General features: G+C 42.3%; 2 protein-coding genes across 3 annotated transcripts; one reads left to right on the top strand and one right to left on the bottom strand.

Moving 5' to 3' along the window:
- Positions 1-25,138: 25,138 nt before the first annotated feature.
- LOC115145619 (centrosomal protein of 44 kDa-like) lies at positions 25,139-36,783 on the bottom strand. 2 transcript variants are annotated; one of them, XM_029687129.2, is made up of 11 exons: positions 36,583-36,783; positions 35,914-36,012; positions 32,006-32,153; positions 28,849-28,995; positions 28,546-28,641; positions 28,194-28,346; positions 27,848-28,063; positions 27,494-27,560; positions 27,240-27,358; positions 25,393-25,430; positions 25,139-25,266 (listed from the first exon to the last, which is right to left on the bottom strand). In XM_029687129.2, exons 2-11 carry the CDS (start codon positions 36,003-36,005, stop codon positions 25,218-25,220), a joined length of 1,125 nt encoding a protein of 374 aa, XP_029542989.2. In that variant the 5' UTR covers positions 36,006-36,012; positions 36,583-36,783; the 3' UTR covers positions 25,139-25,217. The 2 variants fall into 2 exon arrangements, with proteins under 2 accessions (XP_029542989.2, XP_029542988.2); XM_029687128.2 differs by lacking the exon at positions 36,583-36,783 and adding an exon at positions 36,269-36,576.
- Positions 36,784-36,859: 76 nt separating this feature from the next.
- Positions 36,860-47,999, top strand: LOC115145621 (F-box only protein 8-like). The gene is made up of 6 exons (XM_029687130.2): positions 36,860-37,152; positions 40,875-41,251; positions 42,868-42,994; positions 43,612-43,730; positions 43,843-44,039; positions 47,577-47,999. The coding sequence occupies exons 2-6, from the start codon at positions 40,884-40,886 to the stop codon at positions 47,762-47,764; spliced, it is 999 nt and encodes a 332-aa protein (XP_029542990.2). The 5' UTR covers positions 36,860-37,152; positions 40,875-40,883; the 3' UTR covers positions 47,765-47,999.
- Positions 48,000-59,843: the final 11,844 nt, after the last annotated feature.

Genomic DNA, 59,843 nt, shown 5'->3' with positions numbered 1-59,843 from the left:
TAAATGCAAATGTAGCTGATCATGCAAATTCAGACGTGCATTATAAGGTTGAGTCCCAAATGGCACCCTATTCCCTATATAGTGCATTAACCTATGGGCCTTGGTCAAAAGTACTGCACTATGTAGGGAATAGGGTGTGCCATTTTGGGATAGAGCCCGCGTATGACAAAGGAAGGAACATCGACCGCTAACTTTACCTACTAATGTGCATAATTCAGACAGACTTTACCTACTGTATTTATGCAAAATTCGGACACTCTCCACTGCCATTACAACCTTACCAGAGGGAATACCTCTCCAACTATACAGGTTAGAAGTTTAAATTAAGCTGTACATTTTCTAATATCATTGAGTGGTCTGTAATTGTGTTGTGTGGTATGTCATTGTGTTGCATACAGTATAGTTGACTGTTCTTTATTGTAGTCTGCTATTAACATAGACTTGACATATTTCAGCATATACTCTTCTATTTCTTTAGGATTCAAGTTGCCGTATGACAGCACTTGTCAGGGTTTATTTGTAATATCTGACCGTTTATCTAATAAGCTGTAACCTGGTGACGTTTACAATTGTTACAATATCACTCTGAGGCTAATTCTTGTCCCGTATATATTCACAGACCCCAACAACTGTGAAAAGTACCTCCAGGCTCTGATCAGGCCCTACACCCAAACAAGGGCACTGCGTTCATCCACCTCTGGCCTGCTCGCCTCCCTACCACTGAGGAAGTACAGTTCCCGCTCAGCCCAGTCAAAACTGTTCGCTGCTCTGGCCCCCCAATGGTGGAACAAACTCCCTCACGACGCCAGGACAGCGGAGTCAATCACCACCTTCCGGAGACACCTGAAACCCCACCTCTTTAAGGAATACCTAGGATAGGATAAAGTAATCCCTCTCACCCCCCCCTAAAAGATTTAGATGCACTACTGTTCCACTGGATGTCATAAGGTGAATGCACCAATTTGTAAGTCGCTCTGGATAAGAGCGTCTGCTAAATGACTTAAATGTAAATGTAAAAGATGAACAATTCCGTAGACAGCAATTCTCCTCTCCACCCAACCCCTGTTTCATGTCCAGTGTCTACTATACACTGCTGGCGACTCAATAAACCTCATCCTGAGTCTTCCCACCAATGCCTACGTCCTGTGGCTGATGCTGAGCGGGGGGGTGATGGCCTCAGATACAATACAACACACCCATGCTAAGTACAATAATGTGTCTGCCTAATTATGTCATAGGTCCTTATTAATTGGAGAGATGGGTGGAATGGTATAGTGATGGAATGTGTGTGTGTGTGTGTGTGTGTGTGTGTGTGTGTGTGTGTGTGTGTGTGTGTGTGTGTGTGTGTGTGTGTGTGTGTGTGTGTGTGTGTGTGTGTGTGTGTGTGTGTGTGTGTGTGTGTGTGTGTGTGTGTGTGTGTGTGTGAATGTTCTCTCTGTTCTCTCTGCTGTTGTTGGGCTTCTAGGCCATATGTAATGATAGGGCGGGTACATTGACTAGGAGCTGGGTACGAACTTTATAGTTTAAATCATATCATTAATCTACCTCCCAACCGCTGTGAATTAGACAGGATGTTCTCTCTCCTGTTCAAAACTCACATTGTGATCAAATGACGCACGCAGCTGTTTACTCAGAATGGCGTGTACGCATGATATATTCATCACACTGTTGAGTGCAAACTATACAATGACTAAAGTGCATGTGATAATATGGTATTTCCGTGTATCAGGGTGTTGAATGAATTTGTACAAGAGAAGGTTACATATCCTCCTAATATGGTCCATGATGTTTCCTTTTGTGATGGTGTGCAATGTCACGCACCGCCACAACCACGCCTTAAAAGGGGCAGTTCAGTAAAAACACATTTTCATGTTTGTGTATTATATTTCCACACTGTGAGGAAAAAAATACACTCTGAAATTGTGAAAATTATGATTAATGCCATTTATGTGTAAGAGCTATTTGGAAACAATGCCTGGAATTTCAACCTGTTCAGGTGAGACCTAACTTTTGGCCCATATCATGATTATAATAGACCAATGACTGTTCATCTGGTTAAAGGGGTGGGTTATAGACCATCCTATCAGCCAATCAGGGCTATTTATGTAAATATATTTGTATTTGTTTCCTGATGCCCACACGTTCAGACTGAGCATTTCAAGTGTCAAAGGTGATTCAGGGAAATAATTATTTTCACTAAATACACACACACAGTAATTTATTAGATATAAAGTGATTATTTAAAAACATAATTACAAAGACTGCATGGGAGCTTTAAACACATGTCATTACATGTTGGCTCAGAGTCAAAGGTGTAAAAGCTGAATTACCCAACCTGCTTTGAGAAATGCATACACCTCCAGGTGTTTAAAGAATGCTCCTGGTGAAAGGGTTTGTTCTGTCCCAGGTACAAACATGCGTCCTTTGTCCTGATCTTATCCACATTGACAACTATCTTTTATCCGTCTATTGTTGTTCGCATTGTGAAAAGATTTCCTGATCACAATGCGTCAGGGTCCCTGACTACATCTGGAGGTGGTCGGAAGATCTGATCACAAGCTTTTAATCGTCTACAACTGTGGGCACTGTCAGAATGTGGAGAGGATCAGGACAAAGGTTAGAACCAGGTATAAACAGGGCTTTTGAGAAGTATGGCTCAATGATTGATTAGATATTAAGAGAGAGGTCTCTTTCCACAGAGCAGCCCTTGAATGCTGTTCATTGACTACAGCTCAGCATTTAACACCATAGTGTCCATGAAGCTCATCACTAAGCTAAGGAACCTGGGACTAAACACCTTCCTCCGCAACTGGATCCTGTACTCCCTGTCGGGCCGCCCCCAGGTGGTAAGGGTAGGCAACAACACACCTGCCACGCTGATCCTCAACACTGTGGCCCCTCAGGGGTGTGTACTTAGTCTCCTCCTGTACTCCCTGTCGGGCCGCCCCCAGGTGGTAAGGGCAGGCAACAACACATCTGCCACGCTGATCCTCAACACTGGGGCCCCTCAGGGGTGTGTACTTAGTCCCCTCCTGTACTCCTTGTTCACCCATGACTGCGTGGCCAAACACGACTCCAACACCATCATTAAGTTTGCTGACGAAACAACAGTGGTAGGACTGATCACTTGACAACGATGAGACAGCCTATAGGGAGGAGACTAAATTACTTGGTGTTACATTAGATTAGAAACTGTCATAGTCAAAATATATAGATTCAATGGTTGTTAAAATGGGGAGAGGTCTGTCCATAATAAAGACATGCTCAGATTTTTTGACACCACATTTCAAAAAGCAAGTCCTGCAGGATCTAGTTTTGTCTGATCTTGATTATTGTTCAGCCATGTGGTCCAGTGCTGCAAGGAAAGACCTAGTTAAGCTACAGCTGGCCTAGAACGGAGCGGCACATCTTGCTCTTCATTGTAATCAGAGGGCTAATGTAAATACTATGCATGACAGTCTCCCTTGGCTAAGAGTTGAGGAGAGACTGACTGCAACACTTCTTTTTATAAGAAACATTAATGTGTTGAAAATTCCAAATGGTTTGCATAGTCAACTTACACACAGCTCTGACACACACACTACTTCACCAGACATGCCACCAGGGGTCTTTTCACAATCCCCAGGTCCAGAACAAATTAAAGTGAACATATAGTATTATACACAGCCATGAGTGCATGGAACTCCCTTCCATGTTATATAGCACAAGTAAACAACACACCTGGTTTAAAAAATAAAAATATAGCAACACCTCATGGCACAGCCCCTCTCCCCCATGTGACCTACTTTATGTGTGTATATACTGACATGTACAGTAGGTGTAACTGATAAACACACGATATGTAAATGTTTTTAAATATATGTCAATTGCAAAGTATTTTGTCTGTAATGTCTTCGTTATATGTCGGACCCCAGTAAGACTAGCTGTAGCCATTGGCATCGACTAACGAGTATCCTAATGAATAAAATCTGGTTTTATGTTTTCTGTGGCCCTAGGAAGAGTAGCTGCTGCTTTCGCAACAGCTAATGGGGATCCTAATAAAATAACCCAAAATACCAAAGGAGAGGCCTCTCGAGTGGCGCAGTGGTCTAAGGCACTGCATCACAGTGCTTGAGGCGTCACTACAGTCCTGGGTTCGATCCCAGACCCATGAGGCAGCGCACAATTGGCCCAGCGTTGTCCAGGTTAGGGGAGGGTTTGGCCGGCCGGGATTTCCTTGTCCCATTGTGCTCTAGGGACTCCTTGGGCCGGGCACCTGCACTCTGATTTCCGTCATCAGTTGGATGGTGTTACGTCTCTCGTCAGAATGAGGATCGGACCAAAACGCAGTGGGTTAAGTGTTCATGATTCTTTATTACTCAAAAACACATGAACAAAAATAACAAAGAGAACAAACAAACAGTTCTGTAAGGTAAATCAACTATACAGAAAACAACTACCCATAAAACACAGGTGGGAAAAAGGCTGCCTAAGTATGATTCCCAATCAGAGACAACGATAGACAGCTGCCTCTGATTGGGAACCACACTTGGCCAAAAACAAAGAAATAGAAATAAAGAAACTAGAATGCCTGGCCTAATCAAAATAGAGAATAAAAGCCTCTTTACGGCCAGGGCGTGACACCTCTGACACATTGGTTAAGCGAGCAGTGTGTCAAGAAGCAGTGCGACTTGGCAGGGTCGTGTTTCGGAGGAGGCATAGATCTTGACCTTCGCCTCTCCCGAGTTGCAGCGATGGGACAAGACTGTAACTACCAATTGGGGAGAGAAAATGGGTCAAAGTAAAAAGGGTTGTCCCAACTCCCCATGCTATTTGCTCTCTCTCTCTTGAACCGCTGGTACAAAACATACATCAAAATTTAGCTTCCTCACATATCAAAATCAAACAAACTGAACAAGCAATTTCTCTAGAATCTCAATTATTAAAATCAATGTCCTCCCTCGGATCAATTTCATTAGTTCCATGTTACCACTGCCTCCTCCTTTGGACTATTGGTCTAAACTTGACTCTGTCATAAAGAAGTTAATTTGGGGGAGAAAGAGACCACAGATTAAATATGCAACATAGAAGAGTCAATGCTTTCAACAATTAGATGACAATATTTATACTTTTCCGGATTGACTACTAAAAACTGTGCATGATTGTTTGGACCCATTATAGCATACTCTGAAAATGTGTGGAAACTACAGAGAAGTATATGAGATCTAATCTTAAATGGCATTCATACTCTCCAGTATGTCGTAATAAAGAATTCTTAGTGTGTAAGAAATCATTTATAACAGATTCTTGGTCTAAGAAAGGTATTTATACTTTCAAATGATATATTTTTTCAAATAAACATATTCAATATGAATGGACTCCTCAGTTTCCAGGAAATCCGCTAGTGTTTTAATGTCCCAGGTTCATCATTTTGTCTTTACCTTCAAAGACGCCCATCCATGCAAGCCTATGGGGTCCCTTGGGGAGCAGAATTAGCAGTACACAAATTGGTCAAACTTCTAACGGACAGACACCCCTCGAAAGGAGTTGTTTCTGATATCTATAGTCAATCCATTTGAGCAGCACAAAAACCATTAACTCTATCCACTGTGTGGGGGAAATGATTTTTCACTTGCTGACAGACAAATCAATTGGGAGACTGTATGGAGGAATATATTTGTATCATCTAGAAACCCCAATCACCAATTAATTCATGAAAGAATTTTCCATGAACCTATCTATCGCCTCACAAAAGACATCACACAGGTATTAGTCCGTTGCCAATATGTGTGTTCTGCACCACATGGGACCTTCGTAGTTTTCAGCATGTGCTGTGGAAATGCCAGGGGGTGGTTGAATTCTGGGGGATATTCAATGATGTCATCTCTGTACTTATAGATCAAATACTGCCATTAGATGTTGCTTTGTGAACCACAGCTGCGAAGAAAATTATTGTACAAAGGTTGGATTCCACCTCATCAGTTACCATTGCAACAATGGCTGCTAACATTGAAAGAAATTGTACTTATGGAGCTCTCCACGGCCAGTATCCACATGGCCAAAGTGTCCACTCTGGTTGTACTTATGGAGCTCTCCACGGCCAGTATCCACATGGCCAAAGTGTCCTCTCTGGTTGTACTTATGGAGCTCTCCACGGCCAGGATCCACATGGCCAAAGTGTCCACTCTGGTTGTACTTATGGAGCTCTCCACGGCCAGGATCCACATGGCCAAAGTGTCCACTCTGGTTGTACTTATGGAGCTCTCCACGGCCAGTATCCACATGGCCAAAGTGTCCACTCTGGTTGTACTTATGGAGCTCTCCACGGCCAGTATCCACATGGCCAAAGTGTCCACTCTGGTTGTATGGGAGCTCTCCACGGCCAGGATCCACATGGCCAAAGTGTCCACTCTGGTTGTACTTATGGAGCTCTCCACGGCCAGGATCCACATGGCCAAAGTGTCCACTCTGGTTGTACTTATGGAGTTCTCCACGGCCAGGATCCACATGGACAAAGTGTCCACTCTGTTTGTACTTATGGAGCTCTCCACAGCCATGATCCACATGACCAAAGTGTCCACTCTGGTTGTATTTATGGAGCTCTCCACGGCCAGGATCCACATGGCCAAAGTGTCCACTCTGGTTGTACTTATGGAGCTCTCCACGGCCAGTATCCACATGGCCAAAGTGTCCACTCTGGTTGTACTTATGGAGCTCTCCACGGCCAGTATCCACATGGCCAAAGTGTCCACTCTGGTTGTACTTATGGAGCTCTCCACGGCCAGGATCCACATGGCCAAAGTGTCCACTCTGGTTGTACTTATGGAGCTCTCCACGGCCAGGATCCACATGACCAAAGTGTCCACTCTGGTTGTACTTATGGAGCTCTCCACGGCCAGGATCCACATGACCAAAGTGTCCACTCTGGTTGTACTTATGGAGCTCTCCACGGCCAGGATCCACATGACCAAAGTGTCCACTCTGGTTGTACTTATGGAGCTCTCCACGGCCAGGATCCACATGGCCAAAGTGTCCACTCTGGTTGTACTTATGGAGCTCTCCACGGCCAGGATCCACATGACCAAAGTGTCCACTCTGGTTGTACTTATGGAGCTCTCCACGGCCAGGATCCACATGGACACATGGAAAAAAGCAGCAGCGGACATTTCTGAGCTCTTAGCCAACTGGCCTAAACATCCATGAATGTGTATCAATAATTTGTCACTATTTCTGAGGTTCTATGATGTATTGTTCAGTAGATTTACTATGTAATATTCATTTATTTGTTTTTATATCATTATTTATTACATGCTATCAGATTGCAGGTGGGGGGGATTTAAAAAATATATCTATAAATGTACAGTCGTGGCCAAAAGTTTTGAGAATGACACAAATATTCATTTTCCCAAAGTCTGCTGCCTCAGTGTCTTCAGATATTTTTGTCAGATGTTACTATGGAATAGTGAAGTATAATTCAAGCATTTCATAAGTGTCAAAGGCTTTTATTGACAATTACATGAAGTTGATGCGAAGAGTCAATATTTGCAGTGTTGACCCCTTCTTTTTCAAGACCTCTGCAATCCGCCCTGGCATGCTGTCAATTAACTTCTGGGCCACATCCTGACTGACGGCAGCCCATTCTTACATAATCAATGCTTGGAGTTTGTCAGAATTTGAGGGGTTTTGTTTGTCCACCCACCTCTTGAGGATTGACCACAGGTTCTCAATGGGATTAAGGACCCAAAATATTGATGTTTTGTTCCCCGAGCCACTTAGTTTTTGTCACTTTTGCCTTATGGCAAGGTGCTCCATCATGCTGGAAAAGGCATTGTTTGTCACCAAACTGTTCCTGGATGGTTGGGAGAAGTTGCTCTCGGAGGATGTGCTTGTACCATTCTTTATTCATGACTGTGTTCTTAGGAAAACTTGTGAGTGAGCCCACTCCCTTGGCTGAGAAGCAACCCCACACATGAATGGTCTCAGGATGCTTTACTGTTGGCATGACACAGGACTAATGGTAGCGCTCACCTTGTCTTCTCCGGACAAGCTTTTTCCGGATGCCCCAAACAATCAGAAAGGGGATTCATCAGAGAAAATGACTTTACCCCAGTCCTCAGCAGTCCATTCTCTGTACCTTTTGCAGATACTTTTTAATGAAGCTGCCAGTTGAGGACTTGTGAGGCGTCTGTTTTTCTCAAACTAGACACAAACTGATGGACTTGTCCTCTTGCTTAGTTGTGCACCGGGGCCTCCCACTCCTCTTTCTATTCTGGTGGCATGTAACGGTTCTCTTTAGGTGAAGGAGAAGCGGACCAAAATGCAGCGTGGTGGTTATTCAAGTTCTTTAATAAAGGAACTAGACATGAAATAACTAACAAAACAATAAATGTGTGAAAACCTAAACAGTCCTATCTGGTGCAAACACAGAGACAGGAACAAGGACAATCACCCACCAAACCCAACACCAAACAGGCTACCTAAATATGGTTCCCAATCAGAGACAATGACGAACACCTGCCTCTGATTGAGAACCATATCAGGCCAAACATAGAACTAGACAAACTAGACATGTAACATAGAATGCCCACTCAGCTCACACCCTGACCAACCAAAACATAGAAACATACAAAGCAAACTATGGTCAGGGTGTGACATGGCATGACGTTGCCCTCTTTGGGTACAGAAAGCCCATTCCCCTCTCCCTGCCTCCCCCTTTCCTCCTTCAACTAGGCTGCTGTGGTCAGAGAGACCTCGTAAATTCCTGAGGATCTCCTCATGGACACACAGTATAGAGACAGTCAAATTTTCATAGAGAACAAAGGAATTTCTCCCACCTCACAGAACTCAAGGTCCGAACAAATTTCATGTTCCGGAGAAAGTATAAAAGATCGGTGAAAAATACAGCTACGAACTGGTCCATTTGTTACAACTTGGGGAAGCTCATGGGAGACGGTGTGGCCACATTACCATAACGCTGTTTATAAAATAGCCTCAGGTATGAGGTTTACATCTAATTGTTGTATAAGATGAATGACTGAGTATGATACTGTTTGTAAAATTGTGTAATATGATTTTGGACTGTTTAATGCAGGAAAATACAATTCCCTTTTGATTTGAACTAAATCAGAGGACCGCCCCTGAGCCCAGTTAGGGTCAGGCATCCTAGTTAATTACAGTTACATGATTAATCAGTTAATCGCGTAATACTAATTACAGAGAATCTTTGATAAAAACCATAAGTCTTCAATTTAATGATAGTAAAGACACGACACTGGTTAGAGCCAGTTTGCGCTGGTCTGTGAAAGGAGTAGTACACAGCGTTGTACGAGATGGAATTCAGCAATTTCACGCATGGAATAGCCTTCCTTTCTCAGAACAAGAATAGACTGTTTCAGAAGAAAGTCCTTTGTTTATGGACATTTTGAGCCTGTAATCGAACTCACAAATGCTGAAGCTCCAAATACTCAACTAGTCTAAAGAAGGCCAGTTTTATTGCTTCTTTAATCAGAACAACAGTTTTCAGCTGTGATAATATAATTTAAAATGGTTTTCTAGTGATCAATTAGCCTTTTAAAATGATAAACTTGGATTAGCTAACACAACGTGCCATTGGAACACAGTTGCCATTGGAACACAGATGGTCGTTGATAATGGGCCTATGTAGATATTCCATAAGAATATCCAGCTACAATAGCCATTTACAACATTAATAATATCTTCACTGTATTTCTGATCAATTTGATGTTATTTTAATGGACAAAAAAATCTGCTTTTCTTTCAAAAACAAGGGCATTTTTAAGTGACCCCAAACTTTTGAATGGTAGTGTATACACGAAAGAAGGTTCATGAACATTTCAATCTATTAGCTATAAATGGCAATGATAAAGCTCTAGAAGTAATAAAAGTATAGAATTACTTTAACGTTGCCCCTGACACCAGGGTTACAAAAATGTCGAACTATTTCTAAATTCCCAGGTTTTCCATCAATTTCGGTTGGAAGATTCCCGAAATGAGCCAGAAATCTGGTGTCCTCCAACCAAGATTTCTGGAAAGCTTGGCAACTTTGGGAAAGTTACCAGAATTTTGCATCCCTTCATGTGAAACAGACCAACTTATCTGCCTTATGTTTAGAATGTCTCTGCCTGGCACTCAGCATTAAAGTTGCAATAAGCAGAAATCGCTCAGACATTTCCTGGTTGCTAAAATTGTAATAGCTCTAATTTGTAATAGCTCTAGCTCTAATTAACCTCATTTCAGTTTATGTGACAAAACAAGCAATAGTGAGGAGAATCATTGTAACATCTGAACCGCTGTAAAATACATTTTCAATAACCCAAAATGTTGTATTTTCAGCTGTTTGAAGCTGGTGTACAAAACTGAAAGTAAAAGATGCAAGAACGAAAGTTAGGAATGGAAGCACAGAAATAACACACATAGAACATATCTACCACTTCTTAGACTTCCTTTCAGTGAGAATGACAGATCTATAACTCACATTTCTAGTGGATGTGGTCAGGTTGCCCAAGAAGTTACATATTGCAGCTTTAAAGAGATAGATTGGTGGTAAGACTTGTCCATCAACCTGCCTCACAGAACAGAAGAGAGACTCCTGCTCCTATGAGCAGTTTTGGCATGCACAAGCCAAGGCTCGTGCAAGACTACTTATACAATGTGATACAATACAACACACCCATGCTAAGTACGATAATGTGTCTGCCTAATTATGTCATAGGTCCTTATTAAATGGAGAGATGGGTGGAATTGTATAGTGATGGAATGTGTGAGTGTGTGTGTGAATGTTCTTTCTGCTGTTGTTGGGCTTCTAGGCCATATGTAATGATAGGGCGGCTACATTGACTAGGAGCTGGGTGTGAACTTTATAGTTGAAATCATATCATTAAGTTAACACCACCGGTCATAAACCTATATTTGCATCTACCTCCCAACTGCTGTGAATTAGACAGGATGTTCTCTCTCCTGTTCAAAACTCACATTGTGATCAATTGAAGCACGTAGCTGTTTACTCAGAATGGCGTGTACGCATGATGTATTCATCACACTGTTGAATACAAACTATACAATGACTAAAGTGCATGTGATAATATGGTATTTCCGTGTATCAGGGTGTTGAATGAATTTGTACAAGAGAAGGTTACATATCCTAATATGGTCCATGATGTTTCCTTTTGTGATGGTGTGCAATGTCACGCACAGCCACAACCACGGCTTAAAGGGGCAGTTCAGTTAAAAACACATTTCTTTATCATGCTTCCACACTATGAGGTAAAAATAACACTCTGAAATTGTGAAAATGATGTTAATACCGTTTTTGTGTAAGACCTGTTTGAAATAAATGCCTGAAATTTCAGCCTGTTAAGGTGGGATGGAACATTTGGCTCACATCATGATTATAAAAAAACAATGACAGCTCATCTGGTTAAGGGGGTGGGTTCTAGACCATCCTATTAGCCAATCAGGGATGTGTGTGTAAATATATGTTTATGTTGTTTCCTAATGCCCACAAGATCAGACTGAGCATTTCAAGTGTCAACGGAGGCACAGGGAAGTAAATTATGTTCATTAAATAAGAACAGTGATTTATTAGAAATGTCATTAAATGTTGGCTCAAGGTAAAAGGTGTAAAAGCTGAATTTCCCAACCTGCTTTGAGAAATGCATACACCTCCAGGTGTTTAAAGAATGCTCCTGGTGAAAGGGTTTGTTCAAATACCATTGCCTCGCTCTGTCCCAGGTAAAAACATGCGTCCTTTGTCCTGAACTTATCCACCTTCTGATAAAAGACAAAAGTGTCTGTATGCACATTATTTGACAGATATTCTTTCAAAATAATATTTCATTATCTATTTTAACAAACACATTGACGCCATAAGTCAATTTTGCCACCTGTCAATAATTTTAGAGGCCGATATAATGATGATTTCACTGTGCAGATCCGTCTACACTTGTAAGATATCCAGACACAATGGGTCCCTGACTACCTCTGGAGGTGGTCGAAAGATCTGATCACAATCTTAATCGTCTACAACTGTGGGCACTGTCAGAATGTGGACAAGATCAGGACAAAGGTTAGAACCAGGTATAAACAGGGCTTTTGAGAAGTATGGCTCAATGATTCATTAGATATTTAGAGAGAGGTTTCTTTCCAATATGGCCCTTTCAACATGCACCAGTGGGAACTGAACTCACAGTGTTGTTGTTGGTAGCTTCACACTCATAAACCCACTGAACCAGACAGGACCTTTTTTAAGGTTGGCAAGACAATTGGACAGACGAAAGAGAAAGCTCCACCTCAGTTTACTCAGATACACTGATTGGAAAAGTCTTGACGGTTTTCACCAGAAGGATATGCTATAAAGCAGCATCAATGAGTAAGCCAACTAGCTAATTTGCCTAATTCTTCTTTGAAATTATTTTAATTTTAAAATAAAACTTGAAATTGGCATGGTCTAATTGACTCGACAACCAACAACCAAGTTAAATGAACCAGAAAATATATAGTTATTTCTGGTTGTTTATCAAGGTTAGCTGGCTAACTCATTGATCCAGCTTTGTAGTGTACCCCTCTGGTCGGTTCTTTCAGATCAGTGAAATGAATGAGGAGAGAGGACAGGCCTTTTAGTCCATGTAGAAAGAGCTAAAGCCACACAGTGATACTGGTCGCGCTCCCCTGCTCAGACGTTGCACGCATCCTCCGATGGCCGAGTGCCATGTAATCAACTGTGCAGTCGGACACCATATTGCTATAACACATGATGTGTTTAGCTGATACATAAAATTCCTTTCCAGGCGTTGTAAGATCTGGCATGCGTCGACAACGCCTGGGCAGAGGAACGCGCCCATTGTAGGAAGTAGGATACACAGCCCTCTAGTGATCTTCACTAGGCTGTACACCTGCACCTGCATGGATCCACAGCGAAGACTTATCATCACATGAAGAACCAAGCCTCTTTACCTGAGTTTTAAGTTCTTGTTTACCCATAGACTCTATGTTATTCTTACAGTGACTCGTGTTGACTTTTTATACTCTGGAAATGCTTTTTTTAGATCTGGTTCATCTACAAATATTGAGCAACAAGATGACTACTGTCTATGAAGAAACCCATGGGAAGGGTAAACCCATAGATCTAGATAGAGGTCTCATCTCTATGTCTGTGCCATTATAGATTCTGTGACAGCATGGGCAGGGCCATTGAGGCTACAACCCATAAGAATCGCCACCCAATTGACTACACCGACTACTTAAAATGGCAACAAAAAAAGGGTGAAAGCCCCCATGCTAAACTGGCCTTTTGGCCACTAGAGGCATCTATCATTCTCTATGGGTCAACCCCTTGAGGATCAGACATCTAGTTTCATCTAGGGAATCCTGGTGAAAACCAGTGACACAATGACTTCCATCTTGTAGGGTAACCCCCACAACATGCCAGAGAATACAGTAATCGATACATTTGATAACAGTCAGTAAGAAAGACCAGGAACTATTCAACCACCCGTCATACATTTAGCCATAGTGTTTCTTTCAATATTGTGTCACGCAACACAATGTCCGCATAAACAAAATGCATAATGCTTATGTCAACTTTAGCAGTATGTTAGTCTTGTGTAAGCGCCATGATGATTACTTTACAGTAGTGTCACTGGCAGTTCAACACGTGATTTATTCAAACATTTTGTCTGCACATTTAGTGATATGATCTTTTAATGGCTGGGCTTTGTAATGCAGTGTGTGTGTGTGTGTGTGTGTGTGTGTTGTTTGTTGTATTACTGTTAAATAGGTGCATCAGCTTGACCTTGTGTAAAGTACTGTGACTAGCCAGTACTGAGACAGATGGGTAGAACACACTAGGAAAATCAGTGGTGTAAAGTACCTAAGTAAAAAATACTTTAAGTACTACTTAAGTCGTTTTGGATGGTATGTACTTTACTTTTCATATTTTTTGACAACTTTTACATTTACTTCAGTACATTCCTCAAGAAGAAAATGTACTTTTTACTCCATTAATTTTCCCTGACACCCAAAAGTACTTGTTACATTATGAATGCTTAGCATGACAGGAAATGTGTTCAATTCACACATTTATCAAGAGAACATCCCTGGTCATCCCTACTGCCTCTGATCTGGCGAAGTCACTAAACACACATGCTTCGTTTGTAAATTATGTCTGGGTGTTGGAGTGTGCCCCTTAATACAAGAAATGTGGAATAATTCACACATTTACATTTGTGCTTAAGTATGAGAAATTACATTTATGTTTGATACTTAAGTATATTTAAAATCAAATACTTTTAGACATTTACTCAAGTAGTATTTTACTGGGTGACTTTCACTTGAGTAATTTTCTATGAAGGTATATTTACTTTCATTCAAGTATGAAAATTGGGTACTTTTTCCACCACAGAGGAAAAGTGGTATCCCACTGGGCACAGATGTCAATTCAACGTCTATTCACATTGGTTCAACGTAATTTAATTTAAATGACGTGAAAACAACGTTGGTTCAACCAGTGTGTGCCCAGTTGGATCCCGCTCTTCTGGACACATAGAACGAGCACACGACAACATGGGGACTTTCTCTCCCGTAAGGTTCTCGTGAACTCCTGTGACTCGTTGCTTATGTTGTCTGAGGAGAAAATGGCACAGTGGAAATTACTTGAGTCACCGCTGCCAAAATTGATTTCCCTATTCTATTTTTGACTATGATGATTCTCTTCATTTCAACCAACTACTGTTACTGTAAGGTCAAAGCAGCATGTTCTGGCAGCATCGATATCAGCAGGACTACACCAAACTCATGAAGCAAACTGTTGCCTTGTGCTCTGTAAGATTGGCTACTAATTGGTGGTGGACGGATGGTGCCTGTGTGAGAAGGTTACACAGACAATACCTACCAGACGAGAAGGTCACTGACTGGCTGCCATTTAATCTGATTGGCAAACGTCAACAAACTCCCTTCACGGTCTGAATAGAACACCATTTTAAACCATATAAGCCAACACAATATGTTGTCAGTATTCCTATGGAGCGTATAAAGCAGAAAATTATCAAATTCCTGCTGCATAGTAAGTAAGTTGACCTCCGAGGATGGTGTGGTATTAGTGCCTCTGCTTTAGAGAACTGAAAAGCAACCAAAAGGTCAAAGGTCATAGAGAAACAATATGAGTATATATGTCTGTAAGTCGAGCCGTCAACTTTCCCAGCATTGTTGCTTTCGCAAGAATGATATGACAACATGGAGCACATGTAGCAATGATGATTGACAGCCAGGGATAAAATTAGTCACTCAAAAATAACAGCCCAATTTAAAAGAACACACATCCATTGAAAATACCCTTAGGCTCTAATTACTGGCGACCCCTTAGAAAAAGATTGAGAGACATTCTCATTTGTTCATGGAAGTTTACTCCTTTACCCTCTGTTTATCATTTAAGCTGCATTACATGACGCCTTGCTTCAGAAATGTCTAGATGTTTATGGAAACGTGTGTGACCTTGTCCTATCCTCTGCCGTGGTCGATTGGTTATCGACCACAGGGTGTAGTTATTGTTTTGGAGGGGTTCGGAACCGATTTAAGATAAGAACTACAAAAGGTTAGTTAATATGTTCTTTACAAACTATGGTGGGAACGAGAGAGAGGGTACAACTCCCTGCCAACTCCCAGTGTTGCTCGGGGTTGAGATATCTTCAATGTAAACAGAGGCAGAAGGGCTTACATTGGTTCAGCATTCTATAAAAACTCTACAAACCCTTTGCTCGGCGAGATAGTCTTGTGTGATTTATTCTCTAAACAGCCTTTATCCCAGCCATGTTTTTCAACCATGATGACTGGCCTGTTGCCACAAGGTCTGACAATCCAGCTGGCCTTTGCAGCAGATGCTGTTTCTGTTTTACACGGTCATGATAGAACAGATATATTTGATTCATTTTTTCCTGGACAAATACAGTTGAAGTCGGAAGTTTACATACACTTAGGTTGGAGTCATTAAAACTCGTTTTTCAACCACTCCAAAAATGACTTGTGAACAAACTATAGTTTTGGCAAGTCGGTTAGGACATCTACTTTGTGCATGACACAAGTAATTTTTCCAACAATTGTTTACAGACAGATTATTTCACTTATAAATTCACTGTATCACAATTCCAGTGGGTCAGAAGTTTACATAGACTAAGTCGACTGTGCCTTTAAATAGCTTGGAAAATTCCAGAAAATTATGTCATGGCTTTAGAAGCTTCTGATAGGCTAATTCATTTACATCATTTGAGTCAATTGGAGGTGTACCTGTGGATGTATTTCAAGGCCTACCTTCAAACTCAGTGCGTCTTTGCTTGACATCATGGGAAAATCAAAAGAAATCAGCCAAGACCTCAGAAAAAAAATTGTAGACCTACACAAATCTGGATCATCCTTGGGAGCAATTTACAAATACCTGAAGGTACCACATTCATCTGTACAAACAATAGTACGCAAGTATAAACACCATGGGACCACGCAGCCGTCCTACCGCTCAGGAAGGAGACTCGTTCTGTCTCCTAGAGATTAACGTACTTTGGTTCGAAAAGAGCAAATCAATCCCAGAAGAACAGCAAAGGACCTTGTGAAGATGCTGGAGGAAACAGGTACAAAAGTATCTCGTTCCACAGTAAAACGAGTCCGATATCTACAGCAAGGAAGAAGCCACTGCTCCAAAACCACCATAAAGAAAGCCAGACTACGTTTTGCAACTGCACATGGGGACAAAGATTGTACTTTTGGAGAAATGTCCTCTGGTCTGATGAAACAAAAATAGAACTGTTTGGCCATAATGACCATCGTTATGTTTGGAGGAAAAAGGGGAACGCTTGCAAGCCGAATAACACCATCCCAACCGTGAAGCACAGGGGTGGCAGCATCATGTTGTGGGGGTGCTTTGCTGCAGGAGGGACTGGTGCTCTTCACAAAATAGATGGCATCATGAGGAAAGAAAATTATGTGGATATATTGAAGCAACATCACAAGACATCAGTCAGGAAGTTAAAGCTTGGGACGCCAAGCATACTTCCAAAGTTGTGGCAAAATGGCTTAAGGACAACAAAGTCAAGGTATTGGAGTGGCCATCACAAAGCCCTGACCTCAATCCATAGAAAATTTGTGGGCAAAACTGAAAAAGCATGTGAGAGCACGCTACAAACCTGATTCAGTTACACCAGCTCTGTCAGGAGGAATGGGCCAAAATCCACCCAACTTACTGTAGCTTGTGGAAGGCTACCCGAAACGTTTGACCCAAGTTTAACAATTTAAAGGCAATGCTACCAAATACTAATTGAGTGTATGTAAACGTCTGACCCACTGGAAATGTGATGAAAGAAATAAAAGCTGAAATGAATCATTCTCTCTACTATTATTCTGACATTTCACATTCTTAAAATGAAGTGGTGAACCTAACTGACCTAAGACAGGGCATTTTTACTAGGATTAAATGTCAGGAATTGTGAAAAACTGAGTTTAAATGTATTTGGCTAAGGTGTATATAAACTTTCGACTTCAACACTATGTTTTCACCACTGATTTGTGGTGTGTAGTGGACCAATGTGCCTCTTTCGGTTCTATAGCCTTCTTTACCCAGACTCTGATGCAGGTCCTGCCAACAGTCCACTGTCAGTTTGTAGCGTCTGCTCGGGCAGTGACCTCAGCAGCACATTCACAGTGTGAGAGTCGCAGTGTTTATTTTTCAACTCCATGTCTGAGTGACCTCCACAGCTCACCTAGTGTGCTCGCTCACAATGATAAGATGTTATTGTAGGACTTCCCATAGCCCTGTGGAAACTGTTTTGATTGGCAACCCAAAGGGCTTTTGGCCTGGGTCCAACTATAACAACTTGGCTTCTATTGGCCGAGAGAGTGAGAAATAAGAGTACATTTGCAATCAATCATTAGATCTAGCCGAGGAAATTATTTTCGGAACAAAACAATGAGGAGAGATAGTGGAGTTAAATTGGAGTGTTAGAAAAACAATCCTCGGGGTCGTGAAGTAGGTCAATTGTTCGCAGGATGACCGGCTTGGAACCGAGACAAATGTTAGGTAAGATAATAACGGAATCTTAATGTGAATCAAATCAACAATGACTGGATGTTCTTACACAGGGGCCCTAAGCAGGATATGGTTCAGCCATGAAGGTTTAGATAGCTGGCTAGACTAACTTACCGAGCAATCTTATCGACTTTCTGACATAACAGAAGAAAAACTGCTGATGCACTAGCTACCAAATTTCTAAATTGCGTGTGGTGTATTCTTCTATGCTATTTTTCAACAGTAAGTTGAGAACTGAGGTTCCCCCCCCCCCCCCCCAAATAGTACCCTTAGCGGCCGCGGGGCCCTACCTGCAGCGCATAGTCTGCGTATAGGCAGATAACAAAACATCAAGGTCACTTTCTTCATGAGCCCAGGAAAGAGCTGACAAACAATAACTACCACTTACTGTGGACAGTCATGGGGGGAATACACTGTAAGCTAAGTGTCACATTTGATCGCAGGCGTGTGTCTAAAGACACTTCACTGCCCGGTTTGGGCCCATACATTTCAGTCATCTATACCCGCAGGGGGCGGGGGGGGGGGGGTGAACTTGAATGTGGACTGGTGTGAGAGGAGGGAGGAGTGGCAGGGCGCACAGAGACATATAGCACCCTCACACACTCAGGACTTTGAAGGAATGTGCCGAGTGCCAGCTCCCTCTTAGATTATCCCTCCTTCTTCCCTCTCTCTTTCTTTCTCTCGTTCTGTCTGTTTTCTCAGTACTGCTGAGACTGATGAAGGCTGGAGTGGAGATGCAGATTAAGGTAGATGTGGGGAGCGACAGAGCCATGTGTTCCAGGCAAGGCTAATCAACAAAAGATAATGACACATTCACTATGAACTTCTTTTCCTCTCTCTCGCTCTGTCTTAATATCAGCCTCTGGGGCTCTTAGTCTTGAGACACATTGTGATTACATCATGAATCATAGTGGTGGCTCGCGTATTCGTTTTAGAGCAGAGTGAATTGGGACTCTGATGGTTTCTGGCTTTCAGTTAAAAACTGTAGCTCAAATGGTAGAACATGGTGCTTACAAAACCAGGATAGTGGGTTTGATTCCCGGGACCACCCATATATAAAATGTATGACTAAGTTGGTTTGGATATGCTGAATGGCATAGATACTGAACAAAAATATAGAAGCAACATGTAAAGTGTTTCATGAGCTGAAATAAAAGATCCAAGAAATGTTTAATACGTACACAAAGCTACCTTCCCTCAAATGTGTTTACATCCCTGTTAGTGAGCATTTCTCATTTGCCAAGTTAATCCATCCACCTGACAGATGTGGCATATCAAGAAACTGATTAAACAACATGATCATTACACAGGTGCACCTTGTGCTGGGGGACAATAAAAGCCACTCTAAAATGTGCAGTTTTGTCACACAACACAATGCCACAGATGTCTCAAGCTTTGAGGGCAATAGGCATGCTTACTGCAGGAATGTCCAACAGAGCTGTTGCCAGAGCTGATGAAACTGTGGGTTTGCACAACTGAAGAAGCTATGGACAACCAACACATTCAAATTTTACTGATGGCAATTTGAATGCACAGAGATACTGTGACGAGATCCTGAGGCCCATTTTCGTGGCATTCATCCATTGCCACCACCTCATGTTTCAGCCTGATACTGCACCGCCCCACATCTCAAGGATCTGTACACAATTCCTGGAAGCTGAAAATGTCCCAGTTCTTCCATGGCCTGCCGACTCACCAGACATGTCACCTATTGAGCATGTTTGGGATGCTCTGGATCGACTTGCACTACAGCATGTTCCAGTTCCCGCCAATAACCAGCAATTTCGCAATGCCGTTGCAGCGCGACACAACATTCCACAGGACACAATCAACAGCCTGATCAACTCTATGCGAAGGAGATGTGTCGCGCTGCATGAGGCAAATGGTTATCACACCAGATACAGACTGGTTTTCTGATCCACGCCCTACCTTTTTTGGTCTGTGACCAACAGATGCATATCTGTATTCACAGTCATGTGAAACCCATAAATTAGGGCCTAAGGAATTTAATTCAATTGACTGATTTCCTTGTGTGAAATGCAACTCGGTAAAATCATTTAAATTGTTGCATGTTGTGTTTATATTTTTGTATATGTGGAGGGAAGGGATTTTCTATTGAAACAGCTACTTGTGCAGATGGTGTTTGACTTACGGTATAGTAGGTATGTTGTAGCAATAAGACAACACAGACGTAATACTAGAGCCTTTTATCAGAAATACACTTTGGAGTGAACAGGTGGCATAGTTTGTTTATTCCTTGTTGGACACTTGTAGGCCTTTCTGCTGTAAAAGACACATTCCTTTAGGGTTGAAGAAGCATATCGGTTCACAGTCTAGTCCATAAAACAAGAAAACATTCAAATTATGACAGAAAAATGTATAAAATATATGTATATAAAATGTATATAATAATTCAATCCAATGCCTTGGAGGATTGACTGTTTTACTGCAATTCATATTGAACTAAACTGATGACTGAGAAGACAATTGCAAAGAAAAAGATTGATGGAATCAATGGGCTTCATTCAACATGCCTTGGAGGGCTTCCCTTTATTCAATACAGATCAACATTAGGGAGGGAGGGTGTATGTTTCTAGTGAATACACTTCCTCCCCTTCCAAAAGCCCTACAGCTCCGGGTAATTACTTGAAGCTGAAATGGAGCGGCTCTCTTCAACTCCACACAATGCAAGAGATGTGTTTGTTCAGGCAGGAGATCACAACAGTGCTTCATTGTACTCTTTAGTCGTGTGTTGTATTCAATTCATAGAACATTCTTTTTCTTGGGAGAGGAATCTCTCTTGATAGACTACATACAGCAAGACACAACCACATAATCCCAACAACAGTCAACACACACACAGAAAACACAGAATGCACAGTGCAGAACATAAAATTAAAACCCTCACACACAGCCAGTAAAAACAAGCAGGGCTTAGGGAACAATCTTGAGGAAACATACCAGTGGAGAAGAAGTGATTAAGGACTTCTCCCCCGGCTTAGCCACATCTGGGCAGGGCAGGTCTCACAGTCAGGCAGCAGCAGTCCTGTAGTAACCCAGACTGGGTGTTTCAGTATGGGTGAGGGTTAGGGGTGGTCCAGGGTCTCCTGTTGGATTTGGGGGAGGAAAGGAGGGACGTGGGGGAGTTTTTAAAAGGAGTTACATGCTGTTTGTTGAGTCGAAAAGGAGGAATGTGTGAATCTGCTACTTTTGGTTCTCGCTCTGTAGGTCTATGATCAGACTTTACGACAGAGACTGTGTGGTCTCGCTCTGCCAGCTGGCACCCCCTGCTGAGCTCCCATCATCACAGAAAGCTGCTCCACACACACACACAAACAGACACACACACACACAAACAAGCAGAGGGAAACATGCACACATTCACAAACAACTAGAGACAGACACACACACCACCTCCACTGTCAGGGCTCAGCTCTGATCTACCCATGTTTTTGCTGAGCTGCGTCACACTTACTCCTGACTCACACTGAAAGTCAATAACAATGTTCAGGAACAGTGCCTTGGATTTGCAATAGCAGACTCTGTTCCAGAATACTAATGTGTACATCCTTCCAGACAGGTCCAGACACATGACCTGGATGTTTCACCTCTCCAACAGCTTCAGCCAGCTAGAGGGAAGCTGAGCTAAACAACAGGTAAGAGGGAAGGAGAGACGGAGGGAAGGAGAAAGGTCTCAGAGGTTAGGCTAGCTCTGTTCTAACTTGCTGTCTCTAGAACAAGGGGTCAATGAATGGACCCTCTAGGAATGACCATTCAGATTTAGAGTGGCAATTTGCTCTGGAAACATTCCATCTCACAGAGCACTTTGCAAATATTCAAAGTAGCAGTGAAGGATAAGACAGATGTATTGTTCTCTTATACATAGAATGACCACTAGAGGGCAACGATGAAGCATGAATTAATCACTTCAGCTGGAATATACTGTCTGTTAGTGAACTCTAGTGGTCAAATCCATACATCACACTGTGGTCAGGGAAATAAAGGATCAGCAAAAGCAGTGCATTTTTCTACATGCTTAACTGGTGAAATATAAAGATTTTGTATGTGAAATATACAAGCATGAAAATCAAGAGGCATTTGAACACATTGAACACATTTGTTTTTTGACTCTGTTAATACATTTATTGGATGCCTTCATCGAAGAAGATGCATTGGGGGCAGTGGTGGAATAAGTACCCAACTGTAAAGATTCCTTAGTAGAACATGACTTGAGTAAAAGTGAAAGTCGTCCAGTAAAATACTACTTGAGTAAAAGTCTAAAAGTTTTTGGTTTTAAATATACTTAGAGAGCAGGAGCTGCTGAAGATTGTCCAAGCTCCATGGACCTTTGTTTGAATGAAGGTCTTTGGTTCAGTTTGATTAAGTAAGATATGCTCTGAATTAGAATTTGATCATGTTGTGGGCCCCTCAAAACCATGGTTCTAAGCCTCAGAATGTGACCATCCCTCCGGCGACCGATTTGGTGGTTGATCAGCCTCAGGGAGGTCCTGGCTTTTGATCCCAGTCCCCAGCTAAGTTTGTCATTAAAAGTCTATATTTTGCCTTTAACCTGCCTCTTGAGTGTTTGTACTGTGGCCAATCCTCGATTACACCACAGCTTAAGTGGCGCTTATAGGAATCAAAGCCAAATCTCTGGTGTTGCAAGCACCATGCTCCAGCACACTGGGTTGTCCTTTGGATCCACAACTCTCCTTGGTCATTGTTTTGTTTTTTATTATGCATTTCTATGATATTTTAGGCCAGGATTCAATTAAAGAGCACTTTGTCAGCAAAGGCCACATTCACAGTACAACGCTGCATATGGAAATAAGCATATCATGAAGCTGATTAAATAGCATGATCATTACACAGATGCACCTTGTGCTGGGGACAAAAGGCAACTCTAAAATGTGCAGTTCTCAAATTGAGGGATCGTGCAATTGACATGCTGATTGTAGGAATTCCCAAAAGAGCGGTTGCCAGATAATTTCTCTACCATAAGCCGCCTCCAACATAGTTTCAGAGAGTTTGGCAGTATGCCCAACCAGCCTCACAACCACAGAGCACGTGTAACCACGCCAGCCCAGGACCTCCACATCCGGCTACTTCACCCGGGGGATTGCCTGAGACCAGCCACCCTGACAGCTGATGAAACTGGAGGGTATTTCTGTCTGTAATAAAGCCCTTTTGTGAGGAAAAACTCATTCTGATTGGCTGGGCCTGGCTCCCCAATGGGTGGGCCTATTCCCACCCAGGCTCACCCCTGACTGCGCTCCTGCCCACTCATTTGAAATCGAGATTAGGGCCTAATTTATTTATTTCAATTAACTGATTTCCTTGTATGAACTGTAAAACTCAGTAACAATCACTGAAATTGTTTCATGTTGCATGTATATTTTTGTTCAGTATAGTTGACAAATTGAAGAGGGTGTGCTAGCTCTGGAATAGATCAACTACATGAAAGGTCTGGAGATCTCAAGAGGTTTGAGAAATCACTGCTTTATAACATGCCTTGAATTGAATATCAGCCTGAATTGAGGAAAACTTTGAGCAGAATTAGACATTCTCAAATGATTCATTCCTTGTGTCCTTTCTCCTAGCCTTCTTTTCAAAACACAATTGCTCTTCATACATTGCAGTTCGTACAGGGCCTAGGAGAGCTCTACTATGAGAAGGAAGGATGATTGAACAGGAGCTGGAGTATAGTCCAGTATAGCTGGAGAAGATGGCTCAGAGAGGTCTGTTAGTGACCTCTACTGGTCAGGTCCATAGTTCAGTGGCCAGGGAAATTCAAGCAAGTGGGTCAGTTTAGGCACAACTACAGAGTATACATCAACACACCATGAAGCTTTATTCAATTTGCATTGCTGAAGAATTACAGATTGCCTGACAGAAATGTAAAAGGTTATTTCCAATTAAGCTGACATCCAGCGTTTACCGTGAATGTAGTGTCCGCTTACATGGGAACATTGCTTATAATTTCACATGCTGAACTTGCGCTATACGGATTGAATAGAGCCCTCAGTTGACGGGTATTCCGACACGCCACCCTGATTGAAAGTATGGTTACACAAGACCGGGCATTGTACGTAAAATTGTTTGTGCAAATAAAATACAGAATTACAGTACCAGTCTAACCACTAGGCTACCTACCACACCATCACACCTCCTCCATGCTTCACGGTGGGAACCACACAATTCGGGTATCATCCGTTCACCAACTCTGCATCTCACAAAGACATGGAGGTTGGAACCAAATATTTCACATTTTGACTCATCAGACCAAGTGACAGATTTCCACCGGTTTAAATGTCCATTGGTCGTGTTTCTTGGCCCAAGCAAGTCTCGTCTTCTTATTGGTGTGCTTTAGTAGTGGTTTCTTTTCAGCAATTAGACCATGAAGGCCTGATTCACGCAGTCGCCTCTGAACAGTTGTTGAGATGTGTCTGTCACTTGAACACTGAAGTATTTATTTGGGCTGCCATTTCTGTGGCTGGTAACTCTAATGAACTTCTCCTCTGCAGCAGAGGTAACTCTGGGTCTTCCTTTCCTGTGGTGGTCCTCATGAGAGCCAGTTTCATCATAGCGCTTGATGGTTTTTACAACTGCACTTTTCCAGATTGACTGACCTTCATGTGTTAAAGTAATGGACTCATTTCTCCTTGCCTATTTGAGCGGTTATTGCCATAATATGGACTTTCTTTTACCAAATAGGGCAATCTTCTGTATACCACCCCTACCTTGTCACAACACAACTGATTGGCTCAAAAAGAAATTTCACAAGAACTTTTAACAAGGCACACCTGTTAATTGAAATGCATTCCAGGTGACGACCTCATGAAGCTGGTTGGGATAATGCCAGGGTGGCTACTTTGAAGAATCTAAAATATTTTGATTTGTTTAACACTTTTTTGGTTACTACATGATTCCATATGTGTTATTTCATAGTCTTGATGTCTTCACTATTATTCTACAATGTAGAAAATAGTAAAAACTAAGAAAAACCCTTTAATGAGTATGTGTGTCCAAACTTTTGACTGGTACTCTATATAATGGATTGTGAACACAAGTCGATATTTTTCCATGATTATTTTATTCATCACTCGCATACTAATCCAGAGATCAATAACAAAAATACATATTAAGTCTGAATTTACATTGAGGGTTCTATACTTCTTAAAAGGCTGGAAGTGTCTTTCATCCTAAAACAAAGGAGAAGAACAAAACGTAATGAAGTTAAACATAAATGGAGTATTATTTTATATACAGTAGATGGTGTATTGGCCTTGGTTAACAGAGGGAACACAACATAGATCTACAGTACTTACATGTTGGCTATCCTTTCCAATCTCTCTTTCATATTCTCCTATAGAAAATGAGTCAAGAATGAATGAAAAACAAAGGGATTGATTTAATCTGTATTGTGGAAGATCCACGTAAAAATTCTAAGGTAATTTCGGCACATGCAGAGATTACCGTGAACGAAGTCTCCTCGAACATTGCATTTAAAAATTCAATCGACCTATAACGTGGATCTTTCACGATGCTACTGATTGAATCCAGCCCAAATATAAAAATACACTGCTCAAAAAAATAAAGGGAACACTAAAATAACACATCCTAGATCTGAATGAATGAAATATTCTTATTAAATACTTTTCTTTACATAGTTGAATGTGCAGACAACAAAATCACACAAAAATTATCAATGGAAATCAAATTTATCAACCCATGGAGATCTGGAGTCACACTCAAAATTAAAGTGGAAAACCACACTACAGGCTGATCCAACTTTGATGTAATGTCCTTAAAACAAGTCCAAATGAGGCTCAGTAGTGTGTGTGGCCACGTGCCTGTATGACCTCCCTACAACACCTGGGCATGCTCCTGATGAGGTGGTGGATGGTCTCCTGAGGGATCTCCTCCCAGACCTGGACTAAAGCATCCGCCAACTCCTGGACAGTCTGTTGGTGGATGGAGCGAGACATGATGTCCCAGATGTGCTCAATTGGAGTCAGGTCTGGGGAACGGGCGGGCCAGTCCATAGCATCAATGCCTTCCTCTCGCAGGAACTGCTGACACACTCCAGCCACATGAGGTCCAGCATTGTCTTGCATTAGGAGGACCCCAAGGCCAACCGCACCAGCATATGGTCTCACAAGGGGTCTGAGGATCTCATCTCGGTACCTAATGGCAGTCAGGCTACCTCTGGCGAGCACATGGAGGGCTGTGTGGGCCCCCCCAAAGAAATGCCACCCCACACCATGACTGACCCACCGCCAAACCGGTCATGCTGGAGGATGTTGCAGGCAGCAGAACGTTCTCCACGGCGTCTCCAGACTCTGTCACATGTGCTCAGTGTGAACCTGCTTTCATCTGTGAAGAGCACAGGGCGCCAGTGGCGAATTTGCCAATCTTGGTGTTCTCTGGCAAATGCCAAACATCCTGCACGGTGTTTGGCTGTAAGCACAACCCCCACCTGTGGACGTCGGGCCCTCATACCACCCTCATGGAGTCTGTTTCTGACCGTTTGAGCAGACACATGCACATTTGTGGCCTGATGGAAGTCATTTTGCAGGGCTCTGGCAGTGCTCCTCCTGCTCCTCCTTGCATAAAGGCGGAGGTAGCGGCCCTGCTGCTGGGTTGTTGCCCTCCTACGGCCTCCTCCAAGTCTCCTGATGTACAGGCCTGTGTCCTGGTAGCACCTCCATGCTCTGGACACTACGCTGACAGACACAGCAAACCTTCTTGCCACAGCTCGCATTGATGTGCCATCCTGGATGAGCTGCACTACCTAAGCCACTTGTGTGGGTTGTAGACTCCGTCTCATGCTACCACTAGAGTGAAAGCACCGCCAGCATTCAAAAGTGACCAAAACATCAGCCAGGAAGCATAGGAACTGACAAGTGGTCTGTGGTCCCCACCTGCAGAACCACTCCTTTATTGGGGGTGTCTTGTTAATTGCCTATAATTTCCACCTGTTGTCTATTCCATTTGCACAACAGCATGTGAAATTTATTGTCAATCAGTGTTGCTTCCTAAGTGGACAGTTTGATTTCACAGAAGTGTGATTGACTTGGGAGTTACATTGTGTTGTTTAAGTGTTCCCTTTATTTTTTTAGAGCAGTATATATATATATATATATACACACACACACATAATATCTGCCATTACCTCTGGGGGTGCCGTTGTCACACAGGGGGTGATGGGATAGCTTGCGGAAGGGGTGGAGGACTGAGGACGCTCACAGCCAGAGTTGTGTAGGAGGCTCTCTGGAGGACTGGGTCTTGACTCTGTAAGGGTATGTGAGCATCAGTTTAACTTTTATCACACTGGGAATTTGATCTTTCTATTACTGTATTTCAGTTGTTGTATACGATGGCTTCATCAATATCTAAGATACTTTTATTGTCAAAATCAGTTCCAACCCGTGACTTCTGTTGCATTATCCACCACGTGATGACTCCAACCTCCATTGATAAGTGACGACGACTCCTAGAGGGGAAAAAAAACAACCTTGAAAGCTGTACATTTTTGCATCTTTAATCAGCAAACAGAGATACAGTAGACATTCTGGAATGGACTGACATCATTAGTTCAACATCTGCTTCTACTTGTCATTGGATAGAGGTACGGAGAGTTCTTTAGAAGAGTCTCCAGATCGGACAGATGTGGTGTAGAGATCCCTTCCTACCTGGGCCATGGCTGACACATGTGGTGCAGACACACAGTATCCAAGAATCCCTTTGCAGTGGATAGGGACACACACACAAAGAGCCTACCTGGGCTGTGGCTGTGGAGAAGGTCAGTCTGGTCTCCAGCAGTAGCACTCTGCTCTCCAGGTTCTCCCACTGGTGCTTGTCTATAGTGATCCTCCCGGCCGAGGCCTTCTCTAGAAGCTCCAGCCTCTGCTCCAGGGCCGAGAGCCCCCCCAGCCGGGTCTGGACCTGCAACAGCTGGGCCTCCAGCACTGCCAGCCTCCCCTCCACCACCAGGTCCTGGAAGGGTGGTCACAATCCAGTCTGTGTGTGTGTGTGTGTGTTGTGTCACTTTAGTGATGTGTGTTACAGAGAGAAAGGCTGTGTGTGTGTCTGTGCTTATATTGTGGAGAAGTATGCTGGTACTCACTGTTTGAGGGACTGTAGGTGCTTGGTTCTGGACCTCCTCCAGTCCCAGCCCCTCCTCCTCTTCCTCAGACTCTTCAATATCTGAGGTTCTACTAGAGGAGCGCCAGGAGTCACCACCAATGTGTCTCTCCACTAGTGGCCTGCTTAGGGACAACTGTGGGAAAGAACCATCTCACCTAGTCATGTTAAGGCCGGGCCATGTACTCATGCAGCGTCACAATGGACTATTTTATAATTTTAAAATGTTTTCTTTGACCTTTACTTAACTAGGCTAGCTCAGGCCTCTTTGATAAAGTGTAGAGAGCTGAACAGGTCTGTTGGTCTACACTGTCATGTCCTTGGCAAAGACTTACTGTGGTGGCCATGGGGTTCATTGTTTCAGCCTGAAATGGGAGAGCCTCACTTTTGGAGTCTGAACTCGAGGCCTGAAAACGAGCTCTCGGCTTTGGCTGCAACACACACAGATGCAATAAATGAACTTTTTCTTTTACCAGGTAGGCTACTGAGAACACATTCTCTACTACAATACAGACATGGTCTGATCAAGAGGGTGCAATAGTTAATTGAACCGTGAATACCGTGTCATCATTATCATGTCGTTGATGACACGTGTCGCTTTTCTCGAGGCTCGTCAAAGCTGAGGGAGACAGACTGACCTTATTGCCTTTGCTGAGCTCTTTGTGTTTCTGCAGGGCGAAGGCGATGACATCACAGAGGATGCAGGTCTTTCTTTCTGCAAAGCCAAACTGGAGGAACTGCTGCTTGGTCAGGACAGGTTTGTAGTGGAAGAGATCCCGCAGTACCTAGATGTGGGTGAACAATAGACAGTATGACACACACACACACGGCTAAACATTTTTTCAAATCAAAAATACACCATGTTTTCTTCATTCAAACAGTAAAAAATGCAAAGATCAAAACAATATTCATTGAATTGTCATTGAAGATCACATTGCAAAGTATCTGGTACAGGGGTTTTAGGGGGCCACATTCGTTCTTCAAGAAGGTCCAGAGGGTCGCACTGAAAATGTGTTCATTTCTTCACCATCAAAACGTGCAAAGAAATTGTCCTGTAATCCAATGCTTATGCAATTTTCGATGCTACCCGACTGTCTAGGTTACATTTGAATGATTATTAGTAAGCTGGACAGTCAAGAAACAGTATAAATGTAGATCCATGATATTTTCTACAGTTTCCATTTGGTTGTAATCACTTTAAAAGTATATGGAGTTTGTTTTCCCTTCCAAAATATGATGTGTATCCCTTGCCTCGATACACTTAATTCACGTGAAAAGGGAATAATAGGAGCTGGAACACATATGACAAATCCAAACATTCTACTGATAATTGTAAAACTCACTATAGTTGACATGAGTTCAGGGAAAGATGGCAGTAGGTATGACAGGAGGTCACCGACTATAACGCAGAGCAAATGGCTTGTCTCCTCTCTGCATTTCTTCTGTATGAAATGCTGCTGGTGTCAGCCCAATCTGTCTCCCATATTTTTGTGTGTGTGTGTGTGTGTGTGTGTGTGTGTGTGCCAGCAAAGCGAAGCAGTGACTGGGCGCCAGCCATCGCACAGAGGGTCTCGCTCTTCCTTGTCCTTTTCGGTCTCCCTCTCCTCTCTCGCGAAAATGAACCGATGCTGTGAGAGTCAGATAGCTCGCCTGCGGCCTCAGCGCTCAGAGAACAGAAGAGGGGAGTCTGATCCGAGATGAGAACTTAGACCAACATGGAGTTCCTGTGTTCACCGCAGGAATCAGGATTTCATGTAAGACTTTATAAAACATAATTGCTCAAGGACGCTGTGCTGCCGACCACCGGTTGCCAGCTGGAAGGAAACACCAGAGTGTGTGTTAAATAAAGATGCTGCCGATCAGGGCCCGCTCAGTGAAAACCCTTCTGGTTCTGATAGCAGGGTTAACAGAGGCTATAGTACAGCCTCAACAAAAAGACTGAAAAACCCCTGATCCATTTACACAAGTCATTCCTTCCAAGTCCTCGGTTGGTTGTGATGAGAGAGAAGCTGTAATATTAGAACGTGAGATGAAGGAAATGGCTTAGCCTTGACCTGACCAAGCACAATATCATGAAAAAAGGAATTCCGACAGTGGAGGCCAATACCATTTCCCATAGATAAGAATTAATGGAATTCCTAGACTACTTTAAGACTCCATTCATGTCATTTGGGTACCACAGGAATGAAAAGGAATCCCACATGCAGCCTACCTTTCACTTCTACAGAAGAAATCCTGCACTGTTTCAAAAGGACTTTATTGGTAGTGAGTGATGCAATGCCAATGTCTTCCATGTGTGTGTATTAGGGGGAAATATTGCGGTTCAGCTCAAGCGTGGAGGGGTTAAACCACAGCAGAGTGCCTGGGTAGACAGCCGTTGGCCTCAGGAGACTCCAAGGAATAAACTGAAGTCACAGTGTGCGAGTGCCTGTGAGGAAACAACTGGAAACACTTTGCCATTTTGAACCATTACGACGATAACTGATGTATGAGAGAGGGGATCTAGAGGGGAGTCCCTGCTATTGGGAGAAACTGTTCCGTGTTAGGGAGACGACACTGCATGGGGCCACATGGGGAGAGCGGTGGTGGGGAAAAGTGGAAAAGTAGGACCCAGGAAAGATCCCAGCACGCAGTGAATGAACAGAGCATTAAATCATGGGGAGGGCATGAAGGAACGAGCCTGGGAGATAATACAGTCAACTGGGGAGTGATGCCAATGTGTTTCTCAAACGGGTAGGTCTAGGTCAGGATGTGGGATTGCTGCAGGGGGGGGGTGGGGATACATTCAAAAACATGATTTCATCACAAAAGATGTTTGTTTAAAACACAGTGTTCTAGTATTACGCTCAGCGTCTTCTTCCTACCATACTAATTGAGACCTATGGAGTAAAATCCCTCCACTGTGCATGATGAGCCTTAAATACTAAGGCTATATCACGAAAACATGTTAACCTACAGTACCAGTCAAAAGTTTGGACACACCTACTCATTCAAGGGTTTTTCTTAGTTTTTACTATTTTCTACAATGTAGAATAATTGTCAAGACATCAAAACTATGAAATAACACATATGGAATCATGTAGTAACCAATGTAGATTTTATATTTGACATTTTTCAAAGTAGCTACCCTTAATGACAGCTTTGCACACTCTTGGAATGCGTTTGAGCCAATCAGTAGTGTTGTGACAAGATAGGGTTGGTATACAGAAGATAACCCTATTTGATAAAAGGCCAAGTCCATATTATGGCAATAACAGCTCAAATAGGCAAAGAGAAATGACAGTCCATCATTACTGTAAGACATGAAGGTCAGTCAATCTGGAAAAATTGAAGAACTTTGAACGTTTCTTCAAGTGGAGTCGCAAAAACAATCAAGCACTATGATGAAACTGGCTCTCATGAGGACCGCCACAGGAAAGGAAGACCCAGAATTACCTCTGCTGCAGAGGATAAGTTCATTAGAGTTTACCAGCCATGGGCCTCCCGAGTGGCGCAGTGGTCTAAGGCAGTGCATCGCTGTGCCACTAGAGATTCTGGGTTCGAGTCCAGGCTACTTTGAAGAATCGAAAATATAATTTGATTTGTTTAACACTCTTTTGGTTACTACATTATTCCATGTGTGTTATTTCATAGTTTTGATGTCTTCACTATTATTCTATATTGTGTAAAACAGTCAAAATAAAGAACACCCTTGAATGAGTAGGTGTCCAAACTTTTGACAGGTACTGTACATCATTACCCTTAATATATAAAACAAAATGTAAAGAACACAATAGAATCAATGTGTGGATTTACCTTGTAGATGCATTCGATAAAACGTAGGTCGTTCTTCCCAGTGAGTTCCACTCCGAAGCGCACCAGGTGTTCAGCAAGGTGTGGTGAATAGGAGATGAATGCATAACTCACTATGGGGAGAAAGGCAGAAGGATCCCCTTTGGCCAAGCTGTAGAGATAAAGCATAGATTGTGTTTTACAATGTGTACTACTGTTTTCATATGTATTAGTATCATTTAGGCCTAAAAATATATGACAATAATGCTCTGTTCAGACAGGTAGACCAATTTTTCAACAACAAAAAAAATATGCTTTTTGACCAATCAGATCAGCTCTGCTAAAGATCTGATGTGATTGGTCAAGACCAATTAGTGGGAAAAAATATGAGAATTGAGCTGCCCGTCTAAACGCAGCCCAACACACATTTTGACATCAATGGAACCCAAACGAGTTCGATTAAAAAAAATATTTGTCTTCTGATTTAAATTGTCTCACATCCACAGAAAATTGTATTTGAGCCACATCATTTTTTAAATTCCCCACAAGCATATTGTGTTTGATGCTCTTCACTTCAAAAGGAATCACTTCTTCCCTGCTCATCAGATGTGCAGACTGGGGGTCCTCGTCAGAGGGGGACCCACGGCTGGTTAATGTAAAGCATGTTTACAAACAGAGTTATCGTCAAGCAGGGCTCCGTACAACCCCCTCTGCCGCCTGCTGGAGACTTCAAAACAAACCCAGACCATGAACTGTACCCGTGACTACAGCCCCAATCTGGATGTTTATAGGACTACATATGTTTAGTCTGTCTTCAAGCCAAATCATTTAGTCTTCGTCACAAATAGCACCCTAAATAGTGCACTTTTTTTTCTAAACAGAGCCAATAGCACGCAATAGTGCACTATCTGGGGAATAGGGTCCCATTTGGGACACATTCAGTCTCGTGACCTTATCCTACACTACAGAGCAGGTTTGCCTATAGCACGCAAGAACATCATACAGACTGTTGATAATATTCATTCTAGCCTAAATTGTCATTCTTAATTCATCACAAGTTCCATATGTCATCACACTTGCAATGTGTTGGCACTTTCAAGCCAAATAGATTGTAATGGACAAAGGCCATAGAAATCAGTGACCCCACAACCTGGATAAAGACCTGGTCAGATATGCTCATCAACAACGAGATCATCGGAAATTAGGCTTATGGTGGAACAAAATGTTAAATCATGAGAAATGCTACCATATGCACACCTGCCTCTCCTTCAAGGTCTCGTCTGCCCAAAACATTCTTAGATACTGCATGGATGGTTAATATGTAGAATATTTGTAGAATAATAGTGAAGAAATCAAAACTATGACATAACACATATGGAATCATGTAGTAACCAAAAATAGTGTTAAACAAATCAAAATATTTCTTATATTTGAGATTCTTCAAAGTAGCCACCCTTTGCCTTGAGGACAGCTTTGCACACTCACGGCATTCTCGCAACCAGCTTCACCTGGAATGCTTTTCCAACAGTCTTGAAGGAGTTCCCACATATGCTGAGCACTTGTTGGCTGCTTTTCCTTCACTCTGCAGTCCAACTCATCCCAAACCATCTCAATTGGGTTGAGGTCAGGTGATTGTGGAGGCCAGGTCATCTGATGCAGCGCTCCATCACTCTCCTTCTTGGTCAAATAGCCCTTACACAGCATGGAGGTGTTTTGGGTTATTGTCCTGTTGAAAAACAAATGATAGTCCCACTAAGCCCAAACCAGATGGGATGTTGCGTCATACTGATGGCAGAGTCTATGGACCCTGCCTGGTGTCAACAGCACAGGCTGGTTGCAGTGGTGTACCGCCTTCCAATCTGCAGCAACAGCATACGCCATCGCGTCAGCATGTACCAACATCAATGTGTAACGTTTCCGACTTGTAGAATCCATGCCCCGAAGAATTCAGTGTATTCTGGAGGCAAGAGGGTGTCCAACCCAGTACTAGACAGGTGTAGCTAATAAACTGCCCGGGGAGTGAGTATGTACAGTGCCTTCGGAAAGTATTCAGACCCCTTGACTTTTTCCACGTTGTTATGTTACAGCCTTATTCCAAAATGGATTAAATTTAAAAATGATCCGAAATCTACATACAATACCCCATAATGACAAAGCAAAATGTAGAAATGTTTGCGAATTTATTCAAAATAAATAACAGGAATACCTTATTTACATACTGTAAGTATTCAGACCCTTTGCTATGAGACTTGAAATTGAGCTCAGGTGCATCCTGTTTCCATCGATCACCCTTGATGTTTCTACAACTTGATTGGAGTCCACCTGTGGTAAATTCAATTGATTGGACATGATTTGGAAAGGCATACACCTGCCTATATACGGTCCCACAGTTGACAGTCCATGTCAGAGCAAAAACGAAGCAATGAGGTCGAATAGATTTTCCTTAGAAAGCCGAGACAGGATTGTGTCGAGGCACAGATCTGGGGAAGGGTACCAAAAAAATGTCTGCAGCATTTAAGGTCCACAAGAACACAATGGTCTCCATCATTCTTAAATGGAAAAAGTTTGGAATCACCAAGACTCTTCCTAGAGCTGGCCGCCAAGCCAAACTGAGCAATCTGTGGAGAAGGGCCTTGGTCAAGGAGGTGACAAAGAACCCAATGGTCACTGACAGAGATGGGAGAACCTTCCAGAAGGAGCACTCCACCAATCAAACATATTTCAGTTCCTTTTAACGGGGTATGTTAGTAGGTGTGTGGCGCACCAGTTTTTGTTAAGGACTACAACACTGCTGGGTTTTTCACACTCAACAGTTTCCTGTGTGTATCAAGACAGGTCCTCCACCCAAAGGACATCAGGCCAATTTGAAAAAAACTGTGGGAAGCATTGGAGTCAACATGGGCCAGCATCCCTGTGGAACGCTTGACACCTTGTAGAGTCAACATGGGCCAGCATCCCTGTGAAACGCTTGACACCTTGTAGAGTCAACATGGGCCAGCATCCCTGTGAAACGCTTGACACCTTGTAGAGTCAACATGGGCCAGCATCCCTGTGGAACGCTTGACACCTTGTAGAGTCATGCCCCGATGAATTGAGGCTCTGAGGGCAACTCCGTATTAAGAAGGTTTTCTTAATGTTTGGTATACTTAATGTTTGGTATAGTATTGGGACAGTGACACATTTGTTGTTTTGGCTCTGTACTCCAATACTTTGCATTTGAACTTCATAGTCAAATCCTGACTGTTAGCTTTAATTTGAGGGTAATTTCATATAGACCCACATTTCAGGGGACCAAAAGTATTTTAGACAAGTGAGTGAGTGAGAAAGTTAGACTCACAAATATCATCCCCCAAGACATTCTAATGGGAGAGGTTAGTATAACAGGGGATATTAGCATTTTGGGAGTGTATGATATTTGTGCATCTAACTTTCTCACTCATCATTATTCACAATTCATTCAGATCTATCTAATAATGATAGCAAAAATGGAGGGAATATGTACAGAAAGTGTTGTCGTTTCTAAATGGTTCATACCCTCAAATTAAAGCTGACAGTCTGCACTTTAAACTCAATCATTGTATCATTTCAAATCCAAAGTGTCTTGGAATACCTGATGGTCAAATCAGGTGCTGGAGTACAAAGCTAAACAACAAAAATGGTCACTGAGCTCACTATATATCAGAATGGGGGGGATATATGGGGGATGTATATCTCCAATGTAAGCAAGTAAAAGTGACACAAATGTTCATACAGCTCCTGCAATGCAACTAAGACTGAATAGTGGAGCCATCATGTGGCTATCAACTGAACAAACACAACACAGGTGCCGACAGATTGTATAAACTGGCTCCTTCCCTTAAAAAGTTTGGGAACGTGGCACAATTGTTTAGTTAGCACTGGCCCAATTTTTATCCATGACCTAGCTAACATACCCATTATAGTCGACCTCTCTTGGGTACTTCAATGCCCGTAGTTGAGCATCCAGCTTCCGAAGACATCCTTTCAAATCACCGGTTGACATCATTGCGGACCTTGAAGATGCAAATGACAGACAGGTAACGTTACCACAACAATTCTTCCATTAACTCTTTTACAACGAATGGATAAAACAATCTAGCTAACTAACATAAACAATATAGCTATGTAACGTTACCATTACATGTTGGCTAGCTACCAACACAGCTTGGCAGCAAGTTACTTGCTGTTATAGGCGAACGTTAGTTTTTGTTGAGGTGACTCGTTGTTGCAGTTACTGAAACATACCACGCACAAAATATAATACATTACCTTAAATTTGAGTAGAAGTGCTAGCCAAATTGGTTAGCTAGCTGGACGTGTATTTAGTTTGTTTTGCCCGGGTAAATAACATAATTGCCGCGATTGGTTGCCATGATAAGTGAATCAGAAAAACTAGAAGAAATATTCATAAGAGCACATTCGTAGCTAGATGGCGGTAAAAGAAGTTTGTAGACTTCTGGTTTTAATGTCGATGGAAAACTGACGACGACTTATGAAACAAGCTGAACTAACTAAATCCATGTAAAAACGTCGTCTTTACTGTCTGTATTTGAAAGCAAAACATAATTATTCTGATTAGCTACCTTTTAATGTGTTAGAAGAAAAAAAGTCAAATGGATTTCATTAGATTCGTTAGACTGCTCTTGTGTAGGCCGACCTTTTTACTAGAATAATACTTTTTTAAACAAAAAAAATGAAATATTGTAATGAAACAGCAGGGAGCAGGTCTCGAACCCTCGACCTTCGAGCCCCAGGTCCGGCGCGCTATCGACTGTGCCGCAAAAGCATCCTCTTGGGTCATAGTTAAGTACCAATCACAATCGTTAGATAGATTTACTCAGTTACAGCTACGTCATTTCCACCAATAACACGCGAAACGTCAAACCAGACAACAGTGCGTGTAAAAAGAGGAGGGCGAAATGAGGAGTTGAAGAAGCCTTATATTGAGTGATAGGGGCAGATTAGGCCTGTTGTCACTTTGAGAGCAGTTTTTCTCTACAACAGCGACGAGAGTGGGTGTTTTTGGCCAGCATTTAACGGAGATGGGAGCATCTGGTTACCGGTAGAAGACCCAAAACTATTCCCACCGAAGTTGTTTACGTTCTGGACTGTGTATACGTCGCGGCGGCGGTACAATCTTTCATACAATTCAGGTAGGTGGCGCTGGTTAGGATGGTCTGTCATTGACAAGACGAGCCTCCCAATGGCTGGTTGGCTTGTATAATTATATTGAAGAAAGGCGAGGGCTTTAGGTCAATCTAGCTTGATAGTGACATTATCTATCAGTTGCCGAACATAACTTCAAGTTTGATGTTGTTTCCAACAAGACGCTGAACGTGTTTCCAGCCCACTACTGTCTGACAGTTTATCCAATTACTGAATTAGGCAAACGTCAACAGACGATGGGGCACATAACTCTAGTGCTTGACAGAGTATGGTCCCTCTGTTTACCAAGAGACTTCTTATTACATGACTACAGGTATGCATGAATGTCCTTCTCACTAGCGAAACGTTTGCATTAGTTTGTTAAAGATTGTACATTCAGTAGGCAGCTGATCAGAATGATTTCTCGGAATGTATTGTGCGTCACTTTATTGACTGTACACAGACCATTTGGTACAACATTCTCCGTACACGCATGTACAGGTAGACTACCACCGGTTTTTCCATCACGAAGGAGTCAAAACCCACTGTAGATAGTTGCTCATTTTAAACTCAAATGATATGTTTGCGATCACCAGATTCAGTTAAAACACCCCCAAACCCACCTAATTTGAATGCCTCACCCCATGAACCAACTACCAATGTAGACCAACCATATGCCTGTCCTGTGCATTCGCAATACATCAATTCAGCCAATGTGATCACACCACGCACTGTGCTTTCTCTCCTTTTAAATGAGTGCAAGTTTTTTTTTTTTTAACTACTGAATTATTTGCTTAAAATAATGCTTAAAATAATTGACCAGCAAGCTAGGCTGTCATAAGTATGACTGTAAGACATCAATCCACATTTGAACAAATACACCTTTAGGTCAGTTGAACTAATCCAAACAGTTTAGGCTATGTATCTAGACCTAGTCTTAGCCTACATGTCTAGAAACATCTATGACCTACAGTAACCCTCTCACCATATAACCAGTAGACTCGTGTCAACTTTAAAGATGCAACATGCAGAAATAGCTCTGCCTTTTCCTGGTTGCTAGAATTCTAATAGTCTGCCTAATTTCAGTTTGTGACAAAATAATCCGTCAGTGTAGAGAATCATTGTACCGTCTAAACCGCTGTGAAATATGTTTTCCATATCCAAAAATAGTGTGTTTTCAGCTGTTTGAAGCTTGTGTACAAAAGTAAAAGATGCAAAAAAAATAAACATAACGGGAATAATGGACATAGCTTACAAAGAACATACCTACCACTTTTTAGACATGCTTTCAATGAGACTGACATATCTAGAACACACATTTCTTTGGATTTGGTCAGCTTGCCCAAAAAGTTACATATATTGTAGCATTAAGACATTCCCCAGTGTGTTTTTTGAGCAGCCTACAGTCGTAATGCTCCAGCAGCAAGCAGGGAATGCTGAATAACAAGTGCAATGGCATTGCAGCAATGGAGCGACAAGCAGCCTAGGAGCATGCCCACATCACATGGGAAACAGAGAATTGAGAACATGTGAGGAATTCCGAGCAGTGGTTAGGCTAAATAGGCTGGAATTGAGATTCAGCTGTAGTGACAGGGATGGAAGATTCTAGCCTGATCCCAGATGTGTTTGGGCTGTCTTAACAATCACCACAGGAATTGGCAAGATGGCACAAACAAATCTGGGACCAGGCTATGATTCAGCTCTGAACCATTCTAAGATGCTATTACAAGAGAGAAGAGTGTCTGTAGTGTAAACTGTCTGACATGTTATTTGTCACATGCCGACTAGGTGTAGTGAAATGCTTACTCACAAGCTCTTTCCGAACAATGCAAGTTAAATGAGAAAAAAGGGGAAACAAACGTGACAAAAACACAAGAATTAGAAATTAAGCTACAAACCCATTCACTGACTGACAGGAGAGTCGGAGAGAGTTGAATGCATGTCACCTAGCGGGTTAACTGAGGCTACTTCTGGTTTATAATATAATACCACGTCAATCTGTCAATCAGGCCCATAGCTGGCATTATGGAGGGTAAGTGATAGCAGGCTAAATGGTTTAGGCCTTGCCTCAGTTGCACTGTCCCCTGTCTGATGGGGTAAAGGTTTAGTTGGCTATAAATGGAAGGGGTAAGATAGTTGTTCCTGGCCAAAGGATTATAAGGGTAAAGATGGAGAGAGCAGGCTTGATGCATATAGTAACTACACTGAACCAAAATATAAACGCAACATGTAAATTGTTGGTCCCATGTTCCATGAGCTGAAATACAAGATCCCAGACATTTTCCATACACACAAAAAGCTTATTTATTTGACATTTTGTGCACAAATGTGTTTACAACCCTGTTAGTGAGCATTTATCCTTTGCCAAGATAATTAATCCACCTGACAGATGTGGCATGTCAAGAAGATGATTAAACAGCATGATCATTACACAGGTGCACCTTGTGTTTGGGACAATAAAATACATTTATAAAATGTGCAGTTTTGTCACATCACAATAACACAGATGTCTCAAGTTTTGAGGGAGCGTGCAATTGGCATGCTGACTGCAGGAATATCCACCAGAGTTGTTGTCAGAGAATTTAATGTTATTTTCTGTACCTCCAACGTTGTTTGAGAATTTGGCAGTACGTCCATCCGGCCTCACAACCGCAGACCACGTGTAACCACGCCAGCCCAGGACCTCCACATCCAGGCTTCTTCACCTGCGGGATAGAAACTTCGGAGTATTTCTGTCTGTAATAAAGCCCTTTTGTGGGGGACAACATATTCTGATTGGCCTGGTCTGGCTCCCCAGTGGGTGGGCCTGTGCCCACCCATGGCTGCACTGCTGCCCAATCATGTGAAATCCATAGATTAGGGCCTAAATTATTAATTAAATTTTACTAATTTCATTTTGAACTGTAACTCAGTAAAATCGTTAATTGTTGCATTTATATTTTTGTTCAGTATATTTCAAAATAGCTTGTTGTGCAAAGTCACATTAGAATCTGCCTCGACCCCTTACAGAGACTGTTCCAGAGTGCACTTTGAGGAAGCAATTGCTTTAATTTGATTGGGCTAATGTATGCGAGATGACACATGAAAGCAGAGGCAATCATTGAAATGTTTCTGCGGACAAACAGCTAGGGTCTGAATGCAGGTTAAATTGACCCGTCACGGATGTTTCTCTATTTTGTGACAACCGCTGAGCCCTTCAGTGACTCAGCATAGCAGGGTAACTCCAAGATAGATATGCCTACCATCAGCTGTTGCCATGCCAGTGACAAAAGTAACCAGCAAGTAATCCAGTTTCCCAAACATTTAAACAAGGTAGCACGATGGCCTCCGTTTTTATATTGGATCGTTAAAATAGGACTTTGGCTCAATCAAATGTAATTTACATTAGCAGATGTCACAGAGGGCTATACAGAAACCCAGCCTAAAACCCCAAACAGCAAGCAATACAGATGTGCACAGGAAAAACTCTCTAGAAAGGCAGGAACCTAGGAAGAAACCTAGAGAGGAATCAGGCTCTGAGTGGTGGCCAGTCCTCTTCTGGCTGTGCCGGGTGGAGATTATAAGAGTGCATGGCTATTTAAGGCCAGATTGGATAGCCAGGAATTTCCTAATTTAATGCCTAGTAAGTAGATCACTGAGCTACTTCTGTTTGATATTCCTCCTGAGGGAACCTATTCCCTATGTGACGCATGCAGACTGTGCTGCCTGTGTTGTCTTGCCTATACACCAGATCCTGCAGATGGGTCAGGGGCTGTGGAGGGTGGCCAGGAACCAGCAGCTGCAGCAGGAGTACGGAGAGCACTGGGACGCTGGACCTGGCCTTGACGGAGATCCCCAGGATTTGGGGATGGAGATGGGGGCTAACCCAGGCCAGGCTCCCCCCTCCCCCATGGTGGGCGACCTGCCACCTCACCAGCACTGCCAAGGGGCAGACATCTACCAGCTGCTGCGTGCCCGCCGGGGGAAGGAACAGCAGGGTTTCATAGACCTGGAGATGCTTCCTCCAGAGCTCAGCATCACCATCCTGTCCTACCTGAACGCTACAGACCTCTGTCTGGCATCCTGCGTGTGGCAGGACCTGGGCCACGACGAGTACCTCTGGCAGGGGTGAGTAGGAGACTGACAGGGTCTGTGGAAGGGAGGCAGGGGTGAGTAGTAGACTGACAGGGTCTGAGGATGGGAGGCAGGGGTGAGTAGTAGACTGACAGGGTCTGAGGATGGGAGGCAGGGGTGAGTAGTAGACTGACAGGGTCTGAGGATGGGAGGCAGGGGTGAGTAGGAGACTGACAGGGTCTGTGGATGGGAGGCAGGGGTGAGTAGTAGACTGACAGGGTCTGAGGATGGGAGGCAGGGGTGAGTAGTAGACTGACAGGGTCTGAGGATGGGAGGCAGGGGTGAGTAGTAGACTGACAGGGTCTGAGGATGGGAGGCAGGGGTGAGTAGTAGACTGACAGGGTCTGAGGACGGGAGGCAGGGGTGAGTAGTAGACTGACAGGGTCTGAGGAAGGGAGGCAGGGGTGAGTAGTAGACTGACAGGGTCTGAGGACGGGAGGCAGGGGTGAGTAGTAGACTGACAGGGTCTGTGGAAGGGAGGCAGGGGTGAGTAGTAGACTGACAGGGTCTGAGGAAGGGAGGCAGGGGTGAGTAGTAGACTGACAGGGTCTGAGGAAGGGAGGCAGGGGTGAGTAGTAGACTGACAGGGTCTGAGGAAGGGAGGCAGGGGTGAGTAGTAGACTGACAGGGTCTGTGGAAGGGAGGCAGGGGTGAGTAGTAGACTGACAGGGTCTGAGGAAGGGAGGCAGGGGTGAGTAGTAGACTGACAGGGTCTGAGGACGGGAGGCAGGGGTGAGTAGTAGACTGACAGGGTCTGAGGAAGGGAGGCAGGGGTGAGTAGTAGACTGACAGGGTCTGTGGAAGGGAGGCAGGGGTGAGTAGTAGACTGACAGGGTCTGTGGAAGGGAGGCAGGGGTGAGTAGTAGACTGACAGGGTCTGAGGAAGGGAGGCAGGGGTGAGTAGTAGACTGACAGGGTCTGAGGAAGGGAGACAGGGGTGAGTAGTAGACTGACAGGGTCTGTGGAAGGGAGGCAGGGGTGAGTAGTAGACTGACAGGGTCTGAGGAAGGGAGGCAGGGGTGAGTAGTAGACTGACAGGGTCTGAGGAAGGGAGACAGGGGTGAGTAGTAGACTGACAGGGTCTGAGGAAGGGAGGCAGGGGTGAGTAGTAGACTGACAGGGTCTGAGGAAGGGAGACAGGGGTGAGTAGTAGACTGACAGGGTCTGAGGAAGGGAGGCAGGGGTGAGTATAGTTAGAGGGCATTCAGAATTAATTATTCAAAAATAATGTCACTAATTGGTATTTTGACCAAATAAAATCAGCTTTAAAAAATGTGAAAAGTTCTGATGTTATTGGTCAAAAGACAAATTATTGGACAAAATATCAGAATTGGGCTCCCTGTGTGAACGCGGCCAATGAGAAGTGCGCTACAGGACCTGATATGCCATTACAGATTCATCTATGTTTTTAATTGTCCACAAATCATTCAAATGGTGCTTGCCACTAGTAGGTATACCATTTACCAGGTTCTGTGGGACAATGTGCTTTTTTAATGGTTCAAAAAGTTGATTGGGTGATCGTGTTTCTAATTGCAAGTCCTCCCTTTTTCTCTGTCGCTCGCTTGTTCCCTGACTTGCTCGCTCTCGGTCTCTCTCTGGCTGTGCCCTAGTTTGTGTAAGTCCACATGGGGTCACTGTTCCATCTACAATAGAAGGCTTCCCTATGGCTTCTCATATAGAAGACTCTACATGATGCTAGATGAAGGCAGTCTGACGTTCAACGCTAACCATCAGGAGGTAAGTCATCTCTTTTGCATCTTTATCCCCAATACCTCGTTCTCCTTTTTAAAGCACCACTTCCCCACTGAAACACTCCGGTTTCCCGGATGTAGATAAAGCCGGCTTAATCTGTTTCCGGGAAATAGTTCCTTATATATAAGATTTGGCTAGATGTATACTGGCCAATTAGCTTTTTTTCACTGTATGTTATTGATTCTGCATAGATCAGCCTTCCCTAGTATATGAAAACCACAAAATAATTATGATTTTAGAAATAGTAAGTACACATCACACCCACCATACTTCAGCCCACCTTGAAGACAAATGACTACCAGCTAAATGACTTGTTTACTGCTGATGCATGCATTCTGAAAGACATCACAGCCTTGGAGGTCACTGCAGGTCAAAGCCTGGTTCCCTAGAATCTGTGGAACATTCTAATGGCGTTATTTGGTCTGTCTGTATCGCTAAGTGAATTAGGCTGACTATGGCCAGCCACTTAAAGGGCATGTGATAGCCCCACTGTGTGATGGACTGAGATGGTGCTGTCTGAGTCTCTTCTCTCTACTCTCCCCCTCTAATCCCTCTTTCTCTGTGTATGTTTCATGTTGATCCACTCTCTCTCTCTCCAATAGGGTATCAGTTACTTCATGTCCAAAGGCATACTGGTGGACCACCCCAAGGAGCTGGCCAAGTTCATTTTCTGCACTCGCACGCTCAACTGGAAGATGCTGAGGGTATACCTAGATGAGAGGTGGGTTTTCTTCATCGAATTCTCACTGGGCTTTTCTCTCATTCTCACTGGGCTTTTCTCTAATTCTCACTGGGCTTTTTTCAAATTCTTATTGGATTGTCTCTCATTGCAGGAGAGATGTGTTGGACGAGCTGGTCACGCTGCACAACTTCAGTAACCAGTTCCTGCCCAACGCACTGAGGGACTTCTTCAGACACATCCACGCCCCAGAGGAGAGGGGAGAATATCTGGAGACGCTCATCACCAAGTTCTCCCACCGCTTCTGTGCCTGCAACCCTGTCCTGGTCCGGGACGTGGGTCTCAGCCCAGGTCAGTGCACTGCAGGGAGTTTTAGTTCTAATCTGCAGGGTGTTTAGGGAAGTCGGATGAGTGGAGGGGATTGTAGTTCTGGTGCACGTTATGTTAATTCAGCCTATGTGAGCGGAGGGAGTTGTAGTTCTACAGGATGTTTAGTTTAGTGGAGGGAATTGTAGTAATAAATTAATTCATGGGAATTGTAGTCCTGACAGGTGTTGAGTTGGAGGCAAGATGTGTGTGGGTGCTGCAATGGGTGCTGGGTATTTATTTTTATTTTTTTGCTGATGATCTAGCCGTCTGCCCACGCTACAGAGTGCTATATCGGTCTGCTAATACAGGACTAGTAAAGGCCCAGCGCACTACTTTTGTAAGAGAAATGTATATTTTTATATAAAAATATATGGGCCTCCTGAGTGGCACAGCGCTAGAGATGGGTCACAAGGAGTGCTAGAGATGTCACTATAGACCCGGGTTTGATCCCGGGCTGTATCACAACCGGCCGTGATCGGGAGTCCTATAGAGCGGCACACAATTGTCCCAGTGTCGTCCGGGTTAGGGGCGGGTTTGGCCGGGGGTGGGGGGCTTTAATTGGCTCGTCGCACTCTAGCCACTCCTTGAGGCGGGCCAGGCGCCTGCAGGTTGACCTCGGTCGTCAGTTGAACAGTGTTTCCTGCGACACATTGGTGCAGCTGGCTTCCAGGTTAAGGGGGCATGTGTTAAGAAGTGCGGTTAGTTGGGTCATTTTTCGGAGGACACATGACTCGACCTTCGCCTCCCCAAGCCCATTGGCTAGTTGCAGCGACGAGACAAGATTGTAATTGGGGAGAAAAAGGGTGTAAAATACAAAAATATATACAGTCCAGTCGATAAATATTTGGACATTGACCATGTTATTATTATTATTTTAGCTGTCTACAACAGCATATTGGAGTTGAAATTAAAGAATGAATATGAGCTTTAATTTGAGGGTATTTACATCCAAAATGAGTGAATAGTGTAGGAATATGTGGTCCCTCCATTTTGTCTGCTCAGCTGTTCCATGGCCAGGGGTGTGTTATTCCATCATTAGTTAATTTACAGGTTAGCAGATAAAAGGTCTAGAGTTGATTTCAAGTGTGACATTTGCATTTGGAATCGGTTGCTCCTTAACCCTCAATATGAAGTCCAAAAGAGCTGTCACTGCCCGTGCAGGAAGACATCATTAGGCTGAAAAACCCAGCAGAGAGAAACATTAGATGTGGCCAAATCAACTATTTAGTACATTCTTAAAAAGAAAGAACACATTGGTGAGCTCAGGAACACCAAAAGGCCCGGAAGACCACCGGAAACTACCAAGTCCATATTATGGCAAGAATTTTAAGACCTGAAGGTCAGTCAATTCTGGAAAATGTCAAGAACTTTTAAAGTTTCTTCAAGTGCAGTTGCAAAAACCATCAAGCGCAACGATGAAACTGGCTTTCATGAGGACCCAAAATTACCTCTGCTGCAGAGAATAAGTTCATTAGAGTTATCAGCCTCAGAAATTGTAGCCTAAATAAATGCTTCAGAGTTCAAGTAACAGACACATCTCAACATCAACTGTTCAGAGGAGACTGCGTCAATCAAGCCTTCATGATCGAATCGCTGCAAAGAAACCAATACTAAAGGACACCACTTAACCAGCATGGCTACCACAGCATTCTGCAGCGATACGCCATCCCATCTGGTTTGGGCTTAGTGGGACTATCATTTGTTTTTCAACAGGACAATGACCCAAAACACACCTCCATGCTTTGTAAGGGCTATTTGACCAAGCAGGAAAGTGATGGAATGCTGCGTCAGATGACCTGGCCTCCACAATCACCCGACCTCAACCCAAGTGAGATGGTTTGGGATGAGTTCGACCGCAGAGTGAAGTAAAAGCAGCCAACAAGTGCTCAGCATACGTGGAAACTCCTTCAAGACTCTTGGAAAAGCATTCCAGGTGACTACCTCGTGAAGCTGGTTGAGAATGCAAAGCTGTCATCAAGGCAAAGGCTTTGAAGAATCTAAAATATATTTGGATTTTTTTTGGTTACTACGTGATTCCATGTGTGTTATTTCATAGTTTTGATGTCTTCACTATCAGTCTACAATGTAGAAAATAGTAAAAAATAAAGAAAAACCCTTGAATGAGAAGGTGTGTCCAAACTTTTTACTGGTACTATATATTAATTCAGATTGATCAGGGGGTGCTTCAGCACCTGATAATTCCCGCGGCTATGGTAAGTGGATGTTGTAGTACTGGCAACAGATGGATTCAACCAGTCTAGACGTAGCTCCGCTTTAGAGGACCAAGCCCAAGAAGACACAAGTACTGTAAAAGGCCCTTTACTCCACTAGGAGATAAAAGGAATCGGTGATGTCACTGTAAACACCTGACATCATGTGTCTGTGTCTGTCTGTCTGGCCTGTTCTGTTGACGGCGCTTGCAACCACCTGCCAGTTTCTGCCACAGTCGAACAACTCCTAACTCTGGGTCCACGCTCAACAAATCCCACAGGCTTTAAGTCTTCTCTCATCTGTTGATCTCCCCACAATGTCTCTAATTTACTAAGGGCTCTGGTGTTGCACTTGACCCAAGTTGTCCTGTCCTTGTTGAATGAATCAAATGTGTGAGATATCTTTGTACTAACACTGTCATTGGTCCCTAAAGCCACAATAATCCCACGGGCTTAAAGTGTTAGGAGAGTGAGGGCAGCGCTCCAGCCAATCACAGGACAGCGTTGTAATAACATCTGGCGTGGTTCTCGGCCGTTCTGCGTCGTCCTGGAGGAGAAGCCGGCTGATTTATTATAAACTTACTGGCGATAGAATTGGCAGAGCAGTAAAGGAAGAGCGGCGATTGTACGCTCTCACACTTTCTCTCGCTCTCTCCCACTCTAAAGAGATCCCCTGTTCAACCCCTCTTAGTCTGCCCAGAACCAGGGCTGATACCCACACTGTAAGGTCTGAGAATATGAGTAGACACGTCTCTTTCCTTCCCTGTTATGCGTCTTGTCTTAAAGCACTATTATTCACACTTCAGAATGTGGTTCTTCTTTTTTTTCTGAAGACGCGTCATTATGAAACTATTTTTCTTTATCTGCCCTTCTCTTGTTCTGATGCTCTTTTCTGGTCTTCCCTTCGCTCTGTCTCCCTGTCGTTTATTCTTAAACTCCCACCCACCCTCTCAGCCAAGTGATGACCACACAATGAACAGAGAAAGTATTGTTGGACTGAGAAAGACATCAACTAAAACATTGGGGCTATCTAATATATTGAATACATGTATATTACTAAGCAAGATAAAAAAAAAAAAAGATCTATTTTGTTGGCGTGTGTGCCCCATCACCATTATTGATCTTAAGTCTAAACTAGTTTTTTAGGTAAACACCATCACTTTTATTTATATTTATTTATTTTTACTGGCCCAATGCTCTTAACAGCTAGCCTAGCTGCCACCCCCACAGCTCGATATACAACTTTATCTTCATTGGATGCTGGGACTTGTTTGACCTCTCTCACATTCTGTCCATCTCTCCTCTTCAGATGCGGTGTATGTGCTCTGCTACTCGCTCATCCTGCTGTCTATAGACTTGACCAGCCCGCACGTCAAGAACAAGATGTCCAAACGCGAGTTCATCCGCAACACGCGCCACGCTGCCCAGAACATCAGCGAGGACTTTGTCGGCCATCTTTACGATAACATCTATCTCATCGGCCACGTGGCGGCCTAACCGGGAAGTGACGAGGAGTGGAAGTCGGTGAATACACAAACCAGTGATTGCACTGATATAGGATACTACTTTGGACAATAGTTGTTGCTGGTCATTCTTAATATAGGTTCCTGTACTGCTAGCTATGATGCTTGTTTCCACACTGGGTGGGAGGTGATCTGTTCTCTGGCTGTAGAGCCAATGGAGACCAGGTAGCGTAGAGATTTGGCCCGCCCACCTGAAGTGACCAGGCTAGACAGGTATATTCAGCACACAAGTAGCATACGAACATATAACCAACTACTTCCAGCTTAACCACGCAGAAGTGTAGCTCCAGTATGTTAACGAAGTCAAGAAGAAGTTAAACATATGCTATGAACAAGGACTGAATATTATTACAGCAACAATTAGCAGTTGTGGTTCACATTATGTTTTGTGAATTACTCTAACTATGAGTTTTGAGTTTAATATTCTGGTTTTCTTTTTTTAAATGAATGTTGTTTTTGTTGAAATGTTTTTTACGATTAGAGGAACTTAAAAGAATGACTAATGGGCTGGTAGAAACTCCACTGCATTTTTGTCCTTAACTTTGTGAGCTGGATTAAATTGGATGGAATGAATATGAATTTCCAAGAGGCACAACAATAATTAATCCAACCACATTTACAACATGGAATCCTTTTATTTTTAGCAGTGAACTTCAAAGGACTATTTGCGTCCATTCCAAAGTATTTTATGAGTTGTAAAGTAATCGCCATGGGTCATACTCTGAATTGATGTGTGTGGATACTCGAATGTCCATGGGAATGTGAACTCCTCTACATGCATCTCAGCTGGATCGTATTAATTAGTGTGCAAAATTGAAAACGTTTTTCGCCTACGGAAGACAAATGTTTCTTATTGGACAAGTCCAATTAGTTTCTCAATGTTGCAATCCATTTTCTTCTATTTGGCGCCTAATGAACACAACACTGGTAATACAGCTCTTGATTGCTGATGGAAAAATAGGTTTCAGAGTTGAGGACAATTGTTCAGTGAGTTTTTACCTCGGCCCAAGCTGGGATAGGTAATGTTGATAAATGAAGTTGTTAGTGTATCTGTTACTTTATCCTTTTGTGTTGACAGGCATTCTACCCCTTCAAAACAGGCTGGATCCCAAATGGCATCCTATTGCCTATGTGTTGCACAACAGTTGAACAGGGCCCATAGGGCTCAGGTCATAAGCAGTGCACTATGTAGGGAATAGGGTGGCATTTGGGACACATTCAGGCACTGACTCTAGCACCGATGCCTGTGTTTACACAGGCAGCCCAATTCTGATTCCATTTTTTCCACTCATCGGTCTTTGGACCAATCAAATCCGATCTATTCACATCTAGATCTGATTTGTCAAAAAACCAATTAGTGAAGGGAAAAAAATATTAGAATTGGGCTGCCTATGTAAACAGCCTAAGTGAAACCACAGATATGAACGTTAATCTTTCCCACCGTCCTTTGTGGACTACATTTATCTTGTGATTTGTTTTGTGTGTGTGACTCTGGACTGATGCCTCTATCATGTTTAAATCTCCTGTCAATCTCTATTCTATGACTGCAACCTCTCACTCTTTTTCTCCCTAACTCTCCCCAGTGACTCTAAGGGCTTGATTCTATTTGCTACAAATGTCCAGAAATATGTAATCTAGATCAGACATACCTCTCTGACATGTAGAATAAGGAATCATGTCTGCTCTATTTGTGACATTTCTATATGCAGTGTTCAGTAGATTGCACGTGACCCAGGACTACAAGATTGTTTCTTTTAATGATTACTAACTAGTGAGCACTTTAACCAGGGGGTGTTTTCTCTCCACACTGCTGTCTTCTGAATCCCATATATATATATATATATATATATATATATAAAATCACACTTTAGTTCTCACATATCTGAAGGACTGTTTGTTTTCTATCTGTTGTCTTAGCCAGGCGCAGTCTTTATTATTAGTTATAGTGCCAATAAACAAAATGTTGAAAATGACAACCAAACTGGCATGTGAACCTGAGCAGAATAACTACTGTGGTAAATTATTGCATACAATTGATTAAAACCCAGATTTTATTTTATTTGCACATGTATAGAGATTTATATTTTAAAAAATATTTTATTTTTATGTATTTTAACAAAAAACAAAAAAATCTCGCATAAGTAGACCTGTTTTTGCACTGACATTTTGTATGAGCACTGGACTGCATGCAGAAAACTGAGTCTTTGCACAGTTAATGTTCTCCACTTCCATGATGAATTTAAATTTAAGTGATTTGAGATTATTATTGTAATATTTATGAAATGTTAATTACACTAGTTTAACAGCAGCAAATGACAGTACAGACTTTTCCTTTTCTTCAATTCCATGTACATTTTAGTTTCCGGTGTGGATTTATGGATTGAGATTTTTATAGACTATTCCTGTTTCAACAGCCTAACAAAAACCATTTACATCTGAGATAGGTTGCTGAATGACAACACTGAAAATAAAACATGTCTAGATTGTATACAAATAAAACTGAGAAAATATTCCCCTTGTGTTGAGCTGTGACTTTCTACAGTGATCATAATGTTTTTATATTCAAAAGTTTTGATATTCAAGATTGTGACCATCACTGATTCACCCTTTGACTATGTACGCTATATTTACGAATTAAGTCCCCTATATACACCTCTCAAACACTGCTCTCAAAACTACCAAACGGCATTTCAAAGCCCCGATCCATAGTGTATATATTAACCATAGAGTTCATCTGAGCCTGTCAGTGTATAGATAGACTGCAGTAAATCGACTCCAGACACAACATGACCCTCGACCTCTTGCGGAGTGTGCTTTATGTGCTGTAAATGAAAAGGAAGAGCATCACAGGGGCCGTCAGCAGAGAGATACAGGGCCCTTGGAGCTGCATGGGAGAGGGGTCAATCTGAGAAGGTTTAGAGAGTGGTGATGCAATGTGTACCCTGACCCCTTTTTAGCTCTCCATAGCGCGGGGAGACAAGGGACCATGTCAAGGAGGGAGAATATATAACTCAACTGTATCTGACTACCTCAGACTCATTTCAGGGCCTATGAAAAAAAACATAGCAATGCCAAATACTAGGCTAAATTGGATGGAGAACTGGTTCAATTGAATGGTTGGTAACCTACTTTAGATGATACGATCCATTGCCTTAATCATTCATTTAGTTCCAGCTTTTTCAGTAAAACACATGTTCGTACTAATTAAGATATGATTAATAGCCTGCCAATCATTGTTGCAACAACCATGGGGTTATTCTACATTGAGGACCTAAATCTACAACTGTGCCAAAAGGAGCTCCAAGCGCCTTCCATTACTCTTATTATATAAAAGCAATACTATTTAATAAAATCCTACATGCAAGTTACATTATTTCATAGGAATCGTCGTGTTTAATTGACTGACATAAATTACTTTCTGATAAGGCAGATTCTTAACTTTAGTAAAGCGATTACGCACGAGTTGACCCTGTAAATCAGTCGATGAAGATTTGTGCCAAACAATCGATTTATGCGCATATGGAGGAAGGATGGGACAAAAGATATGAAAATAAGGATTACAGTTAGTTCACCACACTGACCATAAAATTGTACATGCAACATTAATATGTAGGTGTCTTATTATTATTCTTTATGCACGTTGTAGTCATTTGCAACATTAAATGGAAATGGTGATTGTTTATTATTCTGCACTATTTTTTACTTTTATTTATTACGCAACTTATTAGCCTAGCTCATACATGTTCATTTATTGGGCCATACGGTTCATTTAATTTAGTCTAGGTGTATTTGAAGCTGAAATGTATGATGAAATGAGATGTTTTTTTCTACCTTCCAATGAACAGGCTTTATTTGATTCTGCTCTGTTCCCATAGCCTAATCAGGGTTTCCCATAGTTGATGCTGTTTATACAGGTAACATTTTTTTTCGGGGTGGCTGACACCAAGGTTGCCTTTCATTTGGAATGATTGATGAAGTCCTTACGGTTCTCCATATTCTGCAGTTTGTCAACACAACTACCTGCTGAGGGAGCAGGACGCCACGCTGTCGCTGCTGAGACGCGCGGTCTCTGGATGAAACCCGGTGAGATGTGGGTAGGCTTCGAACCCTTAGCCTAGCCTACATTATAAAACTATACGCTGCACTTTTACTAATAATAATAATTGTAATATAACATTTACCAACGTTCATATTGTATATTATTGAGGAACAGTAGGCCTATTCTAAAATTAACCTTCAGAATAGGCCATATACAAAATGCAGTTTGAGAGTTCTAGATAAACTCTACCTAAGTTTACGATTTTTTTTTAGCAAACGTATAATATCTTTCTGGATAGGTTACGGCGAATGTGGAGTTCCATTTACCAGACTTTTGGTCATGTAAATCAAAAACGGATGCTAATCTGAAAGAAGCCAGGCATATACTGCACAGGTATAATAAAAGTAATACAAAATATCATTGTCATTACTATAGTCTAATAAACCCCCTCCAAAAAATGAAAAGAGGAAGAATAGGGAAGGATACGAATATTTAGATTCTGGAAATAGGCCTATCTACTATTTCGTCTAGTTGACGCCAGCATGATGGGCCTACTTTCAATGGTCTCGTACACTTTGGTGAACTGACCATCAAACTCTAAACGTGATCATGCCGGACTAATTGTGTTCATCCGAAACACAGCAACTGGCATTTTTGCAATACTATCCATGACATCACAGTTTGAAAAGAAGCAAGAGGGGGGAAAAGGCACCGCATGCATCTCCTTTCATTATTTTGGTCTGGAACCACCAATACTGTTTTCTACCCAAAGTTTTAAATGTGCTTTGGCATCTTTATTATTGGCGTTACTCTCACGCAAGGCTTCCTCGGGTCCAAATGTCAAGCATATGCCAAAGTTGGGGATGTTCTTAACAATCTGAAACCGCACCTCCCAATTCAAAGCCCAAACCCAACGCTCTTGGAAATTGGAAATTCGGTTCCCATAGCCTTTTTTCTTTTTTGGTGTAATTTTACAATTTATGGTTTAGGATTATTGGTTTTTAATGATTTTCTGCTCTTTTTTATGTCCTAAAATAGATCTCAATCAATGTGACATTGAAATATTGTGATGTCAACAGACAGCAGTTATAGAAAGGCAGGAGTTTTGAGTGTTTGCTTTGTTTACCGATTTGATCCATGAGTATAGGCCTATATTGTCTGTAGTTTGTTTCAAAAGCATGCCAATAACTCCATCTGACTGCAAACGTGCACTGATTACGCTACGGAAGTTTTGGTTGGATCCACTCGGCCCTATAATAACCCTGCGCACAAGGGGATGTGTCAATAAGGTTTTAAAAGCATATGAATACACCTGAAAATGATGATGAAGATCATTTCAAGAAAACACGTTAACTAGGGGTAGTCCTTTGGAAGAAATGAAATACCCATCGGTAGTCCCGCAATGATGGTCCTTGTAGCTGCCCTCTCTGTCTCCGGGTCTTCTTTAGTGCTCTTGAGAACTCTATTTCCTATCGAAAAAGCATCGAATTGCGATTATTTTAGGGAGTTACATTGCATGATAATAATCTAATTATTTGCAATAGCATCGTTATAAGATGTATCTAATAAATTCTCAATACTTAAACGAAGTATATTGGTTGTAGGGAATAAAGCAATTTACGGGATATATAACGAGATGTCCTTATGATCATTCTTTCAACATAATTTTCTATGATGAAAATATTTCAGAAATACATTCTATTATCCTTATGAAATACGTCAGTTCACGTAAATAAATTAAAAGCAGAAACATTTACACAACAATATTTCCCCTCGCACGTATCAAGTAGCCTTATTGGCCATATCATAAATAATCATGATACGATATTATACTGATATGATTACCTGATATAATTGCTTGTTAGTGCGCTTAAATGTCACATTTGATTTGATCAAGAAACTGTACAAGAGATAACGGACTTTAGTTATGTCAGAGGTTTAAAGAACTGTAATCTCCAGATGGCCTTCTAATTGAAAATGGGCTGCCTTATTTTGTACATAAGGTAACAAATGAAAGACGCACGAGGACTTGATTTTTATGGCCGTTAAGTCAAGCATGGGGAAATCCTTTCAAGGAAGATGGAGGAGTATTGTAATCCACTGAATGTTTATTTATATAAATGAACGAATCCTGCATTTGCTATATGGTTACATGGATACATATTGTTGTTGAGTGGGGAAGATTAAAACAATATCCTACCCTTTTTCTGACCTGACAGAGCAGCAGCAAGTTGGTTGCAGTTGATACTAATGTCACAGTCCATCCCAAAAACAAAATGGTATAAAAAGTTAGCAAAAATCTGAAATCTTCTAATGATAATGTAAATAAATGTATGTTCTCATAATGAATTACAATATGTCCAGGTATAGCCTCTGTATAGTATACTGTCTATGAAGCCAAGCCAGTGAAGCAACTAATTGTATAATATAAGTCCAGTATATACCATAAGTATATACACCCTAAACATAGCCCCATCTGCAAACAGGGTCATTCCCTCCATATCCCCATACACACACACACACACACACACACACACACACACACACACACACACACACACACTCTCTCTCTCTCTCTCTCTCTCTGTCTCCTATCCTGCAGAAGTGTCCCTTATTTTCTGGAGTGGACAGAGAGTCTTCTGGACATCCAACAGCTCGGGCCAGCTGTTGTCCAGCTGTGGGGAGCGATCAGTGACCAAGTCTCTATACCTATCATAGACATCCCATCACAGACACGGCCCATAGGCTGATTCTCTATACCTGTCCTGTCATGGCTATGCTCTGATGAAGGGGAGTTAGGGAGCAGTTGTCTTCTGTTTCATACAGGGAAGAAGGAAGGAGACTTCATATCCTATTGGAAAGGGAACTTTTCAAAACCTCGGTCTGCCACTCGACGGTACATTGGGATTCACTGGGAAGGAATATGGCTGCGAATATGACATGACAATCATTTTCAGCACCAGGACAGTGCTGTCATGGCCATGTACATAACCTAGTTGACTGTTGCAGTCCGTTCTCTCTCCTTATGGTTCTCGTTTCTGAGTCGAATACCTAAAGGTGAGTTCCTGATTCTAAGGCGAGTCCTGAATAAGCCCTTAGGTGATGTAAGTGGTGGGGATATGTTTTATGGGATGTTTTTTTCCTGAGACCATATCTCTCTGACAACTTACATTACATTACTGCCTCCCCTCCCCCAAACGACATAAAGATATACTAGGGAGAGCGCCCTGCCTAGACGTGACAGGCTGGGGTGTCTGACACTTGTCAGATTACAAGGAGGGGAGATCAGTGATCAGTCTATAGGCTGTTGGATGGAACTACTGCTTTAATCTATCTGCTTATACATCCCCATCATATCGCAATCGCTGCACTGCTACTGTTACTAGATTGGCACTGAGAGATGGAGAATAGAATAGAATGGGCTGGAATGGAATGGAATAGAATTGGATAGAAAATAGAAAATATTCACTCATTTGTCCAACGTAGCCCACACATTATAACACACTGGAGTACATGTCCAACATTTGGAAATGAACTCTGCTGTAAATTTGGCAATAAGCTTTTATGGAAGGAGGCAGTTCCTTTCCGGATGGCGAGGGTCAACTTATTCAAAGGCTCTCTTCTGACATACTGCTGTACATCACCAGGCCATTCAGCAGCACTGTGACAGTGTTATTAGATCCTGAGTACATCTCAGGAAGTGTGGCCCAGGCTTTACTGGCTATGCTATTGAACATTAAAAGCCCACAAGGCGTAGGAGCGTAATCTATATGATAACCCATAAAGGTTTCATTTACAGAAAGCCCGCTTGTTTCTCACCTCAGTGTCTATGTCTTCAAATGTATCCTATTCCCTACATAGTGCACTACTTTTGACCAGGACCCATAGGGCTCTGGATAAAAGTAGCACACTGTGTAGGAAATGGGGTGACATTTGGGACGCAAACCAGTGAATTCCATAAGAGTTACATTGTATCAAGCGTCAAATCTAAACAGGATCTGCTGGGCTGGTTTCCAGCTAGGGGTTCCTCTAAAAGATCCGACAGGAAATGTGATGGAAACCACTGAAACACAATCTTCGGTTAACGCTGTTTTCTGGCCTCGCGAGGGGCAAGTTTCTGTACTGAATGAAGAGGCAATAGGTTGGGGGAAAGGGGGGATATGACTTTCAGTGAATCGTCCAAAGTATGCACTATAAAGGCAGGGTACCCTGGCATATTAAAGCAAGGGTGGGAAAGCTACCATAAGGTGTGTACATCCAATACACAGATGGGGTGGCACAGTCAAAAACAGACCAACAGAGTGGTCAACCACATGTTGTGAGAGTTGTTATGAATGGCGTTAGTTATAGTAGGGTGGGTGCCAATGTCCCCACTCTCCACAAGAGCTCATCAACTCCAATGCCCCCTGCTTCAAAGCACCAGGAGGGAGACCCAGAGATCCAACGAGACCTTGGTTGGGAGCAGCCCTCTGTGGGTATGGAGGGCACCAGAGCCAGGGTACCGGGCCCTCCTGGGGCCTCCGAGGTCCAGCCCTCAGCCTCTCTAAGGGCCCAGTTCTTCCAGGTTCCTTTGGCCCTCAGGCTAAAATAATATCCAGTGGCTCCAGTCACTGAGCCTGGTTAATGCATCTGTCCAAGGTCTGCAATTACCTGGTCATAACATTACCACAGCCGTTGCCAGCCAACCAATCAGGGCAGGGCTTCTATAGGCTTCTAAACAGCGCACATTTCGCCAATGTCAAGCTGTTTGATCTCTGAGGGTAATATTGCTGAGAGAAACGTATCAGGAGAGAGAGGGGAGAGGCCGAAGAGATGTATTTTTGTATTCTACATAGCGCCTATTGTTTGGAGGTATCCACCTTCATCACAGACTGGGACATGCGAGGCATACTGCTGGGTGCAGGTTTACACGTATAGAGACACACACACAGACAATAATCATGCATTATGTTTATACACTTTTAGTAAGAAATAAATACTATGGGCACGTGTTCAAGATGTGTTGCTTATAAATCAATCTGACATGTTTCTTTTTTATATGTCAAGTAATTATTCAGCTCTAGTTTTTAGATGTAAGCTATCCATTATATACGTGGGGTTTTAAGATCATTCAAATGATCTAATTTCTGTAGGCCTATAGCTGCTCTGCGTTGTGCCTGCATGCCGCCTCTTCATTCTAGCTTAATGAAGCATGGACGTTTTGCTTGTTTGTGATTTGTACAAGTCCAGCGTCGCCTACGTACCATGCTTTGCTGCTGTGCCTATGAGAACTGGTGGTATAGTGCCTCGGTGTCTGCCGAGTGAAAAACATAAAATGGCGCGTGATTAATCGTGCAATTACCAGGGTAATTTTCCCTCTTATCGGCGCCGGACTGCAGAGTGATTTGCTTTATTGACGTCCTTGTTTTCACACATTACTACATTGTAAAAAGTCAAGGTGCGTTAATAAAAGGCAGAGGTGAGCGCTGTGTAATTATAAAACACACACATTTGTAATCCCGAGCCATCAAAGCGGTGAGACATAATTATAATTACTATGACAACCGATTATGTTTGTTTTTCAGAATGATTTGTAACGGGTTTTTGATTTGTAATCGATTCGTTTAATCATAATTATCTTAATCAGAGGTAAATAATCACATTGAGGGGATGAATTAGTGCTTTAAGAAAGCCTAGAGGAACATTTTACCGCCTGGTTTATCATTATGTCCTTTACATAGAAATGAAAACATCCTTGATTTTGACCCACTCAACATGCTAGAAAAATATGGCAAACTCTACTTAAGTAGGCCTAGCCTCCGTAAATGAACGGTTGCTTTGAAATGCAATGCAATAAGGCTTTATTGATATTGTAGACTACATTGGAACTAAATCTAGGCCAGATTTTTTTTAAACAAGGTGACATTTACCCAGTTATTCTTTGTAATGATTAATGCGATACGTGTATATATATATATAGATATACCCTGGCATGCTTTTGCATGCTTTTGCGACACAGTCAATAGTGCGCCGGACCTTGAGCTACAAGGTCTAGGGTTCGAGACCTGCTCCCTGCCTGTTTCATTACTATATATATATATATATATAGCCTTATTGCGTTTCACTTCAAAGCAAACATATTCATTTACATGGGCTAGGCCTACTTAAGTAGATTTTGCTAAATCGTTCTTACATATTGGAGTAGGTCAAAATCAAGAACGTTATATATTTGGGTCGACTGTTGGAAATAAATATAGTGGGTGATGGGCGATTTGCGTTAAAAACAAAATATGGTTAACAAACGTTGGAATTAAGACATTTACGTTTTTTTTAGGTACAGTTTATTAGAGATTGAATGAATGTATCAGTTTCCGTGTGTGTGTAATGTACATGCTGTGCTGTTCCTATAATAGAACATCTACAGGCCTATCGTATATTGAAGATTGAGGTGTCCCTTCGCAATCATCCGTGCAATGCAGACTCTTCCCCCCGTTGTTGGAAGAGGCGTAATCGGCTATATAGATAGGCCAGTCAAGCATCCTCTTTACATAGCCAGAAAAAGCAAATTATTTGATTCAAAGTGACCATGAGTCCCATGGCATTATTTTCAAACAAGGATTACATCGTCACGAAATCAACGAATAAACTATTCAAATGAATATTAAACGGTTCACAATCATTCGATAGTGAATAGGTCCATTATGAATTGAAAGTGAAAAAATCATGCTTTCAAAATAACGACATTGAGGAATAAATTCACATAGACAACAATGATGAGTTCAACAATTAGATTAACTTTTTTTTTTACAGTTGCATTAAGGGTTAGTGAGCGAATTGTATGCAGTTTGGGTTGTTTATATTCCCTTATTTAACTTGGCAATACGGCCAGACAAATCAAAGGCACTACATAGGCTTAGAATACGTCACACACAATAACATTCCTAGAACTTTAAACATTGCTTCGAGTTGTACTCTTATAAAATGACGTATGCATGCCTGCCACATCGCTGTTTAAATTATGTTATAGGCCGAATAATGAATCATGTTATTATTTTTAATTAATGAACGACACGTTTTTTTCACTAGGATAAAATAAAAACGGTAGGCTGATTCATTTAGAAAATAATTGAATGTAGTATATTTTACTCTATATATCTCATATTTCTATGCGAAGGGAAATCCTACACACCACCAGCAAGGCATTTTGACACAAAACAGGCAGAAAGAATAACTTAATTAATTCCTGATCACATTTGGTATTGCATTAAAAAAAGCCTTTCTTCAATGAGAGCATGCATTTCTCTCCAATAGTTTTTGTGTTTCGTTTTCAGATGTTTTCATTATACACTTGCCTGACATATGAATTCAATTCACGAACAGCAAATCTGCACACAATATTGATGCTCTACGCTATTTGCTGTTCTATCCTTCGATGCGTCAAGGACACATTACAAGAGCTGGTCACAACGATTTTAGACCAAATAATAAGTCAAATAAGAAATCCATTCACGTAAAATTGGCCTACACTCGTAGAAAACAGTCCCAGTAGTGATTGCATCATTTTCGCATAAACGAACCATATACACTCTTAGAAAAAAAAAGTTTCAGATAGATCCAAAAAGGCTTATCGGGTTGCGTCATATAGGGCACCTCTTAAGGGTTCTATATGGCGCCATGTATGAAGCAAGCAATATAACCCTTTTTGGTTCTATCCGGATTTTTTTTAAGAGTGTATACGTTTCGTTTATGTGAAAATGATAGAATCACTCCTGGGACTTTTTTTCTTCTGAAGTCGACCATCTTCTCATCGAATGTGGAAAACCATCATTGCTACCCGTAAGGTAAACCACATTCTCTCTCTCTCTCTGCACCAAGGCATTGTCCAGGATCACTAGGTGGCGATAGAAACCCCCACTAAAACACAACGTGGTTTCAGAGAAACCTGCCAAACTTTCGCCTCAGTCGAAACAACCAAAACAAAAACATGTCCAAGTGTAAGCAGCATTCAGAAAAGAACACAACCTCCCTAATAAAC

Source organism: Oncorhynchus nerka, linkage group LG18, assembly GCF_034236695.1.
Source record: "Oncorhynchus nerka isolate Pitt River linkage group LG18, Oner_Uvic_2.0, whole genome shotgun sequence".
Lineage (NCBI taxonomy): Eukaryota > Metazoa > Chordata > Actinopteri > Salmoniformes > Salmonidae > Oncorhynchus > Oncorhynchus nerka.
Note: the sequence above shows the minus strand (reverse complement) of the source record. Positions and strands in the feature narration are given on the sequence as shown.

Excerpts from the sequence above, each read along its gene's own strand:
- LOC115145621 (XM_029687130.2), top strand. The coding sequence starts at position 40,884 with ATGGGTCAGGGGCTGTGGAGGGTGGCCAGGAACCAGCAGCTGCAGCAG. Across the intron at positions 42,995-43,611 it reads TCAACGCTAACCATCAGGAG|GGTATCAGTTACTTCATGTC; the intron begins GTAAGTCATCTC and ends TCTCTCCAATAG. Across the intron at positions 43,731-43,842 it reads AGGGTATACCTAGATGAGAG|GAGAGATGTGTTGGACGAGC; the intron begins GTGGGTTTTCTT and ends CTCTCATTGCAG.
- LOC115145619 (XM_029687129.2), bottom strand. The coding sequence starts at position 36,005 with ATGATGTCAACCGGTGATTTGAAAGGATGTCTTCGGAAGCTGGATGCT. Across the intron at positions 28,996-32,005 it reads TTATCGAATGCATCTACAAG|GTACTGCGGGATCTCTTCCA; the intron begins GTAAATCCACAC and ends ACCCACATCTAG. Across the intron at positions 28,064-28,193 it reads CACCTACAGTCCCTCAAACA|GACCTGGTGGTGGAGGGGAG; the intron begins GTGAGTACCAGC and ends CCACCCTTCCAG.